The following is a 72,089-nucleotide window of genomic DNA, read 5'->3' as shown; positions in this document are numbered from 1 at the left end:
CTAGGTGTACTCTTCAATACTTACTATATTCACATTTTATTATCTTACAGTATTTAATTTAGACTGGCAATGCACAAAAAATACTTTGAAAAATAGAGATGCTGATACCATTTTTTCCTTCCCGATACCAATTCCGATACTTGAACTTGCGCACCAGCGATATCGAGTACCGATCCGATGCCTGTGGGTTAAAAAAAAAAAAAATCACGCTTTTCAAAATTTATTTTGGGCCATCTTAATCGTTAAATGCCAACATTGTAAGTCAGATAATAGCTGAATTGCCAAATTAAAGACTTACATTTTCGTTGAATTGTGCACTGTAACCTCACTTGATTGGCATTGGCTACTATAGCATTCAATTCCCTGCAGTATTTGCATTCTTAGCACTGAAATGGCCGCAGATTGCTTGATAGTAGGCAACTACTGTAGCTTCTCGATTGCTAGTTCAGAATGGAAGGGTATTACTTGCGTGCAGCATTTGTCAAATAATCTATTGCTTTGTTTATTTTCATGTAGATACAACATAGTGGAAAGGTGCGTTTGCCGGTAGTTTGAATTTGTGTGTCAACAAAGAAACAGAGATCTTCTGTGAACTTTAAGAAACAACACGTTACAATAAACCAACAGCTACATAAAGTACAGTGCATCCGGAAAGTATTCACAGCGCTTCACTTTTCCCACATTTTTTTATGTTACGGCCTTATTCCAAAATGGAATAAATTCATTTTTTTCCTAAAAATTCACACAACCCCCCCTAATGACAACAGTTTTTTTTGACATTTTTGCAAATTAATTAAAAATTAAAAACTAAGAAATCACATGTACATAAGTATTCACAGCCTTTGCTCAATACTTTCTTGATGCACCTTTGGCAGCAATTACGGCCTCAAGTGTTTTTGAATATGATGCCACAAGCTTGGTACACCTATCTTTGGGCAGTTTCGCCCATTCCTCTTTGCATTCCTCTCAAGCTCCATCAGGTTGGATGGGGAGCGTTGGTACACAGCCATTTTCAGATCTCTCCAGAGATGTTCAATCGGATTCAAGTCTGGGCTCTGGCTGGGCCACTCAAGGACATTCACAGAGTTGTCCTGAAGCCACTCCTTTGATATCTTGGCTGTGTGCTTAGGGTCGTTGTCCTGCTGAAAGATGAACCGTCGCCTCCGTCTGAGGTCAAGAGCGCTCTGGAGCAGGTTTTCATCCAGGATGTCTCTGTACATTGCTGCATTCATCTTTCCCTCAATCCTGACTAGTCTCCCAGTTCCTGCCGCTGAAAAACATCCCCACAGCATGATGCTGCCACCACCATGCTTCACTGTAGGGATGGTATTGGCCAGGTGATGAGCGGTGCCTGGTTTCCTCCAAACATGACGCCTGGCATTCACGCCAAAGAGTTCAATCTTTGTCTCCTTCAGGTGCCTTTTGGCAAACTCCAGGCGGGCTGCCGTGTGCCTTTTACTAAGGAGTGGCTTCCGTCTGGCCACTCTACCATACAGGCCTGATTGGTGGATTGCTGCAGAGATGGTTGTCCTTCTGGAAGGTTCTCCTCTCTCCACAGAGGAACGCTGGAGCTCTGACAGAGTGACCATCGGGTTCTTGCTCACGTCTCTGACTAAGGCCCTTCTCCCCCGATTGCTCAGTTTAGATGGGCGGCCAGCTCTAGGAAGAGTCCTGGTGGTTCCAAACTTCTTCCATTTACAGATGATGGAGGCCACTGTGCTCATTCGGACCTTCAAAGCAGCAGAAATTTTTCTGTACCCTTCCCCAGATTTGTGCCTCAAGACAATCCTGTCTCGGAGGTCTACAGACAATTCATTTGACTTCATGCTTGGTTTGTGCTCCGACATGCACTGTCAACTGTGGGACCTTATATAGACAGGTGTGTGCCTTTCCAAATCATGTCCAATCAACTGAATTTACCACAGGTGGACTCCAATTAAGCTGTAGAAACATCTCAAGGTTGATCAGTGGAAACAGGATGCACCTGAACTCAATTTTGAGCTTCATGGCAAAGGCTGTGAATACTTATGTACATGTGATTTCTTAGCTTTTTATTTTTAATAAATTTGCAAAAATCTCAAAAAAACTTTTTTCACATTGTCATTATGGGGTATTGTGTGTGGAATTTGGAGGAAAAAATGAATTTAATCTGGTCTGTTAATTTCCCCCTCATGGAAATTTTCTGTTCTCCCCCTCTCTGACCTGTCCATATCCACTTTTGAATTCCATTCTGTTGCAGTATCCTACCCTACTAACCTTTTTATTGCAGTTATCTATCGTCCTCCAGGGCCCCTTGATGAGCTAGACACCCTTCTCAGCTCCTTCCCTGAGGATGGCACCCCACTGATTCTCCTCGGAGACTTCAACATCCACCTTGAAGCCTCCCAGGCTGCTGCCTTCCTACCACAACTCCACTCCTTCAACCTCTCCCTGCAACACTCTCCTCCAACCCACAAGGCAGGCAATGTCCTTGACCTTGTCTTCGTCTTCGTGAGGAACTGCTCATGCTCCGATTTCACGGTTACCCCTCTGCATACATCTGATCACCACTTCATCTCATTCTCCCTCCCTCTTCCTCCCCATCCTCCTCCCCCTCCTCCCACCCACACTTCCTCAGCCCGCCGAAACCTCCACTCCCTCTCACCCTCTTCCTTTGCCACCACTGTCACCACCTCACTCCCCCCTCTCGAATCCTTCTCCAAACTCCCCACTGACTGCATCTGCCACCCTCCTTTCATCTCTCTCCTCCGCCTTTGACTCTCTCTGTCCCCTTGTCTCAAAGCCACCTCGCACATCCCCTCCCAGTCCTTGGATATCTGACACCCTCCTTACCTCCAGGGCCAGCCTCTGCGCAGTGGAGAGGAAGTGGGGAAAATCCAGAGATCCATCAGGCCTCACAACCTACCAGTCTCTCCTGGTGGCATTCTCTTCCGCTGTCACTGCCGCCAAGGTAAAATACTATCAAACATAAATTCAGAACTCCACTTCTAACCCCCAGAAACTGTTGGTTTCTCTATTTTCTCTATTTTCTCTTCTCTCCTCAGCACACCGCCTCCTCCACCTCAGTCCCCCTTCGCTGCTGAAGACTTTGATGATTTTTTTGATGAGAAGGTCACAGACATCCGCCGATCCTTTACAACCACCGCCCCCCTCTCTGTGCCCTTCCCCCCCTCTAGGCCCATCCCTTCCCACTTTCTCTCCCCTCTGATGTTTCTCAACTCCTCCTCTCCCACCACCGTCACCTCCCTTGTCAACTCCTCCATGTCTTCTGGCTGTTTCCCAGCATCCTCCAAGAGGGCCCACATCACCCCGCTGCTAAAAAAGCCTCTATCATCCAGAACTACCACCCGGTATCTCTCCTTCCTTAACTATCTAAAACCATAGAACGAGCCGCTTCCAGTCAACTTTCTTCTTTCTTTTCTAACAACAACCTGCTAGAACCCCCATCAGTCTGGCTTCAAATCTGGCCACTCGACAGAAACCACGCTCCTCTCCGTCAGTGAATCACTCCATGTCGCACGAGCAGCCTCCCTCTCCTCTGTCCTCATTCTTCTAGATCTCTCTGCTGCCTTCGACACTGTGGATCACTCAATCCTCCTGTCCTCCCTGTCAGCAACAGGGATCTGTGGCACAGCCCTGGACTGGATTGAGTCCTACCTCTCTGGTCGCTCCTTCCAGGTTGCCTGGGCTGGTACGGTATCGACACCTCGGCCCCTTGCCACAGGAGTTCCCCAGGTCTCAGTCCTAGGCCCGCTTCTTTTTTCTCTTTACACTCGTTCCCTTGGCCCTGTTATCACTGCTCATGGTCTATCCTATCACTGCTATGCGGACCATACCCAGCTGTTTATCTCATTCCCACCATCTGATACACAGGTTTCAGCCCGTATCTCTGCTTGCCTGAGTGACATCCAGAGCTGGATGGACAACCACCATCTAAAACTGAAATGATATTCATCCCTGCTATTACCTCTCCCCATCTGGATCTCTCCATTTCCCGAGGAGATACCACACTTACGCCATCACCCTGTGCAAGGAACCCCGGCGTGGTGATGGACAGCAGACTATCCCTCTCCGAGAACATTGCCGCGGTGACCCGGTCATGCAGGTTCTTCCTATACAACATACGGAGAATCCGCCCCTGTCTCACCCCCTACTCGACCCAGCTCCTGGTCCAAGCGATGGTTTTGTCCCGCCTGGACTACTGCAATTCCCTCTTGGCTGGCCTCCCAGCATCCGCCATCAGGCCCCCTTACTTCCCTCCACTGGCTGCCTGACATGGCTCGTATCAAATTCAAAACATTGGAGCTAGCCTTCCAAGCAGTTAAGGGGTCTTCCCAAAAAATCATCAGACCCTACACCGCAGCCTCCACAGGTCGCTTGGCACCTCCCCCGCTCTGAACTTCCACCTCACGCTCACGACTACTGTCTTTTCTGGCTCCATGGTGGTGGAAGAAACTCCCTGTTGAGGTCGGAATGGTAGAATCTCTTCCCATCTTCAAGCTCAAACTGAAGACGCACCTCTTCAAGCAGCACCTCTCCCTGTCCCTCCCTACCTCTCTGTAAACCTTAATTGTTGTCTTTCTGTGATTTACTTTCTGTGTATCAGGATGTTTTTGTTTGGCTAGTTCTGGATAAGAGCGTCTGCCAAATGCCATTAATGTAAAAATGTAAAATTCTTTGATAACGATAATACTGTAGCATTCAATTCCCTGTGGTGCATTTTAAACCCCCTGAATTGGCCAGATTGCTTGCAAGAACTATCGTAGCTTGTCGATTGTTTAGGATGTAAACCGCAATAATACACTTGGTGGTGAACGCGCATTTATTTTAAACTGAGCTTACCATTTCAGCTTCAGAAAAAAAAGTTATAGGTTAGCTATTTTTTGTAAACGTGTACGACTCAGTTTCCCTTTGCCTTGGTGAACTCGTCGTGCCATTTCACCTGATGCGCCTTCAAATGCTTTATAAGGTTGCTGGTGTTGAAATTGCCAATACTGTGCCACCTCAAAACTAAAGTCTTGTATACTGTGCACATCACCATTTTACTGGTGGGATTTTCCAGTGTAAATGAATGCCAACTTGCTGAAATTTTGCTGGCTCTGACAAACATTACTATCTCCGCTCCGCACGTGCTGTTGTTTGCCTAAGTAGCGTAAATGAGCTATCATCACATGATACATTACGTGGTATCGGATTGGTGCATAGACACACGTACCATTTTGGGCTGCATCGGAGCCATTTCCGATACTGGTATTGGTAGCGGAATAACTCTATTGAAAAAATAAACAATAAAATTATTGAGAAACTCAAAAATGTCATAACGTGAAAGATACTGAACTTTATTAATGTTTAAAACCAAGCAAAATCAAACATTAATTTAATAAAGAATTGATTTCATCAAAATTAAGGATATTGGCACCCCTGATTTAGTACTTGGTGCATCCACTGATTGCAAGGATAACAGCATGGAGTCTTTTCATGCTTGACAAGGTTACGGACCTTTGGACCATTCCTCTTTACCGATCCTTGCATCATCCTTCACATTCCTTGCACTTATCAACTCCCCTCTTCAGTTCAGCTCAGGTCCAGCGCTTGATATTGCCATGGCAGAAAATAGAAATGGTTCTGTGACAACACAACCTGTGTGGATTTTGAGTATGATTTTGGGTCATTGTCTTGCTGGAAAGTCCACATACAGCCTGATCTTTGGAGGAATCCATTGTACCATTGATCTTAACCATTGCCCCTTGATCTCTGGCATTAAAACAGCCTCAAAACATCACTGACCCACCACCATATTTCACTGCAGGTATGGGCCATGTCTCATTTTACGCATCTCTGTTTCTACACCAAACATACCGATGCTGTATCAGCCCAAAATGTTCATTTTTGTCACATCTGACCACTACACCTTTATTCAATTATACTTTAAATGACTAAATGAGACCACATAAGATCCAAATGTAAACTTTTGATCTGGTAATTTTTGTGCATTGCCAGTAGGGGGTCCCAATAATTTTGGAGTCCACTCTATATACCAGTGCAGGCAAATGGACAGTGACAATATTAGATTGTAAATATTGCTTCATTGGCTAGCTACAGTGCTGTGAAAGTATTTGCCCCTTCCTGATTCCCTCTATTACTGATTATTTGTTGCACTGAATGGTTTCAGACCTTTTGATAAAATGTATTATTAGACAGCGGTAACCTGAGTAAACACAATTCTTTGTCAAATTATTATTTTCGTCTGAAACTTAAAAACTGATTTCACCACCTTTAGCAACAAACACTTCCGATTTCATATCAGCCTTTCACATGACTGTTGAGGAGTTTTAACCCACTCTAATGCTTTTCAATTCATGGTTCCTTCAATAATTGAAGTTGTCCAGATACCAAGGCATCAACGCATCCCCCCACCATCACACTACCCCCACCATGTTTGAATTATGGTATGATGTGAAATGCTATACATTTCCAGACTGATATATTTAAAAAAAACGTCTGTAATTTCTTTTGATCATGTGAATATGTCTGAATGAAAGTAAGGTGAGCTAATTCCTCCATGATTGCATTTATTTCTGCTAAAGGTGATGCAACCAGCTGTTAAGATTAATGGGGCAATTACTTTTTCACAGAGGCGATATGGGTGTTTGATTACTTAATAAATAAATTAATAAATTACTCATTTAAAAATGTGTTTTGTGTTTAAACAGGTTCCCCTTGTCTGACATGACATTTTGTATAATAATTCAGGTATAACCATTCAGGTTGTAAAAAATTTTTTAGGGCGCAAATTAGTTCCATGTTGTAGCCAAGCTCACCAAATACAACAAACACTAGTGCCTCATAAACACAGGTTCAACCTGACATGAGGTATATGTGTACCAGCAGCAGGGAAATTGACTGAATGCTTTACAATAAATTGTTCTTTTACATAGGACTTTTACATGACATTTAATTGTAAAAACAAAAATCTAATTATACTGTTGATTGAGGAGATTTGGAGATTTTATTTACGTTTCTTGTGTGTAATTGAACCAGCTCAACTTGGCCTCGTTTTGTGTGGTCATCTGGAGCCTGCTGCCTACTCTAGCCAACATGAAGAGTGACGTTTCCCAGTCAAGAGACACCAGGTGGGTGTGTACCTGCCTCTGCATGAGTGAACCTTCATGCTAGTGTAGGTTTTTGTACAAATGTAAGTTATGAGTTTCTGGTTGATTCATGTTTGGGTTTTGTTTCAGGCAGATATATACTTAGCTTCTGAATATGTGACTCAACACAGAGAAGGATGTATCATCACGCAGTTCTCAACTTTAAAGAATGCTGAAAAAACTCACTTTCTTTTTGGACATAAATGAGATAAGCACAGAATCTTGAAATACTCGTCTGTCATTCAGCTATGAATTCATTATGCATCACAATGTGCAAATATGAAAAAGATTTATAAATATAAAGTCTAGTCAATTTTCCTGTCGGTCAAACAGCCGTAGTCTAGGCAAATTAATGCAAATTGTCACATTTGGTTTCCCCAGTGCAAGTGTTTTCTGTTTTCCTGTTGTGTCTTTCTTGCCGTATGTTCCAGTTCGCTTTCCGTAATATGTTCATTGATTCATTCATTTCACCTGCGTCTCGTTACCTGTTTTCCTGCACTCACATCTCTTCATAATTTCTGTAATTTGTCTGTGTATTTGCCATTGTTCACTGCCGGATTGTAATGTATGTATACAATTCACTTCAGTAATTTCCTGCCTGTCTGCTTCGTGTCCTGACCTGTTTCTTGCACCCCAACCTCCATTTTTTGGATTACCCTTCTGTAATTTGCTTGATTATGTGTTACCGGACGCTGATTTAACATTTGATTTCTGATTCTCGGATTATCTTTTCTACCTTCACCTGTTTGGATTTCCTAACTGTGCTTGGACTTTTGCTTGTGGCGATTATCCCTGCTGTTCCTCTCTGCCAACATTCGACCACTGCCTTTATTACGCTCACAGCCAAAAACCCAAACACAGACCACAGTATTCCAAAAACATTCCAAAACTTTATTCAGTCCAAGGGTCAAAGCGAGAGAATTCAATAGACACAGCGCCAAATCGAGGAGCAAAAGGGAAGTCACAAAAACAGTCCACAGGTCAAAAGCTCCGGATCAGTGAGTAGACAATTGCACAGACTTAAGGAATGAAGTGATAGTAGAGAACAGGTGTGAACACTGCAGAATTAAGGCGATTGAACAGGGAGGTAGAGCAACAGAGCAGTGCAGAAATATGGAGAATGTTAATATGTTAGTTATGTGATGAAACTATGAATACCGAAAACTAGTGAAACGGGCAGGGAACATAAGGGCAGCACTCAGGAACAGAGATAGACGAACTATGAAACTGAAAAGGACAGGTATAAATACACAGGGGAATGAGACTACCTAGGCTGGGCATGGGAGTGAGGGCAGTCTAACAAATAGACATCAGGTGAAATACATTGAAGGGGAATAATACAATAATAAGGGGGATGCATGAAGACGCGGACTGGATTCACATAGACGCACATGTAATACAAACGGCTCCGGATTTGGGAGTAGACAATTGCACGGAGTCCAGGACCCTAGTGATAATGGAGAGCAGGTGCGAACACTCCGCTGAATAAAGGCAATTTAGAAATAGAACAGGGACCTACAGAGCAATGTAGAATATAGAGGTAAAGTTAATCCGTTAGTATACATGATTAAACTGTAATTACCCAAAACTAGTGACTGTTAGTTAGTTAGACAGAGAAATTAGTGTTAATATAATTAGTACTGTACAAAAACTATGTTAGTTGGTATTAGTAGATTAATGCTATCTACAAACGGAGAGAAAGCAGGAAGTAAGAAAAGCGAGACTAAGAAGGAATCGTGGGAAACACCCGAATAGTGATTCACACAGGGAAGTGACTCGGGCTCAGAACTACATAAAGACACAGGGCCTGTAGTGGTTAAGGTACATGACTGACCCGCAAGGTCAGTGGTTTGATCCCCGGTGTAGCCACAGTAAGATCCGCACAGCCATTAGGCCCTTGAAAAAGGCCCTTAATCCTGCATTTCTCCAGGGGAGGATTGTCTCCTGCTTAATCTAATCAACTGTACGTCGCTCTGGATAAGAGCGTCTGCCAAATGCCATTAATGCAATGTAATGTAATAGACAGAATCCAGGATCATATCACTTAGTCTTATTGCCCTACCTACTACTACTCAGACCTCTTCACAGCAGTGGCCACTGGCCAAGTTTTTACACCTAGGTCACTTCTCGGTGAGAATCTGTGACACTCATAAAACATTGAAGACTTGAATGTCTCACTTCTGTCAGACACACATACTTTAACAAGCCAAGTATGTCAATACCTTGTTTTGTAGCTCTGATTTTGAAGTAATACATTTTTTTTGTCTGTGCATTGATACCCCCTTTACCGCATTGTGTCACATATGGAGGTTCAGAGCTTGTCATTGTTTATCTTTCAGGCTGATTATCTTCAAAATTGTTGCCCAGTTTCTCATTTTGGGGTGCACCTGGATCCTGGGATTTTTCCAGAGAACCTCTGTGTTAAAATACCTCTTCGTCATTCTCAACTCACAGCAGGGCACCTTCATCTTCATCGTTCACTGTCTGCTCAACAAAGAGGTGATCAGACCCTCGCCTGCATTGAGACTTAATGTCATGTTTGGTGAAGGGCTTGTTACATAGAGTAAGTGTTATCATATTGACTGATGCTGGACAGTACTGATTGGTCCCTGTGTTGTGCAGGTGCGGGAGGAGTACAGGAGGTGGCTCTCTTGTCTGTGTAGAACCGAAGGGCCTTCAGGAGGCAGACACAAAGAAAATGATATGTGAAACACTCTGGGGTAAGAATGTCAGCAGAACAAAATTTCTGTCATTTTATAAAATGTTTGGGGTTTGGGCAAGGTTTGACTATTCACCAGCCAAACCAGCTGCTTCACATGTTCCCTTCACGGACAAACCTTTGTCAGGTCTGTCCTGACTAAACAATGTAGTAATTGACATGTAGTATAAATGTAATACTTTTGGGCATTTACCAGACATTTCTATCTAGTGTGAATTGTTCAGAATATATTTTAATATACAGCTCAATAGGTAGGAAAGTACAGGTTTGTACCTTTATTTTTCGTTAATAAAGTTGTTTTCTTCTTATGTTTTCAAGAATACCGCATCCCAACCCACGGAAGACCTGAACAAGGCAGATCACAGATGAGAAACTGAACAATTACAATTTTGTTTGGTGAAGGGGTTGGTACACAGAAATAGAGTAAAGAAGGTCTCCATTTTGTTATTCAGTAGTACAGGCTGAATTACAGATATAGTTGCATATGCTTGAATTGGTAGTTAGTCTCATGTAAATACAGTATATATTGCTTTACATGGTTAATAATGCGGTTGAAGTATGTGGCAAGCAGTGCACAGGAGGCCAATTATTGTCAGAGAAAACAAGACGTATGTATTAAATAAATGCTTAATTGCTCTGTGGAGGCATGGGTAGCTAAAACACCTTGTTGTGTTTGTTGTGTGGTTCATTTTCTACTTATGTGTCTCGTGTTGTGCGAGTTTCATACTGTACATTAGACATGCTGGGAAATTTTGTGTCACCCTGGATGACGTGTGGGTTTTCTCGATGGCTTGGTTGAGGATTGTGTCTTCATGGGTTAAGTATCATAGATGTTAGTTAAGAGCTCATTCTTTAATGTATACCATCTACATTTATCCCCCATTGTATGTCTAAATTCATCTTGTCTCATTATGTTGTATTACAATAAACAATGAATGAGAATTATATGAAATATTTAAAGGTGATTTGTGCATCACTACTTTTTTTAGTAAAGCTAAACTTGGTGTCTTGTTAGTCTACTCTGTTTAATAGCATTTAAACAGAATCACTACCCTTTATTAATGGCATGTTGCTGTTGAGTTTATTTGGATTAAATTCTTAAATTATGTGTGTTGGCATTTTTAAAATCACCGTCAGTGTAGCAGTTTCCTAAATATGGGGCCAGCTTGTAAGGGCAATTGCGTCCAATGACATCACTGGACGTTTGACTTGAACCAGCAGGTAACGGGCGCTCAAAATCCACCGTTGAATGCTGAGACTGGTTTATGGGTGGCCACCCATCCAGGCGATCACATGACACTCCAACGAAAATACTTTAACATTAGCCTACAGATATCATGCAACCTACCTTGGCTAGCCTGAGCGATATGACGGACAGCTCTGACTTCGCTGAGTTACAGGGTGAGCTTTTAGATTTTGACGAAGAAATACAACCTTACAGTTGCTATGTACTGCAGGATGTAGCAAGGGTTCGATCAAAGTTATTATTGGCACTTTATTCGGTATTTATTGGACTTATTTGCTAGGCTATGGCAGCAGAAAACCAATAAGTCTATCCACTTAAGAGGTTTGACACGTTGTGTGTTCAGAGATGCTCTTCTACATACCGCTGTTGTAATGTGTAGTTATTTGCTTTATTGTCACCTGTCAGCTTTGAGCAGTCTGGCTCTTCTCCACTGACCTCTCTCATTTGAGATTTATTTCACCAGGAATAGACTACCCCATTCTCTTTTGCAAGAGGACTTGAAAACATTTTATTTATTTCAAACTTCAAGCACTTGTGTCGAGGACCCGGCCCTAGGCCCGCCTGATAAGAGATTGACAGAAGATGGGTTAGGCAGGAATGCATTGTTAACCCCTCGCACACGCCATTGAGGTGGTAGTAAGAACGCCCGTAAGAGGAAAAATATGTGGTTCAGAGCTAATGTGCAGCCCTACTTGTCAGCAGAGGAGTCTGAAGTCAGATGACTTAGATTTAGGGTACTAAGGAGCAAGGCTAAAGGTCTGACTGAGGCCATGCGTAACGATTGGGAAATAAAAGAGTATGAAGAGATGGAAAAATGTAGGAAAAATAACGAAGAAGGGAGGGATGTTAATATCGAAAGAAGATTAAGAGGCTTTAAGGGCCTCCCTGATTATAGCACTGACAATTTGTCGGATCGATTCAAAGGACTGACTGTAGAGGAGTTGGGGGATGAATTACACTCGGCTATTAGTTGGATGTCCTTTATAGATCCCTTAAGGCGTCACAAGAAAGAGCACCTTAAGAATGTATTGAGCTGGTGGAAGGCACTTACTGCTGCCTTGTATGAAGTCAAAGTGTGGAGAGAGTCTAAGAGAGACTATGACAGTGAGGCAGATAACAGTGATGAATAGGCTCATTAAATAAGTTGCATAAGAGCTAGTGTTTTCCCACTCGGTATAATGGGGATATTTCTGGATGAATGTCTTACCAAAATAAGTACACTTCTATACAAGTTTCAGGATATATAAGGAGTGAGCTTTTAGACGTTAAAAAAGGCTCTTTGGATTTTGCTTAACAAGATATCTACGGGCTGTTGAGGAGAGAGCAACGCAGGACAACTATAATCAAGCTGGAGTGGCGCGCTCCCTCTGCCTAGTGATGTGTATCTGCAATTCTCCAACGACTTCTGTGTGAACTTGACCTGGAGCCCACCGGAGAAATTGAACAGCAGTACATGTGGCGTTCAATACCACAGTACAGTAACAGCTGGGCAGGCTGGCGACCCGGAGTCCTGTACGGAGGAATCTACGCATTACCAGGAATGTCTGGATATGGAGAATGGAGTGACGTAGGCGGAAGAGTTGTGGCAACAGGACTGATAGCGAAGAGGTGTTCATGCGCATCCCTCATCGTACAGAAAAGCTGGTGAAAGAGTTTAAGTGCTTTTACGACATGCTTGGAGCCATGAACTGCACCTGGCGGCCTACAGACGGGACGTGGGGTCCCTCCACGCTACAGAACACCTTTCTGCTGGACCCACGCAAGAACCTGAAGCCTCCCCCCCCTAACCTCAGTGTCAGTGAGGAGAGGCACATGCTGCGGCTGCACTGCCCCCCCCCGACGTGTTCGAAGACTGCTGGAAGTACTCGTACCGCTACAGAAGCAGCGGGTCCTCTGACTGGCAGGAGAAGTATAGTTTACCGGACACACCAGTGCACATCCCATACAACAGGCACTCGCGGTACGAAGTGCAGGTGAAGGCTGTCTCCAAGGACATCTGCGGCATTGGAGCCAGTGACTGGAGCAAAGTCACGTCTTTCGAAAGTCCGGGTCCTGATCCTGCCCCAGATTCCCAAACCAATGCAGCTGTTCAAAGAGCTCATCAACAGCAAGGAGGAGGGGAGGGATCAAATCCCGCGGAAAACGAGATAAGTCGAGACGACTATATTTGGGGCATGGGTGGTAATTATATTTTGTGTTACTTATAAGGTAGAAGGTAGCATTGTTAGGTGATTTAAAGTTATAAGTTTCCTTTCATTTTTATGTCTTTTTTTTTTTCAGTAAGATACTATAGGTGGAATAAAGTAGAAAAGTTTAGGGGTGTTCATGCCCACAATATTCTAGGAGTAGCTTTTATCTCCCTGAAGGGGGAGTTATAGGATAAGGTAAAGGCCAAAGAGGATGGATATTTGAAGGGTGTATCTTGACATTAACATCTGGTGGAAAGGTGAATTAGAAAAACAAAGGGGTTATATGAACCTTATGTGAATCACGTAAAGGCACCGGTATACGGTTGAAAGAATATAAAGCAATGTATGTGATTAGCAAACTGAAAGATGATATTTAACCTGTGAGCTGTATAACTCTATTCTTTTGATTATAATAAATTATATCTGACTATAATCATACCTGAGAGAGGGCGAATTAATAAGGAAAGGGTCTTTTAGAGGAATACAGTGAATACAGGAGATCATATAACAGCGTTGCGTCACCCCACTTCACTTCGAGACTGGGCTGGAAGTTCAGTAGAACTTACCAGTTCTCCAGGACGTTCGAAAGTACTTAAAGGAAAAGAGAGTTTGTCTCCGAGACACCTCCTCGTGGGGTACTGCTTGTGGGAACGTGAGGTCTGAGCTCGGCACGGGGTCCTGGGCTCCCGACACTTGTTGGCCTACTGTTGCTACAGTTGTGCATGTTGTTTGAATTATTCCCACTGCTGCACACTAGACAATAAATGTACCAATAATAAACCTCAATAAGCTATGGTTCAAAAGCAGAGCCCGGCTCTGCAGAGCCCGGCCACGGATCCATAAGCTGAGCATCCTGATTATATTGGCTTTTCTCGTTATGTTAAGTGGGATCCTAAGGGCCCTGGATAGCTGGGGGGTTTTTTACGTAGACTGCAGTTGTCTTCTCTTTTTCTCTCATTCAAGGTTTTTAACAAAAAGGTTCAATTCACAATTCCTGCTAATTGTAAGCAAGTGGGAGCGGGTGGAAAGAAATAAGAAATAGCAAGATGCTAGTGTGCCGTTTGTTGTGTGTGTTTCGTGTTAGCAACTTGACAAATAGTTACTTTTTTATTATGTTCTGTTTTCACTTATGGGGTTTTATGTTTTTGATTCCTACGTCTTGTTTTGTCAGATTTACCACACTTAACTTGGTCAGATACCACATGGTCCATTTTTTTGGATGGCATATGGAGGATGCTGGTCATGGGGGCCTTGAGGTACACAAGTTGGAATGTTAATGGGTTAAAGTCACCTGTGAAACGCAATCAGATTCTGCAACATCTGAATAGCCTAAACACCAAGATTGCCTTTTTACAAGAAACCCGCCTTAAGTCATCAGACCACCTTAAACATTGCAGGGGTGGGTAGGCCAGATTCACCACTCTTCATTCTCAAGTACTGCCAGAGGGGTTGCAATCCATGTCCATAAATCAGTACCACTCTCCGTGACTGATGTAATTTCAGACCCAAATGGGTGCTTTTGTTATTGTTCCAGGGAACATATGTGGCAGCAACCTAACTTTGGCAAATGTGTACGGTCCAAACTATGATAACGAGAATTTTTAAAAGAATTTCCTTTTCTCCCTCCCCAACCTAAACTCCTTCCAGTTGGTTCTGGGGGGTGATTTTAACTGCTGGACCCCCTACTCAACCACTCATCAAATAGATCCTCCCCCCTTTCTAAATCATCTAAAGTCATCAGATCGTTTAGGGAGCAATATGCAATCTCTGACGTCTGGCGTTTTTTTAACCCAAGCTCCAAACTGTTTTTTTTTTTTTTTCTCATGTCCATAGAACCTTCTCCCGAATAGACCTGTTCCTTGTTGATAATAAACTGCTGTCCTCTGTCAGTTCATGTTCGTATAGCCTCATAGTAATCTCTGACCACGCAACGGTTATGGTCGATATTTCCCTTCCCGGTAGGTCACTGTCACGAACCTCCTGGCGCTTTAATCTGACACTACTAACCAACCCTGATTTTATTAAAACAATTGGGAATTGCATTGACTGTGTCCGCAGCAATAACCTGGGAGGCATGCAAAGCCTACCTACGTGGAGAAATTATATATTTTTCAGCCTACCAGAGAAAGGTTGCCAATGAGGGGTGTATCCGTCTCTCCAGGGAACTGTCGGAGCTACAGTTGCGGTGTGCAGACTCACCTGATGTAGACCTCTCTAAAGAACTACGAATAAAAAATGCTGAATTAGACATACTGACTGCTAATGAGGCTACAGAGGCACTGTTAAGAACGCGTCATAATTATTATGAATTTCGAGACAAGCCAAGCAAATTACTCGCCCATCAAATTTGACAAGCCTCCTCATCAAGACACATAACTCAAATAAACACCGGCGATGGCCGAGGGAGGTTTTTTGGACCCTCAAACCATTAATAAACAGTTCAAGGACTTGTATGCCTTGTTATACCCTTCTGAATGTTCACCAGATGAAACGCACCTTGACAACTTCTTTGGGTCCCTGAATATTCCCTCTATTGACTCTGAAATTGCATCTAGGTTAGGTTGCCCTTTTACAGTGGGAGAGGTGAAAAGTTTTGACATTACATTACATTACATTACATTATTGGCATTTGGCAGACGCTCTTATCCAGAGCAACATACAGTTGATTAGACTAAGCAGGAGACAATCCTCCCCTGGAGCAATGCAGGGTTAAGGGCCTTGCTCAAGGGCCCAACGGCAGATTATGCCCTCTGATACTAAGCATGTTCAATTAATCTCTACAGTCTGGTATACTCCCTCTTACACTACGCTAGGCGATCATTTCACTTATTCTGAAAAAGTATAAAGATCCTCTCTCCTGTAGCAGTTTTCGCCCTATCTCGTTACTTTGTGCGGATGTTAAGCTTCTGGCCAAGATGCTGGCGAAACGTCTATCCTGCCAAATATTATCTCCACAGACCAAACCGTTTTCGTTAAGGATAGGCACTTTTTCCACAACATTAGGCGGCTACTCAATATACTATACTCCACCTGTCCTCCGTCACCCCGGAACTGGTTATCTCAATGGATGCCGAGAAGGCATTTGACTGGGTGGAATGGCTCTATTTGCTTTATCTGTTAAAAAGATTTGGGTTTGGCAATAATATTATTTCATGGATCCAACTTTTATATACATCCCCACTCGCTTGCGTCCTGTGGTGGCCCGATCTGGGATCGAGACACCACTGGAGTGGAACGGCCAGTGCGCCAGCGCCAGGAGCTTGGGAAAGTGATCAAGGGTGAGTATTTCCCTATGCCAGATATAAATAAAGCCGCACCTTGGAGAGAGCCGCGGAGAAAGTCAGCACCAAGGCCAGCACCACCGGGGCGAGACGCGTGCGGACTGGCAAAAACTAATAATCTCATTAAACAGGCACAGCTGAACCGAGTGAGAGGGAGGGAGCTGCCCCCTTCAAAGAGCGGGGCTGCGGATCAGAGCGGGGCTGTCGACGGAGGCAGAAAGACGCAACACCAGTGTGGGCTTAAGCCGTTTCAGCCTAAAGACGAACAAACTCCCACAGAGAGAAACGTGGAGGAATTCCTGGAGGAAACCCCGCGAAACTGAAGTCCGGGACACGTGAGCATATCTCTCCTGCTGTGAGCCAGCTAACATTGTCCCGCTCTACCCCGTAGAACTGAAGCACCTACGGAAGACGGCTAGGCTGGGAAAGCGGACGGTCAAGACCGGGGAGACGGAGACGGAGCCCCCGGTTAAAAGAACCCGTTTTTTTGTTCTGGACAGTTGAACTCTGCCTTAAAGGAATACATTTATTTGTATTCACCCATTCTGTTCTCTCTCTCTCTCTCTCAACCAGTGGGGCACCACAGTCCGCACAAACAATAATTACTCCGATTACTTCCCCCTTGAACGGGGGACTCGGCAGGGCTGTCCCCTCTCACCGTTGCTGTTCGCCATTGCTATTGAGCCTCTAGCGATCGCCCTTTGGGCTAGCCAGATGATGGGCATCTCAAGGGGAAGTCTCGAGAACAAGCTGTCCCTGTACGCTGACGACCTCCTGCTGTATATATCCAACCCAGACAGATCTATTCCTCCAGTGTTGGCCTTGTTGGAATTTGGTCGGATTTCAGGCTATAAGTTGAACACTAACAAAAGTGAACTCATGCCCACTACCCCCTTTCGAAATTGCCCTTTAAGACATCCCAGGAACACTATTACCTCGGTCGACATTCGCCCTTCACCTCTGATTGGCTTATTTGGTGTCTTGCCCACGGGCCACTCTCTCTTCCCACTTTGTTGGTTTTGTGGCCTTCCTTACACTGCTAGCTAGGCGAGCCATCCTGATGCGTTGGAAGGGCCCCTATCCCCCATCCCATTCACAATGGGTCAAAGATATTCTTCCGATTTCTTTTTTTATATCGTTTATTTATTTCCTATTGATTGATGTGGGCTTGGGAGGGGAGGGAGGGATTTGGGTGGGTTTAGGGATTTCCTGTTGTATTATTTTGAATGTGTTCAAGAAAAAAAGATTTTTTTTATAGTTAGTTTCCTGATACAATTCATTGACTAAATATACTGTGTCTGTATTGTTAATGTAGTACCTGTGAACATTAAATGGAACACTTTTTATAAAAAAACAGTTACACTAAAAAATAAAAATACACCACTTTCTCTGACCTGATCGGCCCCAAATGCTTCTTCTACAGAAATATTTAATTGTTGACTCTAGTGCTTGAAAGTGATGCATGTATATTTCCCCCTATAGAGATTAGTGCAGTGGCCATTGGACCAGAGGGGAATATGACTGAGATGCCTGCGATAGTTGCCATGGGAAACATGATGGCAGTCAATCTTGCAGCTGTTGCTTAAAACAACAATGGGAAGAGCTGAAGGCCAGTAAGGATTATATGCCAGGATCCGCTTCTGCAATGGGATGGAGAAGCTCCTGAGTCCCAGTTTCTTTGAGAGTGAAAATGTCACAGAGATATATTCTGACATCATCACTGCCACACTGCCTAAGACAAAACACAAGGAGCTCCCTGAGCCTGTCAACTTCACTGTGTTCCACAAGAAGGTACAGAACTCGGCCTGTCACTATATAGGAGCTTTTGATCCTTTAATGCATTTCATGATATGACTCAAACTTTTATGCTGTATTACACACTCCTCTACGCTGTTTTGCTCTGTCCCTCTCTTGTCTTGATCAGTAGAAGTTCCAGGCTGGCTTGGTTACCTGTGTGTAACGGTCTCGCTTTTTTCGAGTAGTTCTTCCATAGCTTTGAAGTAACTTTCATTTGTTACATTTTTTTCAAAATCCCCCAAAAACATTTTTTTCCCAGGATTACATGGACCCCACTGTACATTATGTGTGTTATGTGCTGAGATTGTCCATTGTCCTTGTGTGTAATTTTAACAGCTCAACTGCATCTCATTTTGTGTGATCCTCTGGAGCCTGCAGCCTACTCTAGTCAACATGAAGAGTGACATCTCCCAGTCTAAAGACACCAGGTGAGTGTACCTGTTTCTGCTTGTAGGTACATCTGCATGTCGGTGTGAGTGCACAGGGCCTGAAACTTTTTGTTGAACCATCCACTGTGTCTGCTGGATGAAAATTGGACATTGTACCAGACACTTTTTTTATTGTATTTTTTCTTAATCGCAGACACATATGAGACAGCTTTTAAAAACTTTTTTTAAAGTGTTTAAGACAAAGTATCACAATGCGATTGTAAGCCCCGTGCTAACCCAACAACGGAATTTAGCGAGAGCAAAGGCATCTACCTGTTTGTGCTTCTGGTGTTGCTGACCGTTATGTGGAGAGATTAGATCTGCCAATACATAAACCAAGTTATAAAGACAATAGTACCACTCTGCCTTCCGCTTTTTACTGGTCCAGGCCGACCAAGAATCTCCACAAGAGTGCCAATAAATCAATCTTCATTTTAATAATATAATGTAATTTATATCTAAAATCTGAGTATTCGTGATAATTTAGACTTGATCGCTAAAGGAATCCTGTACTGTAACAGACTCCCAGAACAGTCCCACCGCATGTCACAACGCACGTTATGTGCATGTCTCACATGCTCAGAGACCCAAGAAGACCAACATTAGCTATCCCCGTTCTCAACATGAATGATAAGGTAAGGTGGAGGAGTTTGATTTACTGTCAGAGGTCTATGGGTGCAATACACTGTGATACAGTAAGTGTAAATGTGCATCCTCCATAGAACAACTCGAGGGGGGCATCCAAGCATTCCCTGTGTAACAGCGCAATAACTCCACGTCTTTTGGGCCGCACTGTCTGCAGGTATTTGCTCCAACCGGGTGCTACACCACTTGATTTCACTAATTACCTTATTATCTGAACCAAGCAGGTAAACTAATCAGTGAAATCAGATGGTGTAGCGCACGGCAGAAGCAAATACCTGCAGGCACTGTAGGTCCGCAGGATGTGGAGTTGAGAAGCATTGCTCTAGGGCAGGGGTGTCAAACTGAATCCCCGGGGGCCGCAGTGTCTGTGGGTTTTTGTTGTTTCCTTTCAATCAGCCGCCAATTAAGGCCAATTAAGGCCTTGAGAACAAGGTGTGTGGATACTTTGCCCAAAAAAGGGAACAGCCTAAATTACATTCCGAAAATGACATAAATTGCATTTAGAGATTCCAACATTGCATTATGATTATAAAAAATTGGAAATCAAGAATTCAGGTAACAATTTCCACACAGAAATGACATGGAACTAAAACACTAATCGCTAAAACACATTTTACATTACACAACCAGAAATCAGACAATTTGGGGGGTTGTGAGTGAACGACTATTATGCTTTATCCTCTCTTGTCTGTCTGTGCCTCAAAGTTTTTTCATGGCTCTTTTGTCTCCCCATGATCTTATTACTGTTATGGGTGGCTGTTAATTAAAGGAAAAACAAACTTTTTAGTTGAGGCTGCTGGGTGGAGCCACCAGCTCCTGTGGGCTTTTCACTGGTCTGTTTCATTTGGGCCACCTGTGGCAAATCAGCCGAAGGGAAGTCTTTTCTCAGTGGGGAACTGAGAGTGGTAAAGGTGGTAATATTTAAACTGTTAATCCCCAAAGAACAAAGAACAAAAGCCTTTGTGTTTGTGTTTGTGTTTGTGTTTGATTGAGGAGTCGGAAGATTAGATTCCCCAAAGTGGGAGATTTGTAGTTTCTTTCAGGAAATACCCCAATAAGTGGGAGTTTGGAGTTCAACCCTGTGAAAAAAGAGAAAAAAAAAGAAGCTCAATTTCTGTTTCCCCCTCTTTTTATTTTTTTTGAGAGCTGCTTTTCTCCTCCCAAGTCTCCATTGTTTATGATTTAAAATATGAAGTTAAGCTCTTGCTTTGATTCTCTTTCCTATGACTGAGGCCAAGCCTGACCCTGAGTGAGCCTAGTGTGGCTAGTATGGGGAGATTGCTGCTGTGGGTGGGCATGGGACTGCTTCCTCCAACTCTAGAGTGGATGGGTTATTTTGTTTGGGTGGGGTGTATTTCCCAGTAGGGCAGTGGAGTGGGAAAGTAACACTGCTGTCTCTTCTGGCCCCACAGTGTTGGAAGGTCTCCTGTGGATATTGTATTGTTGTACTCGGGGTATTCTAGCTGCTAACCGTGGAATGCCAGTTTAAGTTGATGTATTCTTCAAGGGTTCAATTGTATCTGTATGGTCACGTGAGGGCTCAGAACCGAACTGTCCTCTAGGGTCCTCTTCACACTTGTTCCTGTGTTCGATCTGCACTTTGTTGTATGTCGCTCTGGATAAGAGCGTCTGCTAAATACTTTGTAATGTAATGTCAGAACAAACCTTTCCCTGCCTGCCTCACTACCATGATTAGCCTAGTGTATGCAATAGATTATAATGGCACTTGTATTGTTATTGTACTCAGTGTATTCTAGCTGCCAACTGTGGTATGCTAGTTGGTAAGTTGATGTACTCTTCAAGGGTTCAAGCTGTGGTCACGCTAGGACTCGGAACTGTACTTTCCTCTTGGGTCCTCATCCCACTTGTCCCTGGGTTTGATTTGCCCTTCGTTGTACATCGCTCTGAGCGTCTGCTAAATGTCTGTAATGTAATGTAACACTACTCACTAATGTCAGTCTCTCCCGCTTAATGTGTCTAATGTTATTTAGGGAGCCAAACCAAGCTGTTGGGCGGAAGGTCAGTGAAAATTTCCCAAGAATTTCGAACACTCCCCAGTGTCCCACAGCAGGAGGATTTGGTATTGTTCTTTGGATACCAAAATTATTTTGTGGAATTATGGAAATTTTTCCAATCAGCCTCTCATCAGTCCTCAAATGCCTTTGTGTTGAAATAACATACTAGCAAATGGAAATTTGTACATTTGTTTTTCTCTCCAGACCTCTCAGCTAAACCTTTGCCTGTAGCCCTTTGCATGCGTTTGCCCACATTTGCAAACAACATTAACAATCATGGCAGCGTGAATGTTAGAATTCTCATTTATATTATTTAGAAATAATATACACTCAGTGAACACTTTAGGTATTTATTCAATGTATTTAGATTTGTACTGCTGTAGCCTATCCACTCAGTTATGATGTGCTATGATGTGATCAGAGATGCTCTTCTGCATACCACTGTTGTAATGTGTGGTTATTTGTGTGACTGTCACCTTCCTGTCAGCTTTGACCAGTCTGGACATTCTCCTCTCCCATTAACAAGGCATTTCTGTCTGCAGTACTGCTGCTCACAGGATTTTCTTGTTTTTTTGCACCATTCTTTGTAGAGACTAGAGACAAGTGTGCGTGAAAACCGCAGGAGATCAGCAGCTTCTGAGATACTCAAACCACCCTGTCTGCCACTAACAATCATTCCACAGTCAAAGTCACTTGGATCACATTTTTTCCCATTCTGATGGTTGATGTGGACATTAACTGAAGTGCCTGATCTGTATCTACATGATTATATGCGTTGCACTGCTGCCACAAGTGAAGTGCTCGGTGAGTGTATATATGCTAGTTAATCAATTAGGCACATACTGCATGGTGGTTTCATATTTATTATGACTCCAAAAATTACTGAACAACAATGTTTATCATTGTTTGACCCATTTTTTCAACAAATTTGCTGTGGCACAATGTTGCGATCATTTCATTATTGAATATATTAATTTGACACAATTCCTGGTTTGACTCCCATCTCTATGAAATCATAAAATCAATATTTTATCATTAAAACCGGTTTAATGGAATGCCCATAACAATGCAGGTGTGGTTTATGAGAGGTTTATTGCTATACTGTATATTGAACATTTTGTTATGAATCCACACATTATTTTACACTGACTGACACAATCAGACTTAAGTTTTGCACATGATGAGTGTATGAAGCTTGTTTTGTGAGGTGTTCAGTTTTAGAGAGTGATGAGGGTAGTGCACATTTAGAGGCTCTCTGCCAGGCCCGTTCTCAAAGCTTCCTGTCCCCATATTTGCATACGATGTTTGGTTTTCAAAATGAGCTTTTCCAAGCATGTTCCATCACAATTGAGCCTGCACATTGTCGATCAGTTTACCTGTCCCAGCAAGGAACACGCAAAGATGAACCATGGCCATTTTCTAATGTTACTGGGTGAGTTGGTCATGCTTCTTAACCAGGTTAGATGTCTTACCTATATTAAAATAATTTAGGTCACTTTTTTATCTTTGGGTAATTGCTTTCCTCTTCATGCTGTTGTGTATGGATTTATATATGTATAGGATAGTATTAATTATCCAGGAATGTAAACTGTGTAAGAGCCTCTGCTATATTCCTAAAATGTACTGTAAACATTTTTCTTACCATGTCGCATTTCTTTTTTTTCAGGCTTTTTTCTTTCCTTAACAGCCTGTTACATTTGTATTCAAGCCGGTAAGTAATTCCATGTTAAATCTGTGTGAAACTGATGTAAACCTCTCTGATTCTACTGAAATTGGCAATCAAGCAACTTCCTGAATAAGATTTCTTAAATGTGCTGAATTATGTTTGTTTTATCCTGAATAAGCACATTCTGTTTTTCTGTTGTCCATATGCACAGGTACCATGAAATGTATTTTCTATTCCAAACACAAGAGTATTGTGCTTATAGATGTATATTCATTCATGTACTCGTACTGTATGATACACTATGTTATTTCCAAAACCTTTTTTATTTGCCATATTTTTACATGCACTCTTTTATAGATTATATATTATGAACACAATTGGATATGTCTCTATTTCCACAAACCTTGAATAAAACCTGATGTATTTTGAATGGTATTCTGCTGCAGAATCTTGTACTCCATCTGGTTTTGTTTGATCCTCAGGGGGATTTCTCAGTGTAAGAACAACATTCCTGTGCAAATGCGTCTTCGGATGTGCAGCTGCAATTATCGGTTTAGAGTTATGTTAGGATTTGAGTTAGACACTGAATCAATGGTGGGGAACAATGGGGGCTCATTCATCAGTATTTTCGTAAATCCATGTGTCATTAGAACTGAACTTAGAAATTCGCCCGGATTGGTCAAGCATGCTTTTATTTATTTTATTTCTTTTGGTATCAATGTGTGTATGTTGAGGAATAACAAACAATCGTAGACAAAAAGCACGTTCATAAAACTTGTGATTAGCAAAAAATGACACCCCTAAAGGAGTCAACTGCATACTTTATAAGGAGCTTAGCATTCCATTTCAGGCAAGGAGCCAATAGTTTGCACCCTGCTTAGGGTATAATTACTGGCACACCTGAACTCACTTCAGTGTGCATTAGTGTTCTGCAGTGGGTTGGTAGCATTTTCTGTATTCAACGTCAGTGTTATTTCAGCAGTTGTGTTGCGCACCAGTGGCAGCTGGGTGCGGCAGCCTCGGCATACGAAGTCGCAGGCGTACAAAGTCAAGGGTGTCTCTCTACGGGTGTCCATCCAGGCTGTCTGAGAGCCTGATGAGTGTTTTTGTTTTCGCTGCCTGCCCTCATTTCACTACGTAGTATTCCTCTTGTCCTTCCTAGTTCCCTCCATGTGTTTCCTTCCCATCCCTGTCCTCTCTCCTCTCCCCAGGTCCCAGTCAGGTAGGAGGTTCGCTTCCCGCCAACATGGGCACAATATCTCAAACCTCATCTTCCCTCCCAGATCCGCTGGTATTGATCTCTGTGTGGCTGGTGGCCACTGGAACTGCCAGTCCGCCGTCCAGAAAGCAGACTTCATATCAGCCTATGCCTCCCACCTCAACCTTGACTTTCTTGCTTTAACCGAAACTTGGCTCTCACCAGAGAACACAGCCACCCCGGCTGCCCTTTCCTCCGCCTTCTCTTTTTCCCACACACCCAGAACCTCTGGCAGAGGAGGTGGCACAGGTCTCCTAATCTCATCCTCATGGAGATCTAGTGTCTTCTCCTCATCCTTCGCCTTCTCCTCTTTTGAATTTCATGCGGTTTCTGTTACTTTGCCGTGCAAACTGTTTATTATTGTTGTTTATCGCCCCCCGGGTCCTCTGGGGAGCTTCTTGGATGAGATGGACATCCTCCTTAGCTCCTCACCAGTCAATGACACCCCCCCTGATCCTCCTGGGTGACTTTAACCTCAACTCAGAGTCCACCCAGTCTACCTTTCTCTCCCTCCTTTCTTCCTTTGACCTTACCCTCACTCTTTCCCCTCCCACCCACAAAGCAGGCAACCTTCTTGACCTCATTTTCACAAGGAGCTGCACAACAACCAACCTCTCTGTAACACCACTCCATATATCTGACCACTCCATCTCTTTTTCTCTTCCACTCCCCTCTAACACCCATCCATCTCTCCCACCATCCACTGTCACCTGTCGGTGGAACCTACGCCACCTGTCTTCCTCCACCCTCTCATCTACAATCCTCTCCTCCCTACCATCCGCGGAGTCTTTCTCTCGACTGTCTCCCGATGATGCTGCTGCAACTCTCATGTCCTCCCTCTCATCTTCCTTTGACTCTCTGTGTCCCCTCACCACCAAATTAGCTTGGGCCTCCCCCCCCCCCCCCCCCATCATCTTTCCATTCCTCTGTCTCTCTAGCTAAATCTTCCTTCTTTCACTCAAATTAACCCGGCCGCCTCTAATCCCCGCAAACTGTTTTCAACCTTCTCCTCTCTTCTGCCCCCCCCTCCCTCCCCACCCCCCTCATCACTCACACCTGATGACTTTGTCTCCTTCTTTGAAAAGAAGGTCGACGCCATTCGCAATTCCATCTCCCAATCCTCTCCCCCCGCTGACCCTCCTACCTTCCCCAACTCCGTCGCCTCCTTTTCTCCCCTCTCTGACTCCGACACATTGAAACTCCTTCCATCCCACCGCCCGACCACCTGTCCTCTTGACCCCATCCCCTCCCCCCTCCTACAATCTATATCCAATGACATTCTCCCTTTTCTCTCCTCTCTAATCAACACCTCCCTCTCTTCCGGCACCATGCCCTCTTCCCTGAAGAGGGCCAGAGTCACTCCCCTGCTCAAAAAACCTACTCTTGACCACTCTGCCCTGAACAACTACTGGCCTGTCTCTCTTCTTCCCTTTCTCGCTAAAACTCTGGAACGGGCGGTCTGCTCCCAACTGTCCACTTATCTTCTCCAGAACAATCTCCATGACCCCAACCAGTCTGGCTTCAAGAGTGGCCACTCCATTGAGACCGGCCTGCTCGCGGTCACTGAGGCACTCCACTCTGCTAAAGCCAAATCCCTCTGTCCTCATCTTCCTCGACCTGTCGGCCGCCTTCAATACAGTCAACCATGAGATTCTGCTCTCATCGCTGTCTGGGATGGGTGTCACAGGGTCTGCACTCGTTTGGTTTTCCTCCTACCTCTCTGGTCACTCCTACCAGGTGACTTGGAGGGGCTCAGTCTCTGACCCTCACCCCCTACAAACTGGAGTCCCGCAGGGCTCAGTTCTTGGGCCTCTCCTCTTCTCGCTATACACCATGTCTCTTGGTTCTGTTATCTCTTCCCATGGCTTTTCTTATCATTCTTATGCTGATGACACCCAACTCTTTATTTCCTTCCCCCCCGACACCCAAGTCACCACACAGATCTCTGCCTGCTTGGCTGATATCTCTGCGTGGATGACTTCCCACCACCTGAAGCTCAACCTTGCCAAAACTGAGCTTCTCTACATCCCTGCTAAGTCCTCTCCGTCAATCGACCTCTCACTGACTCTGTTGAGGACTTTGTGGTTTCCTCCTCCCATACGGCAAAGAATCTTGGGGTGACTCTTTAACTGCCTCACCCTGGCTCCACAAGTATCCTCCACTGCCAGAACCTGCAGGTTCTTTCTGTGTAATATACGCCGTATCCGTCATCAAGCTCTACCTTAGTCCTCCCTCCTGATTTTCCTCGCCCCCCCTTTCTGATATCCCTATCCTCCTTGTCTAACCCAAAATTTTTTTTTTTTTTAATTGCACTTATGATGACGACTATATGTTTAGAACAGCATTCCATGTGTATTTTCCTAGTTATGGATGTGATGCTTTGACTTGTGGTAGAACCTATGCACTTGTAAGTCGCTTTGGATTAAAAGCGTCTGCCAAATGACAAAAATGTAAAAATGAAAATTTGAAGAAATGGCTGAGAAATTGATCTGAAGCAAAGATTGAAGTGCTGTTCATTGAAGTACAAGCCAAAAAAACATTTTCAGTAGTGAAAGCATAGGAACGTCAGGGCTGGGGATGACTACACAGTAAAAAAAAAAAAAAATCTATTTCAGTTTTTAAAAGTTAGCATCTTGCTGCAGTAGGATTCCAGGTTAAGACAAGTTTAAGAAGACATTATTTACACATTTGTGTAGGCCGAAACATGTCTCTGCACAAGCTTTTCACACCTGATCTGGGTAGTTTATCCCATTTTTGTCCTGGCAGATCCTCTCAAGCTTTCAAAAACCACACCAAGCATTAAGTGTGAACTTAATGTAGTGTACAGGGGTGGCCTGTAGTGTAGTGGTTAAGGGAAATGACTGGGACACGCAAAGTCGGTGGTTCTAATCCCGGTGTAGCCACAATAAGATCCGCACAGCCGAGCAATGCAGGGTTAAGGGCCCTTGAGCAAGGCCCTTAACTCTGCATTGCTCCAGGGGAGGATTGTCTCCTGCTTAGTCTAATCAAATGTACATCGCTCTGGATAAGAGCGTCTGCAATCCTGAATTCCAGGCACTACTTGGAAACAGAGCCAAATTCTTTAGTCAGACGAACTAATATTTCCATGGTGCTAGACCTAGCCACCTTCTGGCTCTGTGGAAATAAATGCTTCACCAGTGTCACTTCAATTAGATCGAAGGACGACCTACAAATGGATCCTCAACGAATTACTGAAGAAGTAGGGCCCTCCTTTGCAGCCTGAATCTTCCTGTGGATGAAAAAGAACAAGGCACCTGAATGGGATGGCATACCTCCTGAGCTTGTAAAAAGTTGATCCCAAAAAGAATATCATGCACATTTGCAAGGAATTTGCCCAACACTGCCTATTGTGAAAACCCAGTCATTAGGTTTTCTCTCCCCCTTCCTTTGCAGAGGAAAATGTGGCCCTCAATAAACCCTCCATTCAGTCATCCACGTACCTTGATTTTGTTGCGTCCAGAGGGAATGACGGGAATCGCGATCCAGACAATACGCATGGCTCCTGCTTCCACACGGAAAAGTCGGAAATGAAGCCCTGGTGGAGGGTAGACCTGTATGCTCCTCACTATATCTCCTCTGTGGCTGTGACCAACAGACAACCACCCTCTTGGGGAAGAATCCATGGTGGGGAGATTCGCATTGGAAACTCCTTAGAAAACCATGGCAACAGTAATCCATTGTAAGGCACTCTCTTGTTCAGCACACACCCACAAATACATACAGTTGTATGAAAAAGTTTGGACACCCCTGATAATTTCCATCATAATGGAAATTCCAAATAATGGAAATAGTCATGGGTGCCCAAACTTTTTCATACGACTGTATACATACATGCAGGCAAGCGCACACACACACACTCAATCGTGTGTGCACAACCACACACACACACGCACACATACACACACACCCACTGGTATGCACGCACTCATGCACATCCACACAAACGCAGGCCACACAAATGTAGTTGTGAGAGAAAATGTAACACTTTCCTGCAATGGATTCCTACATTTAATTGCTCCTACATTATGATCTGATATTCATCCAAGTAACAATAATAGATGAGCACAATCCGATTAAACAATGGACATATTGTGGAAGAGAAGTTGAAATGTTGTTCATTTCCGAATCCAGCCGTTTTAACAACTACACCCTTGTTTAACATTCTGCATTCTGAATACCCAACATAAGTGCCTCAACTGTTAAAACCCCTCAGTAAAGCAACATGTAATCTAATTATTCAACTAAATTATCACCAAAATGTATAGTTAAGTCACAACAAAATATTCTACGACTTTGTCTAAAGACTACCTGAAACAAAGAATGCTACAGACATGGTACAGACATTTTGCTGCCAGTGATCCAGGGGCACTATTTAAGATCAATGGCACAAAGAATTCAACAAAGTACCAGTGGGACAATGACTGCAAACATACAGTTCAAAAAAGATCCATACAGAAATGGTAAAGTGAAAACTATATCCATGTTCTGCAATGGCCATTCCAGTCTTCAGACTTAAATCCCATCTAAAACCTGAGGTCTGAACTGAAGAGTGGGGTCCATAAGGCCAAAACCAAGAATATCAACAATTTTGTTTGGCATAGAGGAATGTTCAAAGATCCCTCCAAATGTGTTCTCTAACTTTATCACAAAACAAGGAAAAGACCGATGGTTGTCATCTTTGCCAGGGTTGTTTGTACCAGGGGTGCCAATAATGTGAAAGGTGAAACCTGTTTGATAGGGAAATAATTTGTAAGACTTTGGTTGATTCCAGTAAATCTATGCTACTGGAAAATAAAACTCATATCAATAACTTTTTTTTTTACAGTACTTTTTGCTCATATTTGAATTTTCAATAATTCTGACTGTAAATATAGGGAAGGGCTCCTCAAACCTATACCTGATTGTCACCTCATTGATTCGAAGATTGATTAGACACCAACTACAGTAGCCACCTTCAAAGAATCCATTATCCAACAGGTTTACATACTTTTTCCAACCTTGCCTGCGATTGTTTTAACCATGTGTTCATGAAAAAAGACATGCAAAAGTAAAATTGTTTGTGTGTTGTTCATCCAATCAGATTGTGTTTATCTATTATTATGATCAGAAGCAATTAATACAGGAATCCAGTACATTCCAAAATGGTTCACAAACGTATCTATGAACCCGCATACGTAAGTACATAATACTGTGCACCAACAAAAACACATGACCATGAAGCACAATCTTCCTCTTGATATATACAATACATCAATACTCATCTATACTCTATATAGTTATTATAATTATTATATCTTTCATTTTCCAGGTGTGCTCAGATTTCCAGCATCCCCGAAGGCAAAACTGTAACCTATCAATGCCATGGGATGGAAGGAAGATATGTGACCATTTCAATGAATAAAACAGAAATGATCAATCTGTGTGAAGTAGAGGTATATGCCCCTGTTCAGGAAGGTACTGACTCCTACAAAAACCCAAAAAGAACAACCAAAAATTGTTGGCTTTATTATAGCTTGGTGTTGGTGGTCTCATAGATTCCATAATTTAGCTATTTTCTGCCAGATTCTTGATTCTTGACTTGGTTAGCAGATTTGAATGGTAACTGTCAACCTCCACATGGCCGACAATGTAATGTGTATATGCCTATGCCTAAGCATTTAATCATACTGCCAAATGCTTGGGGAAACAATGGGTTAGGTTTTGGGTTAGACACTAAATCTTTAGTGGGGAACAAATTGTTTACCATTCGCTTGTGTTTCATGTGTTTCTGTCCTTATATCACTGTCTGGATACAAGTTACAAAATTAACAGGTTGAACAACAAAAAAAGTTTGCCCAGACAGAAATGTCCATGTTTCACTTTCTCCACACACCTTATCGCACTGATGAGCACCTCATAATTAGTCCTCAATTATATAATGGGAATAATTCTGGGTCAGATGGCCGAAGGTTGCTAAATTTGTACTGGCAACAGTGACACCTGGTGGTTAACTGCAGAAATGTAGGTTGGCTGTACAGATGGGCACTTATTACTGTTCTTCTTATTACATTACACTAATGGCATTTGGTAGATGCTCTTATCCAGAGCAACATACAGTTTATTAGACTAAGCAGGAGATAATCCTTGCTCAAGGGCCTTGCTCAAGGGCCCAACGGCTGTGCGGATCTTATTGTGGCTACACCGGGGATGGAACTGCCAACCTTGCAGGTCCCAGTCATGTACCTTAACCACTACGCATTATTATTATAATAATATACATTATTATTTTTATTATCATTATTATTATTATTATTATTATTATTACAGTTATTACGCTTTTATCCAAAGTGACCTCCACTTGCTTGACAATTTTTCCAGGTATACTTGTGTCCTATCATCGGTGTTGGGATGTAGCCGATTTATGTGCAATCTCTATTACACACTACAGAAATTAAGTAACTGTAATCCAGGATACTTTTTCATATATTCTAAATGTGATTAAAGTTACTTTTCTAAGGATTAAATTATTACATATTGGATTACAAGTAATCGGCCCAACACTGACTGTCTTAAACTCAGTGATTTGTTTTTCGCCCCTTTCCTTTGCAGAAGAAAATGTGGCCCTTGGTAAACGCTCCACTCAGTCTTCCACGGACCATGGTGGTGTTTCGTCCAGAGGGAATGACGGGAATCCCGATCCGGTCTATGGGCATGGCTCCTGCTTCCACACAGCGTGGGAAATGAAGCCCTGGTGGAGGGTAGACCTGTATGCTCGTCACAATATCTCCTCTGTGGTTGTGACTAACAGACAAGCTGATTGGCAAAACATCAATGGCGCTGAGATTCGCATTGGAAACTCCTTGGAAGACAGTGGCAACAGTAATCCATTGTGAGGCACTCTCAGCATTGTTTAGCATACACCCAGGCACATGTAGTTGCAGGCAAAAACACATACACTCACAAACCTTGAAACACGCACTGGTACTCATGCACACTCAATCAATCGCACACACACACACACAAGCACACACACGCATGCACGCACGCACGCATGTACACACACAGCTGCACATCAACACATACACAGGCACGTACACCTGCACACAGGTGCTCAAAGGTACACTCACGGCCACACATGTACAAAGCACGATCATTCAGCAGACAGTTATATCTAGAGGGACCTACACACAAATGTAGTTGTGAGAATTTTGTAACACTATGGAATTACAAGAATTCCTGCATTAACCCTTTCCATTTTGCCTTCCCAGAGGGAAATGTCCACCTATTTTGTATTAGTCCTATAAGTGTCAATATCTCAAAAACTTAGAAGTTGGTAGAAGGCTTAAATTTAAGAAGAGGCTTTTACCATTCAGAAATTTGAGATGGAACAAATTTGTCAGAGCATGCGCATACAGCGTTCACAAAAGATACATTAAAATACATTTTAAAAATCTTATGTTTTTATAGTTTAGCACTGAATATCAAAAATTTCTAAGTCAAGGATGAACCCAGAATTCTCTGCAGGCATTCAAATTCCAGAGGAGTTTTCCGTGAATTTCATAACATTTTGAACACACACATACATAAATCCGTAATACTGTGTACAAAAAAAACCCGCATTCACATGAAGCATAATCTTCCTCTTGATAGGTGCAATAAATCAATACTCATCTTATTTCTCTACTCGTAACTATTATATCTTTCATTTTGCAGGTGCACTCAGATTCCCGGTATCCCTGCAGGGAAAACTGAAACCTATCACTGCCACGGGATGGAAGGACGATACGTGACCATTTCAATCAACAAAAATATAAGTATCCATCTGTGTGAAGTAGAGGTCTACGCTCATGAAGGTACTGACTCTTACAAAAACATTTAAATGAGATATTTTCTGCCTCATTATAGCTTGATATAAGTTGCAGGTATCATGGATACCGCCATTTTTTGGAAATTCCTTGACTTTCCTTGTTTTGTTTTTTATTTGCTTGTTCTGTAATTTCCCCCATTCTTTGTGTTTTTTTGTGCGGTTGTTTGGCAGTTTTGAATGGTAACTGTCAACCTAAACATGGGCTACAATGTAATATGTACATGACTAAGCATTAACTGCTGGGTGAAACAATGTATGGGTGCTGTAGTGTGCATGCTGTTTTGCGTTCCTACCAATTACATTAATTTTAGCTTTCTGACAATGGGGTGCCAAATGCAACATAAACAATTTTTTTAGATACGACCAAGCAGCTAGTATAGGCCACTCTTGGTCAGTCGGTCCGATCAAAAAACTTTCAAGCACTGCCTATGTGCCTATAGCCACAATACAAAACCATTCACTGATAACCCTGCTGATTGGCTGAGAGGGCATGCAAACATAAACCTCTTAACATGGATAAAAATATATTGAAAGAGAATAACATGGCAGACATAATCTACCGATACATTGTATAAAACATGTTTCTCTGGAAACATGTTTGCTGGAACTATTTAGGTAGGCAAGTTAGATACCCTGCTGGGATGGGGGAAAAACAAATATTTTTAAAGTATATTATTAGATGGCGGTGGGTAGCACTGCCGCCTCACAGCAAGGAGGACCTTGGTTAGAATCCCCATCGCCCGGGGCCTCTCTGTGTGGAGTTTGCATGTTCTCCCTGTGGCTGCATGGGTTTCCTCCGGGTACTTGTCCGTAGGTATGAGTGTGTGAGTGAATGGTATGTGTGCCCTGCGATGGACTGGCGACCTGTCCAGGGTGTATTCCTGCCTTTCGCCCAATGTATGCTGGGATAGGCTCCAGCCCCCCTGCGACCCTGTTCAGGATAAACGGGTTAGGATAATGAATGAATGAATTATTAGATGGCACCATGCATGACAGTTTTCATCAGATTCCATTTATATTATGCATTCAACCAGCTACCAGCTATTTAATTACTGAACTAGCTTGAGCTGATTTATTTCAGCAGGGTTTACAGTCCTGTGAACTACTAAATATAATGAAATATAAAATGCATTTCAAAAATTGCTGATTAATAAAACATCTCAACTGATTTCATAAAGATTTCTTTCCAGTGTGCTTGAAGTCTGACTGACCAAAGCTGCATTTATCCAATGTTTTGACGTAAAAACTTTTTTTTTCAAGTGCGAGGTTGATGTTGAGTTTGTTGAGCATAAGCTTGGTCCACGTAGGGATTAATGACATAGGTAAGGGCAGGTTTGAGGCTCTGCAGGACAGATTTGTGGAATTAGCAGAAAAGATTAGGAGCAGTGCCTGGTTGCAGAAAACACCTTAAGTGTTTCCCTTAATTCTGACACTTAAGGGTTGATTTCCCCTTACCAAAGGGAATTACGTGAGGGTGTTGCATATACAGTAAACCCTTAGACATTTTTCTTTGGTAAGTGAACCAGTTAAATGCTTTGCTGCAATGATTGATGCTTCACTGTAGCAAAATTCAGCCAAAACCATGGATGTGCAATCTCATCAGTTATGATCATTTACTGTAGGCTATACAATAAGATTAGGTTTTAACCACTAACGTATGGTAGCCTAGTTGTAATTTATTTTGTGAAAACAAAAAAGGAAACCAAATTCGACTGATGAGGGGAGGTGTATACTGTTGGAGGAATACGTTAAAATAATGGCGGTGTATCCCCAAGATAACACTAATTGGATTAGATAGGATACAATTGGCTACCAAATTGGGAGAAAAAGGGAAAAATCTGAAATAAAATATATTTTTTAAAGCGAACACACGACTGTGACAGCGACCAAAAACAGAAGATGTGGGAAGAAATAACAGATTATATTAACGCTACAAAATATAGCTGTGAAGACAATTCAGGAGGTTGTTAAAAAATATGACAATATGCATATCTGCGAAAAAAGAATTGAGCAATTAGCTATAAGAGGGAATCCAGCAAAACCAGTGAGAACTCAAGTAATAGCTAGCTAGTTAGCTAGCCATAGATAACTATAGCAAGCCATATTCGATCAAGTAACGTTAAAATAATTATGTATTCACGTTTGAAGCCCAAATAATCAGCTACAATTCTACGGCGCTGTTGAAGCCGAACTAATGCAAGGTACATTGTTTAATAGGATGTCGACCGCCCCCAGCCAATTTATCAGAGTCCACGAAAATGGTGAAGTACATTCTTGGGAAGGACTCATCGGTTCTGGCTGGTATCCCAGGTAGTTTAGAGAGTGGAGTCGTGGACCACCTGAGCCGATGTAGCAGAGTGGGAGTCATTTAAGAAGTAACTATGAAATATGAAATAAATTAGTATGCCTAGTGGCTTACACAGGTTGTTTGCGATCTCATAAATAGATTTACGTGCAAATCTATATTCAAGAATGAACTTTTTGTCTGTCATGTAGTCTAGAGCAATTAGTGGAGGGACATTTTCTTCCTCCAATGGCTAAAAAAACTCAGCTATTCCTTCATTTACCGAGACTTAAGTTAATCTGTAGCGAACCTTAAATTTTACTGAGGGAAAATTGTCCTGTCCCACGTGCAAGCAGAGGGAAGCAGAACTTTATCTGGAGGTTTAACAGTTACCTGTTGTGTTGAGGTTTATGGGAGCTGAAGGACAGTCTGTCACACATTCACCTGCACCTTTTATTTTGTACTCAAGTGTTAGACACCACATCTGGGGTGGGCAATGGACCAGTTATAGACCACAGCAGCCCGGTGGAAACTAACGTTGTCCCAGATGATAACATTCATGGGCTGCTCTGGCCCATCCATCTGTGCAGGTGGAATCATGATGTTGTGGAGGGTGTCCAAAAGGTGATCTGATGGGCATAATTGTAGGGTCCAAGGTGGGCATGGTGTTTCTACTACTTCTCATCCTCCTCCTCCACCTCTTATTCTTACTCTTACTCTACCTCTTCCTCTCATCATTCCTCTCACTGACATCTATATTTCACCAATACAGGAGAGCAAATCTGTGGCCCTTTTATTCATGTGTAAGTTGTGATTGCTAATTGAAATGGTTTGTAACTAGTACTTAAAATAGTGAGTGAAGTAATGTGGCCAATTGGTAATTTGTGTGTTCGAATAATAGTGCTTTCCATGTGAATGCAAGAAATTTCATTTCTGAGAATTGTGCCAAAAGCAGAGAATTGTGTGTAAAAACTGTGATTTAGCATTGTAATCTGTGAAATGGTATAGGGGTTTGATACATGAGTGCAAGGTTTTGGTTATTGTGTTTCAAGTCACGTTGTGAGTGTGTAAACATTTTAAAAAATGTACTTTATGTGTAAGTGAGGAAAATATGCCGATACGATGAATCTATAAAATAATTTTTGGAGGTTGAAAAAAAAAAAAAAAAAATATATATATATATATATATATATATATATATATCAATATCAATTCTTCCCAATTCTTTCCTCAACAATTAACACTGTACTGTTTACTTGGTTTTGGGTATCCATGGCTACAGGTGCACAAATTTCATATTACATTACATTACAAGGCATTTAGCAGACGCTCTTATCCAGAGCGACATACAACGAAGTGCAGATCAAACACAAGTACAAGTGCGAAGAGGACCTGAGAGGACAGTACAGTTCCGAGTCCTAGTGTAACCATACAGATACAATCGGAACCCTTGAAGAATACATCAACTTACAAACTAGCATACCACAGTTGGCAGCTAGAATACCCCGAGTACAATAATACAAGAGCTAATACAAAAAACAACAATATCTATACAACTATATCAGTGGAATTACAGTCTATGGCATATATAAGGCAAATAATGGTGTTGGGTTAGGGAGGGAAAGGTGTAGCCTGAAGAGATGAGTCTTCAGTCTGTGTTTGAAAGAGGTCAGAGACTCTGCCGTTCTGACATCCACCGGGAGGTCATTCCACCACTGTGGGACCAGGACAGACAGCAGTCGTGAGCGAGAAGTGCAGGTGTGGCGAGGGGGAGGAGCCAGACGGCACGAAGTGGCAGAACGGAGGGGTCTTGCTGATGTATAGGTCTTGATAAGTGATTGAATATATACAGGAGCTGATCCCTTAACTGCCTGGTACGCAAGCACCAAAGTGGAGCCAGTGGAGGTTGCTGAGCAGGGGCGTGACCTGAATGTCTGGGAACATTGAGTACCAGACAGTCTGCAGCATTCTGGATCAGTTGTAGGGGTCTGATGGTAGATGCTGGAAGGCCAGCCAGCAGAGAATTGCAATATTCCAGGTGGGACAGGACCATTGCTTGGACAAGAGTGGGTCATATATACTTTATTTATTTAATTAATATTTAAGCCCATTTGCATGTACAGAATATCACAATGATGCATGCGACCATGACAGTTTTTGGAAATAATAATCAAAACATTTTACATTTTTTACAATACAATTTATTTCTGTGCATATCCTTAATTTAAATATGTAAACCAAAAATAATTTATTTTTGAACATAATTATTTTCATATTTATGTGTCTGTACATTGTAGTAGGGCAATGGGTATTGGTGAGTCAAGATGGACCTGGCAAATGGGACCTTAAATTACTGTACCAATGTAATTTTTATTCCTACAAAATGCCCCCTTCCTATGTAACAAAATACGTTGTAATAAAAACCTTGGAAAAACAGAGTTTAACAAAACGCCTCATCTAATGAAGCTACAATGACAAAGAATACAGCTGGCATGACACCTGGATGTTAAAAAACAACACCTGTCACCCATCTTTCACTTCAATTAATGAGTGTACAGATGACCCCAACCTCTGTGGTCCCAACACTGTTTGTACCAATACTCCTGGGAGTCACACCTGTACCTGTCACCATGGGTATTGTGTAACCATCTCAGGCTCCGTGCCCAGCACCTGAAACCCCTGTGAAGGTCAGAACATCGCAAACACAATCAGGATTGATAACAGAAGTGTGTTAGCTGACAGTGTGTGATATTGAGAAGATGTGCTGTGTCTTTCAGATGTGGATGATTGTGCCGGAAATGCATGTGGTGCCAACTCTGAGTGCTACAACACTCCAGGAAGTTATTACTGTATCTGCCTGGATGGGTACATCGCCTCTTCAGGACTTACTTGGGAGAATGGAGTTACTGTGTGCACGAGTAAGTGGTGGATGGAATGATTTTTGAACTGAGTTCATAAGCCTTCTGTGGTGGCAAGAATCAATGATCTCTCTCTTCAGGTTCCGAGGAATTTCTTGCCTCTCTAAACCCTCCAGAGGTAAGTTGATAACTGAAGAAAACCTGACTGTGGGAAGGACAGCAAAGGATAGTGCCAGATACAGAATGCCACTATTTTGCCTTTTTTCTTCACAGGGCCAGTCACGTGAAATGTTCTTCCTCCGTGAACTCAACAAGGATTTGGTGAACAACCCCGATATTGTACTGCCTGAGAAGGTTTGTACATGGGCTGCTTGAGCAAGATATTTACAGTGAATGTCCATCTGTATAAGTGCCAAAGTGTGCTGGGAGTAGACTGCAGGTGATGATTTCCATACTACTGCTCACCCCCTTAGGCGGTGACTAATGCCCTGAGCATGATCATGCCCATCACAGAAAACATATCTCCTGACAAGGCAAAGGAAGACCAAGTCAAGACTGCCAACATGGTCCTGAGAATCTCAGAAGGGCTGGTGTCTGCCCTGGTTGAGCCCAAGTCTCAGGAAAATAATACAGAGTCTCGGAAAACTGTGAAGACACCAACCATGGGTAGGATACAGTGGGTGGCTACATTGCATGTTTAGTCATCTAATTCCTGGTTTGGTGAGCTCCTTGGTCATTGTGTTGAAGAAGCTTTACTTGCAGACATACCACCGGTGTCCATTTCATGAGACAGACATTCTTACCACCAGAAATTGTCTTTCATGAGCAATGCTATGGCCCACTGCTTTCTGCCAACAACAGTTAACACTGCACGGCAGGAGGAATCACTCAGTAAAGTACAGAGCCAGATGCCCAACCAGTGGCACAGCACAAAATTGGTTAAAGTTTAAAAATGTAATTTCTCTTGTGCTTCATGATGATATTTTTATTGTCCTCTCATAGAAATTAATGTAGTGAGCCTTAAAGGGAATATGACTGGGCTGCCTGTACTAGATGCCAAGGGAAACATGATGGAAATCAATCTTGCAGCTGTTGCTAAAAACAACAATGGTAAGAGCTGAAGGCCAGTAAGGATGATGTAAAGTGCTGATGATGTCAAATTTATTTTTCTGGTGATACTGATGATGATTAAATTACCTGTGATGATGATGATGGAGCATAACCAGTGTCTCTCTGGCCCAGGATCTGCTTTTGCAGCTCTGATGTCAGTCAATGGGATGGAGAAGCTCCTGAGTCCCAGTTTCTTTGAGAGTGAAAATGTCACAGAGATATATTCTGACATCATCACTGCCACACTGCCTAAGACGAAACACAGGGAGCTCCCTGAGCCTGTTAACTTCACTGTGTTCCACAAGAAGGTACGGAACTGGGCAGTTCACAGTGGGAGAGAACTAACCTCAAGCCTTTCATGGTATTATGATCAGTAGCGTCCAAGCCACCTTTGAGAAAATGAGAAATATCCTTGTGTTCCTTTCGTGAATCACTAAAGTACAAATGCAAATCAACTCTGCAAAGCAAGAACCACAATACCCCTGAATATGTGTATGTGTTACATTACGAAAACACTAATGCTAATTAGCTACACATATATATATATATATATAGTTGTGCTCTGTCGCTCTCTTGTACTGGTCAGTAGAAGTTCCAGGCTGGCCTGGTTACCTGTGTGTACTGGAAGGAACAGGGGGAGGAGACTCACTGGTCAGTGAATGGGTGCACAGCCTCCTTCTCCAATGAGAGCCTGACAGTATGCAGCTGTACTCACCTCTCCACCTTCGCCCTCCTCCTGCAGACGGAGGAACAGGTAGGGTGTCCCTCAGTGCTGCTGAGAAGGATATGAGGACAGGACTAGATACTTGGACAGAGATGAGCTCTGTGTATCTCTACAGGAAGAGGACAGTTCTCTGCTGGAGGTGGTGAACCTGTTCTGTATGAGTGTGGGTCTGGCCTTCCTCGCCCTTGCCATCCTCACATTCCTGCTGTGCACATGGAACCCTAAAATCAACAACACCGCCCGCCTCCACCTCAGTATCTGCCTCTTCTTGGGTCACCTGCTCTTCCTTGTGGGCGTGTCTCGCACTGAGAATGCGGTAAGGGTCTAATGTTTTTTACCTCAACTTTTTTAAAAATAATATCTGCTCACAAATATTCGGATTCTGAAGCAAGGGCGGAGCTAGCCCTTCATACATTTGGGTATGAGGCAGGATGAGTGCCCCCTTCCGCTAAGGTTATTCCTCCACAGTGATGTGAAAGATTGGTATCAAATTATAGGAAAGGATAATTGGTTGCAGTTATTGCTGCTAAACGTGGTGGAACCTTTTCATTTGGGTGTTTGATAACTTTTTTCATTATGTAAATAAAATAATCAATTGTCTAAAGATTTCAAACCATTTAGTGTGACAAATATGGAGGAAATGAGGAAGTGGGGCAAATATATTGGCACTGTATGTGTCCATATATTATATTACATATAACCACGATTTCAGAGCAGTTTTCCCAACACTGGACATAGTGTAGGGACCTACTGATGTATGTTAAAGGTACAATAGGTAATTTTGGACTCCTAACGGTCAAGCGAGGAATTACATTACATTAATGGCATTTGGCATACGCTCTTATCCAGAGTGACGTACAACAAAGTGCATATCCATAACCAAGGAATTGCAACAACATACAACCTCAAACCACAACACTGCTTATGCTTCCCACAGTATATAAATTTAACGCATAATGGAAATCATTATTATACAGTTCAGTGTTCTCGTGCACTGTTTTGGAAAGCTGACAGTGACAAACGCAACAGAGCCTGCTGTCATTTTGTAGCATTCTAGTAAAAAACTGTTCGCCGAGCAGGTGACTTTGAGATCTTGACTTTGGTGTGCACTATTTCTAGTTTTCACTTTAGCTAACCAACTATATTGTGAGCAAGCAAGTTATTTGGCTGCTTAACTAGCTGGCTATACTAAGATATGATAGTCTACCACAAACGATGCAACTGCAACTTATAGTTTGAGAGAAATAAAGGTATACGGATGATTGAACACGTAAAGAGATCAAAGGAACGTGAAGCTGCCCAAATTGCACTCCAGACAAGCGATCACTGAAACTCTGTATACTATTGCTTATCTTGTTAGAAAACATTTCCAGTTTGCTATAACAAGCAAATTAGCGATTACGTGTTAGCTTACCAAATTCACAAATATCCACCTGAAGCACAACGCTTGTGCAATCGCGACTGTGTTCGTATTGCCTGTATTATATGGTAAATGGATATTGGTCAATTTCTCAAGCTAACTATAGCTAATTTGCTTGTTGCTGCCGATAACAAATTGGTATTGTTTTATAACTAGATATGTAGTCTTCGCTTGGATAGTAAGCAATAGTTCAGAGTTTCAATGATTTCTTGTCTGGAGTGCAATTTGGGCAGCGAGATGAACAATCAGAATAAGCCCCCAGAATGCCACTGGCTGTGGCAGTTGGAACCATTTTTCAACCAATGAGCTAATTTAATTGCTGTACAGCTGTACAATGTTTTGATGCATTTGACAGCCCTACATATGTACACTTTCACACCTGAATTTAAGGACTATAAACACAGGCAGAGGGTGAGTCAACATGTCAGTGAGCCTATTGCAATGATAGGAAGGGATTTACAATAGTCTTGTAACAATGTTTTAACACAAAAATCTCACCTATTGTACCTCTTAACATATGACATCTGATTAGTCTCCTCTGGCTCCCCCAGGTGGCGTGTGCAGTCATTGCAGGCATGCTGCACTTCCTCTTCCTGTCCAGCTTTGTGTGGATGCTGCTGGAGACTCTGCAGCTCTTCATGCTGGTCAGGAGCCTGTCCAAAGTGCAGGTAATCCAGAAGGAGGGGCTGAGGGCACTGTACCTCCTGCTGGTTGGCTACGGAGCTCCCCTGGTGGTGGTGGGAGTGTCTGCAGCGGTGTATTCAGACGGCTATGGCAGCAAAGGCGCGTGAGTTTTTATTTTCTGATTGTGCAGAAAAACAACTTTTGGTCCAGGTCCTTTTTTTGTGAAGAGCATATCTAGTGGCTTATGCAAGTGATACCTGCAAATTGGCTTTAGAGCTATCCATGGGAAATGTTGTGGGGAAACTGTCAGCAGGATCTGTATTTTGTCCTTTGCTTCCAGTTGCTGGTTACAAAATGAAAAAAACTTCAGTTGGAGTTTTATTGGTCCAGTGGCTGCTATTCTCGCCGTAAGTTCTTAATGTGCTAGGTGTACTCTTCAATACTTACTATATTCACATTTTATTATCTTACAGTATTTAATTTAGACTGGCAATGCACAAAAAATACTGAGAAAAAGAGATGCTCCGATACCATTTTTTCCTTTCCGATACCAATTCCGATACTTGAACTTGCGTACCAGCGATACCGAGTACCGATCCGATGCCTGTGCGTTAAAAAATAAAAAAATCACACTTTTCAAACTTTATTTTGGGCCATCTTAATAGATAAATTCCAGCATTGTAAGTCAGATAATAGCCTAATTGCCAAATTAAAGACTTACATTTATGTTGAATTGTGCAGTGTAACCTCACTTGATTGGCATTGGCTACTATAGCATTCAATTCCCTGTGGTATTTCCATTCTTGGAAATGGCCGCAGATTGCTTGGTAGTAGGCAACTACTGTAGCTTCTCGATTGCTAGTTCAGAATGGAAGGGTATTACTTGCGTGCAGCATTTGTCAAATTATCTATTGCTTTGTTTATTTTCATGTAGATACAGCCTAGTGGAAAGCTGCGTTCAGTTTGCCAGTAGTTTGAATTTGTGTCAACAAATAAACAGGGATCTACTGTGAACCTTAAGAAACAACACGTTACAATAAACCATAAGTCAACAGCTACATAAATTCTTTGATAACGATAATACTGTAGCATTCAATTCCCTGTGGTGCATTTTAAACCCCCTGAATTGGCCAGATTGCTTGCAAGAACTATTGTAGCTTGTCGATTGTTTAGGATGTAAACCGCAATAATACACATGGTGGTGGATGCGCACTTATTTTAAACTGAGCTTACCATTTCAGCTTCAGAAAAAAATATTATAGGTTAGCAATTTTTTGTAAACGTTCACGACTCAGTTTCCCTTTGCCTTGGTGAACTCGTCATGCTATTTCACCTGATGCGCCTTCAAATGCTTTATAAGATTGCTGGTGTTGAAATTGCCAATACTGTGCCACCTCAAAACTAGTCTTATATACTGTGCACATCACCATTTTACTGGTGGGATTTTCCAGTGTAAATTAATGCCAACTTGCTGAAATTTTGCTGGCTCTGACAAACATTACTATCTCCGCTCCGCACGTGCTGTTGTTTGCCTGAGTAGCGTAAATGAGCTATCATCACATGATACATTAGGTGGTATCGGATTGATGCATAGACACGTGTACTCGCCGATCCCCAATCCACCATTTTGGGCTGCATCGGAGCCATTTCCGATACTGGTATTGGTAGCGGAATAACTCTATTGAAAAAATAGACAATAAAATTATTGAGAAACTCAAAAATGTCATTACGTGAAAGATACTGAACTTTATTAATGTTTAAAACCAAGCAAAATCAAACATTAATTTAATAAAGAATTGATTTCACCAAAATTAAGGATATTGGCACCCCTGATTTAGTACTTGGTGCATCCACTGATGGCAAGGATAACAGCATGGAGTCTTTTCATGCTTGACAAGGTTACGACACGCATTTCCAGAGATTTTGGACCATTCCTCTTTGCCGATCCTTGCATCATCCTTCACATTCCTTGCACTTATCAACTCCCCTCTTCAGTTCAGCTCAGGTCCAGCGCTTGATATTGCCAAGGCAGAAAACAGAAATGGTTCTGTGACAACACAACCTGTGTGGATTTTGAGGTATGATTTTGGGTCATTGTCTCGCTGGAAAGTCCACATACAGCCAAGTCTCAGCCTTCTGGGAGAGGTAAGCAGATTTGCCTGATCTTTGGTGGAATCCATTGTAACATTGATCTTAACCATTGTCCCTTGATCTCTGGCATTAAAACAGCCTCAAAACATCACTGAACCACCACCATATTTCACTGCAGGTATGAGCCATGTCTCATTTTACGCATCTCTGTTTCTACACCAAACATACCGATGCTGTATCAGCCCAAAATGTTCATTTTTGTCACATCTGACCACTATTCCTTTATTCGATGATACTTTAAATGACTAAATGAGACCACATAAGACCCAAATGTAAACTTTTGATCTGGTAATTTTTGTGCATTGCCAGTTGGGGGTCCCAATAATTTTGGAGCCTACTCCACATACCAGTGCAGGCAAATGGACAGTGACAATATTAGATTGCAAATATTGCTTCATTGGCTAGCTACAGTGCTGTGAAAGTATTTGCCCCTTCCTGGTTTCCTTTATTAATGCTTATTTGTTGCACTGAATGGTTTCAGACCTTTTGATAAAATGTATTATTAGACAGCGGTAACCTGAGTAAACACAATTCTTTGTCAAATTATTATTTTCGTCTGAAACTTAAAAACTGATTTCACCACCTTTAGCAACAAACACTTCCGATTTCATATCAGCCTTTCACATCACTGTTGAGGAGTTTTAACCCACTCTTCTGATTTTCAATTCATGGTTCCTTCAATAATGGAAATTGTCCAGATACCAAGGCAGCAAAGCATCCCCCCACCATCACACTACCCCCACCATGTTTGAATTATGGTATGATGTGAAATGCTATACATATATTTCCAGACTGATATATTTAAAAAACTTTTGATCATGTGAATATGTCTGAATGAAAGTAAAGTGAGCTAATTCCTCCACAATTGCATTTATTTCTGCTAAAGGTGATGCAACCAGCTGTTAAGATTAATGGGGCAATGACTTTTTGACAGAGGCGATATGGGTGTTTGATTACTTTTTTCATTAAATAAATTACTCATTTAAAAATGTGTTTTTTGTTTAAACAGGTTCCCCTTGTCTGACATGACATTTTGTATAATAATTTTAAAACCATTCAGGTTGTAAAAAAAATTTTAGGCCGCAAATTAGTTCCATGTTGAAGCCAAGCTCACCAAATACAACAAACACTAGTGCCTCATAAACACAGGTTCAACCTGACAAGCCTGGAAATTAATCATGAGGTATATGTGTCCCAGCAGCATGAAAATTGACTGAATGCTTTACTTTAGATCAATAAATTGTTCTTTTACATAGGACTTTTACCTGACATTTAATTGTAAAAACAAAAATCTAATTATACTGTTGATTGAGGAGCCACTGTCTGGAGATTTTATTTACATTTCTTGTGTGTAATTGAACCAGCTCAACTTGGTCTCGTTTTGTGTGGTCATCTGGAGCCTGCTGCCTACTCTAGCCAACATGAAGAGTGACATTTCCCAGTCAAGAGACACCAGGTGGGTGTGTACCTGCCTCGGCATGAGTGAACCTTCATGCTAGTGTAGGTTTTTGTACAAATGTAAGTTATGAGTTTCTGGTTGATTCGTGTTTGGGTTTTGTTTCAGGCAGATATATACTTAGCTTCTGAATATGTGACTCAACACAGAAACGGATGTATCATTGCGCAGTTCTCAACTTTAAAGAATGCTGAAAAAACTCACTTTCTTTTTGGTCATAAATGAGATAAGCATATAATCTTGAAATACTTGTCTGTCATTCAGCTATAAATCCATTATGCGTCACAATGTGGAAATATGAAAAAGATTTATGAATTTAAAGTCTTGTCGAGTTCAGTCACTGTTCCTGTCGGTCAAACAGCCTTAGTCTCTGCAAATTAATGCAAATTGTCACATTCAGTTTCCCCAGTGCTTGTGTTCTCTGTTTTCCTGTCGTGTCTTTCTTGCCATATGTTCCAGGTCGCTTTCCGTAGTATGTTAATTCATTCATTCCTTTCACTCGCGTCTCATTACCTGTTTTCCTGCACTCACACCTGTTCGTAAATTGTAATGTGTGTATACAATTCATGTCAGTGATTTCCTGCCTGTGTGCTTCGTGCCCTGATCCGTTTCTTGCACCCTGACTATCTTTTGGATTACCCTTATTTGTTACCGGACGCTGATTGAAAATTTGATTTACGATTCTCGGATTATCTTTTCTACCTTCACCTGTTCGGATTGCCTAACTGTGCTTGGACTTTTGCTTGTGCCCCCAACCACGATTGTGATTATCCCTGCTGTTCCTGTTTGCCAACATTTGACCACTGCCTGTATTACGCTCACAGCCAAAAACCCAAACGCAGACCACAGTATTCCAAAAACATTCCAAAACTTTATTCAGTCCAAGGGTCAAAGCGAAATAATTCAATAGACATCGTGCCAAATCGAGGAGCAAAAGGGAAGTCACAAAAACAGTCCACAGGTCAAAAGCTCTAGATCAGGGAGTAAGACAATTGCACAGACTTAAGGAATGCAGTGATAGTAGAGAACAGGTGTGAACACTGCAGAATTAAGGCAATTGAACAGGGAGGTAGAGCAACAGAGCAGTGCAAGTGTAGCATGGTTAGCTCAGCTACTTCGCTAGTAAGCACGGATGGTGCAGTGAAAGCGAAGGCTGGTAGCAGGTTATCGCGACAACACTCCCCGATGACGTAACCCTCAAATTCAAAAGAAGGTTGTTGCCCTTGGCTAGGGGCGAGTTTGTCTTTAGCTGACTGGTAACGCGTTCGTTCAACAAATATTTGGACAAGTGAGAGGCCGGGGTTCAAATCCCACCTCGGACTCAGGCAATTTCTCACCTGTTACACAGGAATAGGGAGAATGTTAATATGTTAATCAAGTGATTAAACGAATACCGAAAACTAGTGAAACGGGTAGGGAAAGCAAGGGCAGCACTCAGGAAAAGAGAGAGACGAACTAGCAAAGAGAAACTGAAAAGGACAGGTATAAATACACAGGGGAATGAGACAACCTAGGCTGAGCATGGGAGTGAGGGCAGTCTAACAAATAGACATTAGGTGAAATACATTGAAGGGTAATAATACAATAATAAGGGATGCATGAAGACACGGACTGGATTCACATAGGCGCACATGTAATACAAACGGCTCCGGATTTGGGAGTAGACAATTACACAGAGTCCAAGACCATAGTGATAATGGAGAGCAGGTGCAAACACTCCACTGAATAAAGGCAATTTAGAAATAGAACAGTGAGCAGACCTACAGAGCAATGTAGAATATAGAGGTAAAGTTAATCTGTTAGTATACATGATTAAACTGTAATTACCCAATACTAGTGACTGTTAGTTAGTTAGACAAATTAATGTGTTACTATAATTAGTACTGTACAAAAACTATGTTAGTTGGTAATAGTAGATTAGTGCTATCTACAAACGGAGAGAAAGCAGGAAGTAAGAAAAGCGAGACTAAAAAGGAATCATGGGAAACACCCGAATAGTGATTCACACAGGGAAGTGATTCGGCCTCAGAACTACATAAAGACACAGGGCCTGTAGTGGTTAAGGTACATGACGGACCTGCAAGGTCAGTGGTTTGATCCCCGGTGTAGCCACAGTAAGGTCCGCACAGCCATTGGGCCCTTGAGCAAGGCCCTTAACCCTGCATTGGTCCAGGGGAGGATTGTCTCCTGTTTAATCTAATCAACTGTACGTCACTCTGGATAAGAGCGTCTGCCAAGTGCCATTAATGCAATGTAATGTAATAGACAGAATCCAGGATCATATCACTTAGACTTATTGCCATACCTACTACTACTCAGACCTCTTCACAGCAGTGGCCACTGGCCAAGTTCTTATACCTAGATCACTTCTAAGTATGGGGGGCGACATGGCTCAGGCAGTAAGAGCAGTCGTCTGGCAGTCGGAGGGTTGCCGGTTCGATCCCCCGCCCGGGCTGCGTCGAAGTGTCCCTGATCAAGACACCGAACCCCCCAATGCTCCTGACGAGCTGGTTGGTGACTTGCATGGCTGCCAATCGCCGTCGGTGTGTGAGTGTGTGTATGAATGGGTGAATGAGAAGCATCAATTGTACAGCGCTTTGAATAAAGGCGCTATATAAATGCCTACCATTTGGGTGAGAATCTGTGACACTCATACAACATTGAAGACAAATGTCTCACTTCTGTCAGACACACATGCTTTAACAAGCCAAGTGTGTCAATACCTTGTTTTGTAGCTCTGATTTTGAGGTTCAGAGCTCGTCATTGTTTATCTTTCAGGTTGATTATCTTCAAAATTGTTGCCCAGTTTCTCATTTTGGGGTGCACCTGGATCCTGGGATTTTTCCAGAGAACCTCTGTGTTAAAATACCTCTTCGTCATTCTCAACTCACAGCAGGGCACCTTCATCTTCATCGTTCACTGTCTGCTCAACAAAGAGGTGATCAGACCCTCGCCTGCATTGAGACTTAATGTCATGTTTGGTGAAGGGCTTGTTACATAGAGTAAGTGTTATCATATTGACTGATGCTGGACAGTACTGATTGGTCCCTGTGTTGTGCAGGTGCGGGAGGAGTACAGGAGGTGGCTCTCTTGTCTGTGTAGAACCGAAGGGCCTTCAGGAGGCAGACACAAAGAAAATGACATGAAACACTCTGGGGTAAGAATGTCAGCAGAACAAAATTTCTGTCATTTTATAAAATGTTTGGGGTTTGGGCAAGGTTTGACTATTCACCAGCCAAACCAGCTGCTTCACATGTTCCCTTCACGGACAAACCTTTGTCATGTCTGTCCTGACTAAACAATGTAGTAATTGACATGTACTATAAATGTAATACTTTTGGGCATTTACCAGACATTTCTATCTAGTGTGAATTGTTCAGAATATATTTTAATATACAGCTCAATACGTAGGAAAGAGATGCAGGTCAAGTACCTTTATTTTTCGTTAATAAAGTTGTTTTCTTATGTTTTCAAGAATACCGCATCCCAACCCACGGAAGACCTGAACAAGGCAGATCACAGATGAGAAACTGAACAATTACAATTTTGTTTGGTGAAGGGCTTGGTACACAGAAATAGAGTAAAGAAGGTCTCCATTTAGTTATTCAGTAGTACAGGCTGAATTACACATATAGTTGCATATGCTTGAATTGGTAGTTACTCTCATGTAAATACAGTATATATTGCTTTACATGGTTAATAATGCGGTTGAAGTATGTGGCAAGCAGTGCACAGGAGGCCAATTATTGTCAGAGAAAACAAGACGTATGTATGAAATAAATGCTTAATTGCTCTGTGGAGGCATGGGTAGCTAAAACACCTTGTTGTGCTTGTTGTGTGTTTCATTTTCTACTTATGTGTCTCGTGTTGTGCGAGTTTCATACTGTATATTAGACATCCTGGGAAATTTTGTGTCACCCTGGATGACGTGTGGGTTTTCTCGATGGCTTGGTTGAGGATTGTGTCTTCATGGGTTAAGTATCGTAGATGTTAGTTAAAAGCTCATTCTTTAATGTATACCATCTTCATTTATCCCCCATAGGATGTCTAAATTCATCTTGTCCCATTTTGTTGTATTACAATAAACAATGAATGAGAATTATATGAAATATTTAAAGGTGATTTGTGCATAACTACTTTTTTTTAGTAAAGCTAAACTTGGTGTCTTGTTAGTCTACTCTGTTTAATAGCATTTAAACAGAATCACTACCCTTTATTAATGGCGTGTTGCTGTTGCCTCTTGAGTGTGAAAACAGGGTCTTACTCCTTTCTCAAAGGAGCACTGTCCCGTTTTTGTCAGTTGAGCTTATTTGGATTAAATTCTTAAATTATGTGTGTCGGCATTTTTAAAATCACCGTCAGTGTAGCAGTTTCCTAAATATGGGGCCAACTTTTAAGGGCAATTGCGTCCAATGACATCACTGGACGTGTTTGGCTTGAACCAGCAGGTAACGGGCGCTCAAAATCAACCCTTGAGGCGACCACATGACACTCCCACGAAAATACTTTAACATTAGCATACAGATATCACGCAACCTACCTTGGCTAGCCTGAGCGATATGATGGACAGCTCTGACTTCGCCGAGTTACAGGGTGAGCTTTTTGATTTTGACGAAGAAATACAACCTTACAGTTGGTACGTACTGCAGGATGTAGCAAGGGTTCGATCAAAGTTATTATTGGCACTTTATTAGTAAAATGTAAAACATTTCTGATAAAAAAAATGTTTTACAGTGGGGCATGCCCCCTGACCCACCTCAATAAGCTATGGTTCAAAACAAGACAGACGGGCAAAGCAAGAGGCTGAAGTCTAAGACAAAACACTAAGTTGTAACCTAAATCAATGAGGAAATAACACTGGAGAGTATGGTTGGGACACATAAAAATCTGGCAAAATCTGTGGCCCCAATGCTAACTGCATTGACACTTTTGACCAGGGGTACAGTGCAGTCATCTCAGGCTGCATGGCCAGTGCTTGGGACGCCTGTCAAAGTCAGAGCATCTACAAGACTGTCAGGTTTGAGAACTGACGTGGGCTGGAGGATAGTGTGTGATAAGTTGTGTAAGGCACTCTGGATAAGAGCATTTACTAAATGGAATGAATTTGCATTACATTAACAGCTGACACAAGCACAGGGTGTTAAATGACAATTATGTTGAATTGATCTGCTTTTTTACTGAATATAGTAGTATAGTGGGGATGGTTTGTAACCAGAAATGTTTAAAATATTGACCAATGATTTGGAAAATAGTCATCTCATATCACATGAAAAGCATCATAACCCTGTCATCCTTCTTCCACAGATATTGATGTGTGTGTGGATGACCCCAACATCTGTGGTCCCTGTGATGTATGTAGTTCCAAAAGCTATGTGTTATGACTGTCCTAGGTGGCAGTAGTGATACGATGCTCACGTTCACACTTTCACACTTGAGATTGTGAGAAAAAAGCAAGCAAGTGATCCATGTGGTTGCTACTTGATTGTGGTTGCTGCATAACAAGTATCTATGTTTCTCTATTTTAGCGTTAAAGTACAGTAAATAGTAGTGAAGCTACTTAGCTGATGTGGCAGTCTCAATGCTGAGTGCACCAACACTCCTGGGAGTCGCACCTGTATTACATTATTGGCATTTGGCAGACGCTCTTATCCAGAGCGACGTACAACAAAGTGCATATCCATAACCAAGGATAAGTTCGCTGAAAGACCCTAGAGGGAAGTACAATTTGAACTGCTACCTGTACAACAAAGATAAGGACGAGGGCCAATTTTTTTTTAAACAAGAAACAAACAAACAGAGCAAAGTGACCAAAGTTCACTATCAAAACACTGCTTACCTAGCCAACTAAAAAATACCGATACACAAAGCAAGTCACAGAGACAACAATTAAGGTTCACAGGGAGGTAGGGAGGGATGGGGAGAGGTGCTGCTTGAAGAGGTGTGTCTTCAGCTTGCGTTTGAAGGTGGGGAGAGATTCTACAGTTCTGACCTCAACGGGGAGTTCGTTCCACCACCGTGGAGCCAGAACAGACAGCAGTCGTGAGCGTGAGGTGGAGGTTCGGAGAGGGGGAGGTGCCAAGCGGCCTGTGGAGGCTGAACAAAGAGGTCTGGCAGGGGTGTAGGGTCTGATGATTTTTTGTAGATAAGCTGGGGAAGACCCCTTAACTGCTTGGAAGGCTAGCACCAATGTTTTGAATTTGATGCGAGCCATGACAGGCAGCCAGTGGAGGGAAGTAAGCAGGGGGGTGATGTGCGAGTATTTGGGAAGGTTGAAGACCAGAGGAGCTGCTGCATTCTGGATAAGTTGGAGGGGTCTGATGGCGGATGCTGGGAGGCCAGGCAAGAGGGAATTGCAGTAGTCCAGGCGGGACAGAACCATCGCTTGGACCAGGAGCTGGGTCGAGTAGGGGGTGAGAAAGGGGCAGATTCTCCGTATGTTGTATAGGAAGAACCTGCAAGACCGGGTCACCGCTGCAATGTTCTCGGAAAGGGACAGCCTGCTGTCCATCACCACGCCGAGGTTCCTTGCACTGGGTGACGGCGTGAGTGTGGTATCCCCGAGGGAAATGGAGAGATCCAGATGGGGAGAGGTATTAGCAGGGATGAATATCATTTCAGTCTTGCCTGGGTTGAGCTTTAGATGGTGGTTGTCCATCCAGCTCTGGATGTCCCTCAGGCAAGCAGAGATACGGGCTGAAACCTGTGTATCAGACGGCGGGAACGAGACGAAGAGTTGGGTATCGTCCGCGTAGCAGTGATAGGATAGCCCATGGGCAGTGATCACAGGGCCAAGGGAGCGAGTGTAAAGAGAAAAAAGAAGCGGGCCTAGGACTGAACCCTGGGGAACTCCCGTGGCGAGGGGCCGAGGTGTCGATACCGAACCAGCCCAGGCAACCTGGAAGGAGCGACCAGAGAGGTAGGACTCAATCCAGTCCAGGGCTGTGCCACAGATGCCCGTTGCTGACAGGGCAGACAGGAGGATGGAGTGATCCACAGTGTCGAAGGCAGCAGAGAGATCTAGAAGAATGAGGACAGAGGAGAGGGAGGCTGCTCGTGCGGCATGGAGTGACTCACTGACGGATAGGAGCGCAGTCTCTGTCGAGTGGCCCGATCTGAAGCCAGACTGATGGGGGTCTAGCAGGTTGTTGTTAGAAAAGAAAGAAGAAAGTTGAGTAGAAGCGGCTCGTTCTATAGTTTTAGAAAGGAAAGGAAGAAGAGATACCGGGCGATAGTTCTGGATGATGGATCCAGAGTAGGCTTTTTTAGCAGCGGAGTGATGTGGGCCCTCTTGGAGGATGCCGGAAAACAGCCGGAAGACAGGGAGGAGTTGACAAAGCATCGAGTGTATGTATGCCCAAGCATACAGTGTGTGTATGTATGACCAAGCATACAGTGTAAACTCAGGCTCCATGCCCAATAAAATCTCTGGCTCCATGCCCAGCACCTCAAACCCCTGTGAAGGTCAGACCATCCCAAATACATTGGCTAACCCACATCAGGATTGAGAATGGACGGGATGAGTGATGTCTTGTGTATTGCAGATTTGGATGAGTGTGGTGCCAACTCTTGCCTCTCTGAACCCTCCAGAGGTAAGTTGGTAACTGAAGAAAAACTGACTGTGGGAAGGGCAATACATGATAGATACAGATACAGAAGGTCATTATTTCCTCCTTCTCAGGGCCAATCACTTGAGATGTTCTTGCTCAGCAACACCAACAAGGATTTGGAGGACAACCCTGATATTGTTCTACCTGAAAAGGTTTGTCCTGGAAGCTAAGATCCTGACTTGAGTACTGTGTATTCGCATTTGAGTGAATGGACATGGTTAGGTTGGGCATGTGGTTTTGCATGACTAATCTGTTCATTTAGCGACAAAGATTGGAAGCAAAACATCTAAAGGCCCATGACTAGTCAGAGTACAATGATGGACTTCAGGGGATGTGACATTTTAAGCTCTTGGCAGTACCTGCTAGGAATAAAATAACCAGGTATGGTTCTACTTGTATTGCTCCAAGTGTGTGCAGGCAGGTGTTCTAGTGTAGCTTCATAAACCAAGGCTGGGGATTCCAAATGGTTTTGGGAGAAATTATGGAGTAAAATCAGTACAAAAAGATTTCTACATTTTGACATGCATAGTTTTTCAGCTGTGTGCATTATGAATGTTTAGATTCTTTATGGATCTAGGCACATACTGTATACTGCAGTAAGTGCTGGGACAAAAGTTGAATGACACAGACTGTTTTACTCTAACTTACTCTGCCTTTTCTTTGACTCCCACAGACAGTGACTAGTTTCCTGAGCATTGCCATGTCTGTTGTACACATGCCCCCTGCGGAGGGAAAGAATGCAGATGTAAGCAGCATCCTCCTGAAAATCACAGAGGGGCTGGTGGAGCCCACTAAGACCCAGACTAACAAATCTATGAAGACACCAACCATGGGTAACACAATGGACAGGAGTCAGTGGCTAGTTACAGCGGCCTGTAGCATCGTGGTTAAGACGCATGACTGGAACCCGCAAGGTCGGTGGTTCGATCCCCGGTGTAGCCCCAGTACACAGCCATTGGGCCCTTGAGCAAGGCCCTGCATTGCTCCAGGGGAGGATTGTCTCCTGCTTAGACAGTACATCGCTCTGGATAAGAGTGTCTGCCAAATGCCATTAATGCAATATAATGTAATGTAATGTAGTGAAATGATTTTTTTTAAAAAAGATCAAAAGCTCCTCCTAATTTATGGATGTTCCATAGAAATTTAGAGACACAAACCTGAAGGTTATGGTCAGCAAAACGAGATATAACCCTGGGAGTTGCAAGATTAATTATACAGCAGTACTACACTGGCTGAAATTCATGTGATGATCACAACTCAAGCAGCTGAGACCAGTGCTAAGCTTGAGGCTCTTGCTTTAAAGCTAGCATACTATTGTCTATCGCAGACCATGAAGAGCGAGCCGATTCGCTCCTGCAGCAGCTCGAGTCACTTAGAGAGGGGACGAAGTTCAGGGACGAAGTCGACGCCAAAACATCCGCATTGTTGGTCTACCTGAATCATCCGAGGGCCCCCGACCGACCAAATTCTTCCCCCGTTTCCTGGTGGCCGTCTTGGGGTCTGAGGTATTCCTGTCTCCCCCCGAATTAGACCGTGCACACCGGAGCCTAGCTCCTAAGCGCGCCCAGTGGAGCCGGCCGAGACCCGTCATTCTCTGTTTTCACCGTTTCCAAGCAAAGGAACTGGTAATACGTGAAGCTTGCAAACACAGGGGAGTTTACAACGGTCATAAGATCCGTTTTTACGAAGATTACAGTCCTGCGGTACAGAAGCTGCGCTCAGAGTTTCATGGAGCTATGGCAGTTTTGTATCGGCTAGGCTACGTGTCCCTCTGCCTGATGAGCTAAGAAGTGGCTCCCGACTGCGACAGCGGTTGAGGAGTTTGTCCGGGGTTTGCAGAGCCCGGCCGCAGATCCATAAGCTGAGCATCCTGATTATATTGACTTTTCTCGTTATGTTAGGTGGGATCCTAAGGGCCCTGGATAGCTGGGGTTTTTTTTACGTAGACTGCAGTTGTCTTCTCTTTTTCTCTCATTCGAGGTTTTTAACAAAAAGGTTCAATTTACAATTCCTGCTAATTGTAAGCAAGTAGGAGCGGGTGGAAAGAAATAAGAAATAGCAAGATGCTAGTGTGCCGTTTGTTGTGTGTGTTTCATGTTAGCAACAACTTGACAAATAGTTACTTTTTTATTATGTTCTGTTTTCACTTATGGGGTTTTATGTTTTTGATTACTATGTCTTGTTTTGTCAGATTTACCACACTTAGCTTGGTCAGATACCACACGGTCCATTTTTTTGGATGGCATATGGAGGATGCTGGTCATGGGGGCCTTGAGGTTCACAAGTTGGAATGTTAATGGGTTGAAGTCACCTGTGAAACGCAATCAGATTCTGCAACATCTGAATAGCTTAAACACCAAGATTGCCTTTTTACAAGAAACCCGCCTTAAGTCATCAGACCACCTCAAACATTGCAGGGGGTGGGTAGGCCAGATTCACCACTCTTCATTCTCAAGTAATGCCAGAGGGGTTGCAATCCATGTCCATAAATCAGTACCACTCTCCGTGACTGATATCATTTCAGACCCAAATGGGTGCTTTTGTTATTGTTACAGGGAACATATGTGGCAGCAACCTAACTTTGGCGAATGTGTACGGTCCAAACTATGATAACGAGAATTTTTTAAAGAATTTCCTTTTCTCCCTCCCCAACCTAAACTCCTTCCAGTTGGTTCTGGGGGGTGATTTTAACTGCTGGACCCCCTACTCGACCGCTCATCAAATAGACCCTCCCCCCTTTCTAAATCATCGAAAGTCATCAGATCGTTTATGGAGCGATAGGCAATCTCTAACGTCTGGCGTTTTTTTAACCCAAGCTCCAAACAGTTTTTGTTTTTTTTCTCATGTCCATAGAACCTTCTCCCGAATAGACCTATTCCTTGTTGATAATAAACTGCTGTCCTCTGTCAGTTCAGGTTCGTATGGCCTCATAGTAATCTCTGACCACGCAACGGTTATAGTCGATATTTCCCTTCCCGGTAGGTCACTGTCACAAACCTCCTGGCGCTTTAATCCGACACTACTAACCAACCCTGATTTATTAAAACAACTGGGAATTGCATTGACTGTGTCTGCGGCAATAACCTGGGAGGCATGCAAAGCCTACCTACTTGGAGAAATTATATCTTTTTCAGCCTACAGAGAAAGGTTGCCAATGAGGGGCATATCCGTCTCTCCAGGGAACTGTCGGAGCTACAGTTGCGGTGTGCAGACTCACCTGATGTAGACCTCTCTAAAGAACTTGTCACATTTCAGGTCTGTCTTGCCATGTTTTATGTTTATTCATTTTGTCTTAGTCACGTATTGTCTTATCATGTATTATGTTAGTCTAGGTTCGTCATGTTGTTTAGTTTGTTTCTTGTTCTTGTTCTTGTTGTTGGGTTTTGGGTTCTTGTTGTTGATTTATTTTCTTGTCATGTCTAGTTATGTTTAGTTACGATTATTTTACCTTGTTATGTTGAGTGGTTATCGTCTTAGTTCGTTTAGTGTTATGTTTTGATTTATGTTTATTGTTACGCAGATTGGTCATTGTTTAAACATACACTTTTACATGTCTTTCCGCAAACCATGCGTTCCGGCTTTCTCTCTCTCTCTTTCTGTCATTCACACCCTAATTGTTTCTATTTGTCTATTTACTAAAACTACTAACCCTAGATCAGGATTGGGTAAAACTAACAAACTACACATGATTAGGTTTATTACTAACGATTACTAATTACCTTGTTAAACTTGTCATCCATCACACCTGTTTTCCATTCCCTTGCTGCTCTCTAACTAATTGTCTACACCGGTCTACACCTGCATTTATAGCCCAGTCGCACTTCTGTTCTTCGCGAAATTGTCTGCCTCTTGTACGTCAAATCAACTCTTGAGCATTACTGTCATTGATTACATGTTAAGATCCAAGCCTGTTTACCGACCATTGATTATTGATTTCTGTTTCGTTGACCATCATTTGTTTTTGACCACGTCCTCGCCTACCGTTTTTGTACCTTTGCCTCGCTGATTGTTTTATGGTTCCGACTTCTGCATCGCCCTCGACTACGACCCTGCCTGCCGTCCACCTGTACTTCTACCCCGCTGACAGCTCTCCTACTACCGGACCTCCCTGCACGTCTACCGACTACGAGTTCGCCTCTTCCCTTGGCACCGTGCTTTTTGTTTGTTTATTGTTAGTTTGGCTGGATCTACGTGTATGGACTTTGCTTGTTTTGACTACGCCCCTGGGATTTGTCCCGAATAAAGCCCTGACGGGATTTTATCTAACTATTGTTTCTGAGTCGTGCATTTTGGGTCCAACCCCCACGCACCCGTCTCAGAACTACTAATAAAAAATGTTGAATTAGACATACTGACTGCTAATGAGGCTACAGAGGCACTGTTAAGAATGCGTCATAATTATTATGAATTTCGAGACAAGCCAAGCAAATTACTCGCCCATCGAATTTGACAAGCCTCCTCATCAAGACACATAACTCAAATAAACACCGGCGACAGCCGAGGGATGTTTTTTGGACCCTCAAACCATTAATAAACAGTTCCAGGACTTTTATGCCTTGTTATACACTTCTGAATGTTCACCAGATGAAACGCACCTTGACAACTTCTTTGGGTCCCTGAATAGTCCCTGAAATTTTAATCTTGGTTAGGTTGCCCTTTTACAGTAGGAGAGGTGAAAAGTGCTTTAATGTCCATGCAGAAAGGGAAGAGCCCAGGCCCAGACGGCTTTCCCTCCCAATTTCTAAAAACTTTTGCTGACATTACATTACATTATTGGCATTTGGCAGATGCTCTTATCCAGAGCAACATACAGTTGATTAGACTAAGCAGGAGACAATCCTCCCCTGGAGCAATGCAGGGTTAAGGGCCTTGCTCAAGGGCCCAATGGCAGATTATGCCCTTTGATACTAAGCATGTTCAATTAATCTCTACAGTCTGGTATACTCCCTCTTACACTACGCCAGGCTGATCCAGTGTTTCTCTTATTCTGAAAAAGGATAAAGATCCCCTCTCCTGTAGCAGTTTTCGCGTTACTTTGTGCGGATGTTAAGCTTCTGGCCAAGATGCTGGCGAAACAGTTTGAGTCTATCCTGCCAAATATTATCTCCACAGACCAAACCATTTTCGTTAAGGATAGGCACTTTTTCCACAACATTAGGCGGCTACTCAATATACTATACTCCGCCCGTCCTCCGTCACCTCCGTGCACTGGTTATCTCAATGGATGCCGAGAAGGCATTTGACCGGGTGGAATGGCTCTATTTGCTTTATCCGCGAAAAAGATTTGGGTTTGGCAATAATATTATTTAATGGATCCAACTTTTATATACATCCCCACTCGCACAGTCCGCACAAACAATAATTACTCCGATTACTTCCCCCTTGAACGGAGGACTCGGCAGGGCTGTCCCCTATCGCCGTTGCTGTTTGCCATTGCTATTGAGCCTCTAGCGATCGCCCTTTGGGCTAGCCAGATGATGGGCATCTCGGCAGGCGTGGTGATGGACAGCAGACTGTCCCTCTCCGATAACATTGCGGCGGTGACCCGGTCTTGCAGGTTCTTCCTATACAACATACGGAGAATCCGCCCCTTTCTCACCCCCTACTCGACCCAGCTCCTGGTCCAAGCGATGGTTCTATCCCGCCTGGACTACTGCAATTCCCTCTTGGCTGGCCCAGCGTCCACCATCAGACCCCTCCAACTTATCCAGAATGCAGCAGCTCGTCTGGTCTTCAACCTTCCCAAATACTCACACGTCACCCCCCTGCTTACTTCCCTCCACTGGCTGCCTGTCATGGCTCGCATCAAATTCAAAAAATTGGTGCCAGCCTTCCAAGCAGTTAAGGGGTCTTCCCCAGCTTATCTACAAAAAATCATCAGACCCTACACCCCTGCCAGACCTCTTCGTTCAGCCTCCACAGGCCGCTTGGCACCTCCCCCTCTCCGAACCTCCACGCTCACGACTACTGTCTGTTCTGGCTCTACGGTGGTGGAACGAACTCCCCGTTGAGGTCAGAACTGTAGAATCTTTCCCCACCTTCAAACGCAAGCTGAAGACACACCTCTTCAAGCAGCACCTCTCCCCATCCCTCCCTACCTCCCTGTGAACCTTAATTGTTGTCTCTGTGACTTGCTTTGTGTATCGGTATTTTTAGTTGGCTAGGTAAGCAGTGTTTGGATAGTTAACTTTGGTCACTTTTGCTCTGTTTGTTTCTTTGTTGAAAAAAATAAATAAAAAATTAGCCCTCGTCCTTAACTTTGTTGTACAGGGAGCAGTTGAAATTGTACTTCCCTCTAGGGTCTTTCAGCGAACTTATCCCTGGTTATGGGTATGCACTTTGTTGTATGTCGCTCTGGATAAGAGCGTCTGCCAAATGCCAATAATGTAATGTAATGTAATGTAATGCATCTCAAGGGGAAGTCTCGAGAACAAGCTGTCCCTGTACGCTGACGACCTCCTGCTGTATATATCCAACCCAGACAGATCTATTCCTCCAGTGTTGGCCTTGTTAGGGGAATTTGGTCAGATTTCAGGCTATAAGTTGAACTCTAACAAAAGTGAACTCATGCCCATTAATGCTACAGCTGTAGCCTACCCCCTTTCGAAATTGCCCTTTAAGACATCCCAGGAACATTATTACCTCGGTTGACATTCGCCCTTCACCTCTGATTGGCTTATTTGGTGTCTTCCCACTTCCCACTTTGTTGGTTTTGTGGCCTTCCTTACACTGCTAGCTAGGCGAGCCATCCTGATGCGTTTGAAGGGCCCCTATCCGCCATCCCATTCACTTCTTATTTTTTTTTTATATTGTTTATTTATTTCCTATTGATTGATGTGGGCTTGGGAGGGGAGGGAGGGATTTGGGTGGGGTGAGGGATTTCCTGTTGTATTGTTTTGAATGTGTTCAAGAAAATGTAATAAATAAATAAAAAGATTTTTCTTTATAGTTAGTTTCCTGATACAATTCATTGACTAAATATGTTGTTACTGTATCTGTATTGTTAATGTAGTACCTGTGAACATTAAATGGAACACTTTTTATAAAGAAAACAGTTACACTAAAAAATAAAAATACACCACTTTCTCTGACCTAATCAGCCCCAAATGCTTCTTCTACAGAAATATCTAATTGACTCTAGTGCTTGAAAGCGATGCATGTATATTTCCCCCTATAGAGATTAGTGCAGTGGCCATTGGACCAGAGGGGAATATGACTGAGATGCCTGCGATAGTTGCCATGGGAAACATGATGGCAGTCAATCTTGCAGCTGTTGCTAAAAACAACAATGGTAAGAGCTGAAGGCCAGTAAGGATTATATGCCAGGATCTGCTTCTGCAATGGGATAGAGAAGCTCCTGAGTCCCAGTTTCTTCGAGAGTGAAAATGTCACGATATATTCTGACATCATCACCGCCACACTGCCTAAGATGAAACACAAGGAGCTTCACTGTGTTTCACAAGAAGGTATGGAACTGGGCCTGTCACTATATAGGAGCTTTTGATCTTTTAAAGCATTTAATGATATGACTCAAACTTTTATGCTGTTTTACACACTCCTCTGACATGCTGTTTTGCTCTGTCCCTCTCTTGTCTTGATCAGTAGGCTGGCCTGGTTACCTGTGTGTTCTGGCAGGAACAGGGGGAGGAGACTCGCTGGTCAGTGGATGGGTGCACAGCCGCCTTCCCCAATGAGAAACACACAGTATGCAACTGTACCCACCTCTCCACCTTTGCCCTGCTTCTGCAGACAGAGGAACATGTAGGGTGTACCTCTGTACCATCTGTCCATTAACACTATTCTCTCAAACCTCCTAAATCCAACATTTTTCTAGCATGTCAGCCCGCAGTCAACCAATCATGTTACTAACTAGAACAGGCAAAGTCTCTTAACCCTCTGAGTGCATATCACATCAAGCTATGTGCGATAGGACGTGATGAAGTCTTTCAAGAGTGTTGGACGGAGCCGGTCACGGACAGGCCAACACTCAGGGATGGGAAACTGGACTTCTGGCATTCCTGGAAGAGAACAAGCTGGCGGGGTGACGGCTGCATCCATCTGTTGCCATTCCAGCCTGATAGGAGGTGCTGGAATACCGGCCTCAAAGTCTCTCCTCAATCTACGGTTGGGCCGTGCTGTTTGGTCGCCTGCAGGGGGCTTAACCAAAAGCAAGTAATCTTGTAATGGCGATGTGGCCTGTGGGTCCTCACTCAGAGACCAGAATGGGCTCTGTGTGCCTTTTCCTACTGCTCCTTCATTTTCTGCTGTTGTCTCCTAACTGCTGCCCCAGCGTTCACCTCCCTGGGTGACAGCTGTGCTGGCCGCAATCTGCCCAGGGGAATCTGTCCCGGCCCACCATCAGTGACGCTGGAGATACCCCAGTGGTGGAGTGTGGCATTGCCCTGTAGTGCAACAAGAACAGGGTTTGCAGCAACGCAGACTGGATAGTACAACCTTTAAGATCTGGTTGAAACGTTCCACGCCACCAATGGCCTGTGGATGGTAGAATGCTGTCTTGATGTGCCCGACCTCACAGGTCTCCAAGAAAGGGACTCAACTCCATGGGGGTGAACTGTGGCCCATTGTCAGTTGTGATGGCTTTGAGGAGCCCCCCAATGACTGAAAATCTTTTTGGGGAAGTCTCTACAAGCTTTGCACACCTTGTAGAGTTATCCTCTCTGACAGATCCTCTCTGTCAGATTGGATGGGAAGTGTCTGTGAACTTCAGGTCTCTCCACAGATGTTCTATGGCAGTGGTTCGGCCATAAAGGCCTGATTGAGTGCTGCTGAGATGCTCGTCCTTCCGGCAGGTTTTGCCATCTCTGCAGAGGACCTCTGTACCATCTGTCCATTAACACTATTCTCTCAAACCTCCTAAATCCAACATTTTTCTAGCATGTCAGCCCGCAGTCAACCAATCATGTTACTAACTAGAACAGGCAAAGTCTCTTAACCCTCTGAGTGCATATCACATCAAGCTATGTGCGATAGGACGTGATGAAGTCTTTCAAGAGTGTTGGACGGAGCCGGTCACGGACAGGCCAACACTCAGGGATGGGAAACTGGACTTCTGGCATTCCTGGAAGAGAACAAGCTAGCGGGGTGACGGCTGCATCCATCTGTTGCCATTCCAGCCTGATAGGAGGTGCTGGAATACCGGCCTCAAAGTCTCTCCTCAATCTACGGTTGGGCCGTGCTGTTTGGTCGCCTGCAGGGGGCTTAACCAAAAGCAAGTAATCTTGTAATGGCGATGTGGCCTGTGGGTCCTCACTCAGAGACCAGAATGGGCTCTGTGTGCCTTTTCCTACTGCTCCTTCATTTTCTGCTGTTGTCTCCTAACTGCTGCCCCAGCGTTCACCTCCCTGGGTGACAGCTGTGCTGGCCGCAATCTGCCCAGGGGAATCTGTCCCGGCCCACCATCAGTGACGCTGGAGATACCCCAGTGGTGGAGTGTGGCATTGCCCTGTAGTGCAACAAGAACAGGGTTTGCAGCAACGCAGACTGGATAGTACAACCTTTAAGATCTGGTTGAAACGTTCCACGCCACCAATGGCCTGTGGATGGTAGAATGCTGTCTTGATGTGCCCGACCTCACAGGTCTCCAAGAAAGGGACTCAACTCCATGGGGGTGAACTGTGGCCCATTGTCAGTTGTGATGGCTTTGAGGAGCCCCCCAATGACTGAAAATCTTTTTGGGGAAGTCTCTACAAGCTTTGCACACCTTGTAGAGTTATCCTCTCTGACAGATCCTCTCTGTCAGATTGGATGGGAAGTGTCTGTGAACTTCAGGTCTCTCCACAGATGTTCTATGGCAGTGGTTCGGCCATAAAGGCCTGATTGAGTGCTGCTGAGATGCTCGTCCTTCCGGCAGGTTTTGCCATCTCTGCAGAGGACCTCTGAAGCTCTACAGTGACTGTGGGGTTCTTGGTCACCTCCGTGACCAAGGCCCTTCTTGCCCGGTTACTAAGTTTGGCCGCACGGCCAACTCTAGGAAGAGTCCCTGTGGTTCTAATCTTCTTCCATTTGACAATTATTGAGGCCACTGTGCTCATGGAAACACTCAAAGCTTTAGAAATGGTTTTATATCCTTGCCCTGATCTATGCCTTGCCACAATTTTATCATAGAGAGGTTTACAGAGAGTTCCTTGGTCTTCGTGGCTTGGTTTTTGTAAAGCAAACAGGACTACAATTTGTGCCACAGCAAAAGGTCTGAATACTTATGTAAATGAGAGATTTCAGGTTTTGATCTTTAATAAATTAGCAAAGATTTATTGGTAAAAATGGCAATCAATTTAATCTACAATACAATAAAGTGTGCAAAAAAGTGAAGGGGTCTGAATACTTTCTGTAGCCACTGTATGGCACTGTATGGTAGCGTGCTGATCTGCTATCTGTTGTGAACATATGGCTCCCCCAGGTGGCGTGTGCAGTCATCCTGTCTTCCTGTCCAGCTTTGTGTGGATGCTGCTGGAAACTCTGCAGCTCTTCCTGCTGGTCAGGAGCCTGTCCAAAGTGCAGGCCATCCAGAAGGAGGGGCTGAGGGCACTGTACCTCCTGCTGATTGGCTACGGAGCTCCCCTGGTGGTGGTGGGAGTGTCTGCAGCAGTGTATTCAGAGGGCTATGGCAGCAAAGACATGTGAGTTTCTTTCACTTGTATTTTCTCTCTGCACAACACCATGGATCTTCATGAATAAAATTAAAATGGAGTGAGAATGCACGAGAAATTTTCCATTTCAGGTGCTGGTTGAGCAAAGATGGATGGATGGAGTGGAGTTTCATTGGTCCAGTGTGTACTATTCTCACAGTAGGTCATCTTATGCACTGAAAAATATGCTTTGTCTTGAGTTTACATGAACATACAGTGGGGTCCAGTGGTCTGACACTACTTGTGAAAATATTTCTATTTTGCATTATTTTCTAATTTAATACAAACTTTTAAATTACTAATTATATTATCAGCGTAATAATTTGAGTGAAAAGTGGAATCTTTGAAAAAATAAAATTCATTTCAGAATTTCTTAATATTTGGTATGTCCACCTTTTGCTTTAATGGCAATGTGCACTCAACATGGACTCCACAAATGTGTACAAAACCTGATGATTCATGTTATCCCAGCATTATTTGACAATGTTCTAAAGAGCATCTTGTGATGTTACTGAATGCTTGGCTTTTGTCAGTCTTCAAGTGCCCCCATAAATTTTCAATGGGGTTGTCAGGTGATTGTGGATTGTCCAGCACTCCTTGCTCTTCTTTGGACTTCGAGTAGTTCTTCCACAGCTTTGAAGTAACTTTCATTTGTTTAAATTTTTTCAAAATCCAAAAAAGAAATTTTTTTTCCAGGATGACATGGACCCCACTGTACATGTTATGTGCTGAGAATTGTCCATTGTCCTTGTGTGTAATTTTAACAGCTCAACTGCATCTCGTTTTGTGTGATCCTCTGGAGCCTGCGGCCTACTCTAGTCAACATTTAAGAGTGACATCTCCCAGTCTAAAGACGCCAGGTGAGTGTACCTGTTTCTGCTTGTAGGTACATCTGCATGTCGGTGTGAGTGCACAGGGCCTTAAACTTTTTGTTGAACCAGCCACTGTGTCTGCTGGATGAAAATTGGGCATTGTACCAGACACTTTTTTTATTGTATTTTTTCTTAATCGCAGACACATATGAGACAGCTTTTAAAAACGTTTTTTTAAAGTGTTTAAGACAAAGTATCACAATGCGATTGTAAGCCCCGTGCTAACCCAACAACGGAATTTAGCGAGGGCAAAGGCACCTACCTGCTTGTGCTTCTGGTGTTGCTGAATGAAAGTTTGTAGGTTTAAATTTTACTGACCATTATGTGGAGAGATTAGATCTACCAATACGTAAACCAAGTTACAAAGACAATAGTACCACTCTGCCTTCCGCTTTTTACTGGTCCAGGCCGACCAAGAATCTCTACAACAGTGCCAATAAATCAATCTTTGTATGATCTGACTCCATTTTAATAATATAATGTAATTTATATCTAAAATTTGAGTATTAATAATTGATCATTTAGACTTGATCGCTAAAGGAATCCTATACCGTAACAGACTCCCAGAACAGTCCTCTGCTAGTCCCACCGCATGTCACATCGCGCGTTATGTGCATGTCTCACAAGCTGGCTAGATGTCTACGGTCATTTACGGTCAGTAGCGTAAGATGCTACTTTTGGGTGTGTCCGAATGACGGCTCAGGGACCCAAGAAGACCAACATTAGCTATCCCCGTTCTCAACATGAATGATAAGGTAAGGCGGAGGAGTTTGATTTACTGTCAGAGGTCTATGGGTGCAATACACTGTGATACAGTAAGTGTAAATGTGCATCCTCCATAGAACAACTCGAGGGGGGCATCCAAGCATTTCCTGTGTAACAGCGCAATAACTCCACGTCTTTTGGGCCGCACTGTCTGCAGGTATTTGCTCCAACCGGGTGCTACACCACTTGATTTCACTAATTACCTTATTATCTGAACCAAGCAGGTAAACTAATCAGTGAAATCAGATGGTGTAGCGCACGGCAGAAGCAAATACCTGCAGGCACTGTAGGTCCACAGGACGTGGAGTTGAGTAGCGTTGCTCTAGGGCAGGGGTGTCAAACTGAATCCCCGGGGGCCGCAGTGTCTGTGGGTTTTTGTTGTTTCCCTTCAATCAGCCGCCAATTAAGGCCTTGAGAACAAGGCGTGTGGATACTTTACCCAATCAATGAATTGAATGAACCCAGAACACCCCAAAAACCAGCAGACACTACAGCCCTCCAGACTGGAGTTTGACACCTGTGCTCTAGGGTCTTTCAGTGCACTTGTCCCTGGTTATGGGTATGCACTTTGCACTTTGTTGTATGTCGCTCATAAGAGAGTCTGCCAAATGCCAATTAATGTAATGTAAATGTATGGGTTTCCCAGTGGTTTGATGGTTGTGTCTGCAAGGGTCAAGGGTTGTAGATGTTAGTTAAAAGCAAATTATTTCATACATATCATCTTAATTTATCCCACAGTGAATAAATTTATCTTGCCCCAATATTTTGTATTACAATAAACAATGAATGAGAATTGTATGAAACATTTAAAGGTGATCTGTACAGAACTACTTTTTCAGTAAAGCTAAACTTGCTGTCTTGTTCATCTACTCTTGTTTATCAGCATAAACAGAATCTGCCGGTGTGTCAGGTTGGTGTGTCACTACCCTTTGTTAGTAATGGCGTGTTGCAGTTGCCTCATTAATTAATGGAATGGAATATAATTGTTTGGAACAAGCAAAACCTGACATTTTAAGCAATTTAGAAATCCCACATGGTTGTTTTTGGTTCGAAAAATGAGAAAAAGGGAACAGCCTAAATGACATTCCGAAAATGACATAAATTGCATTTAGAGATTCCAACATTGCATTATGATTATAAAAAATTGGAAATCAAGAATTCAGGTAAGAATTTCCACACAGAAATGACATGGAACTAAAACACTAATCGCTAAAACACATTTTACATTACACAACCAGAAATCAGAGAATTTGGGGGGTTGTGAGGGAACAACTATTATGCTTGACTGTCTGTGCCTCAAAGTTTTTTCATGGCTCTTTTGTCTCCCCATGATCTTATTACTGTTATGGGTGGCTATTAATTAAAGGAAAAGCAAACTTTTTAGTTGAGGCTGCTGGGTGGAGCCACCAGCTCCTGTGGGCTGAGCCCTTTTCACTGGTCTGTTTCATTTGGGCCACCTGTGGCAAATCAGCCGAAGGGTACAAAAGGCTGCCTTTTCTCAGTGGGGAACTGAGAGTGGTCAAGGTGGTAATATGGTCATTTTTAAACTGTTAATCACCAAAGAACCCTTTGGCAAAAGCCTTTGTGTTTGTGCTTGATTGAGTCGGAAGATTGGATACCCCAAAGTGGGAGATTTGTAGTTTCTTTAAGGAAATACCCCAATAAGTGGGAGTTTGGAGTTCAACCCTGTGAATAAAAAAAAAAAGAAGCTCAATTTCACTTTTCCCCCCTCTTTTCATTTTTTTTGAGAGCTGCTTTTTCTCCTCCCAAGTCTCCATTGTTTATTTTTTTAAATATGAAGTTAAGCTCTTGCTTTGATTCTCTTTCCTATGACTGAGGCCAAGCCTGACCCTGAGTGAGCCTAGTGTGGCTGACGGTGAGTATGGGGAGATTGCTGCTGTGGCTAGGCATGAGACTGCTTCCTCCAACTCTAGAGTGGATGGGTTATTTTGTTTGGGTGGGGTGTATTTCCCTGTAGGGCAGTGGAGTGGGAAAGTAACACTGCTGTCCCCTCTGGCCCCACAGTGGTGGAATGACCTTCCTGTGGATATTGATTGTTGTACTCTGATGTATTCTTCAACATAGCTGCCAACTCTCACGCTTTCGGCGTGAGACACACGCATTTGCCTGTTTCCACACGCACATGCAAATGTGTGTTTCACGCCGAAAGCAGACTGCTGACCCATTTTTTCAACAAATTTGCTGAGGCACCATGTTGCAATCATTTTATGATTGAATATATTCATTCATGACACAATTCCTTGTTTGACTCCCATCTCTATGAAATCATAAAATCAATATTTTATCATTAAAACTGGTTTAATGGAAAAAAAGGTACACAAGTAGTGGTTACTGTGGTGTTTGAAGCTAAATTGCTCATAACAATGCAGGTGTGCTTTACTCAAGGTTTATTGCTATACTGTGTATTGAACATTTTGTTATGAATCCACACATTATTTTACACTGACACAATCAGACTTAAGTTTTGCACATGATGAGTGTATGAAGCTTGTTTTGTGAGGTGTTCAGTTTTCGAGAGTGATGAGGGTAGTGCCCATTTAGAGGCTCTCTGCCAGGCCTGTTCTCAAAGCTTCCTGTCCCCATATTTGCATACGACGTTTGGTTTTTTAAATCTGCCTTTTAAAGCATGTTCCATCAGAATTCAGCCTGCACATTGTTGATCGGTTTACCTGTCCCAGCAAGGAACACGCAAAGATGAACCTTGGCCATTTGCTAATGTTACTGGGTGAGTTGGTCATGCTTCTTAACCAGGTTAGATGTCTTACCTATATTAAAATAATTTAGTTAACTTTTTTATAATTCAGGCTAACATAATTTTTTTATTAGCCTTTATTTTCTGGTCTTAACTTAAAGATTAAAGATCCAAATCTTACATTCAATGTAAACTGTGTCTAAAATGTACTGTAACCATTTTTCTTACCATGTCACATTTCTTTGTTTCCAGGCTTTTTGCTTTCCTTAACAGCCTGTTACATTTGTATTCAAGCCGGTAAGTAATTCCTTGTTAATTATGTGTGAAACTGATGCAAACCTCTCTGATTCTATTGGCAATCAAGCTTCCTGAATAAGATTTTTTTAAATGTTGTGCAGAATTATGTTTGTTTTATCCCGAATAAGCACATTCTGTTTTTCTGTCGTCCATAAGCACAGGTACCATGAAACATATTTTGTATCCCAAACACAAGAGTATTGTGCTTATGGATGTGTATTTCTTAATATACTCATACTGTATGTATACGATATGTTATTTCCAAAACCTTTTTTATTTGCCATATTTTTAGAAGCACTCTTTTTGTAGATTATATATTATGGACACAATTGGATACGTCTCCATTTCCACAAACCTTGAATGAAACCTTATGTATTTTGAATGGTATTCTGCTGCAGAATCTTGTACTCCATCTGGTTTTGTTTGATCCTCAGGGGGATTTCTCCGTGTAAGAACAATATTCCTGTGCAAATGCGTCTTCAGATGTGCAGCTGCAATTATCGGTTTAGAGTTATGTTAGGATTTGAGTTAGACACTGAATCAATGGTGGGGAACAATGGGGCTCATTCATCAGTATTTTCATAAATCCATGTGTCATTAGAACTGAACTAACAAATTCCCCCGGATTGATCAAACATGCATAGAGTATCCATGTGTGCACTTATCCCTGTTTATGGGTATGCACTTTGTTGTACGTCGCTCTGGATAAGAGCGTCTGCCAAATGCCTGTAATGTAATGTAGACAAAGCACATTCATCGAACTTGTGATTAGCAAAAAATTACACCCCTAAAGGAGTCAATTGCATACCTTATAAGGAGCTTAGCATTCAATTTCAGGCAATTTGAAGAAATGGCTGAGAAAAAATGATCTGAAGCCAAGATTAAAGTGCTGTTAATTGAAGTGCAAGCCAAAAAAACATTTTAAGTCGTGAAAGCATGGGACGTCAGGGCTGGGGACGACTACACAGTAAAAAAAAATCTATTTCAGTTTTAAAAAGTGAGTATCTTGCTGCATTAGGATTTCAGGTTAAGACAAGTTTAAGAAGACAAATTATTTACACATTTGTGTAGGCCTAAAAATTGTGTAGATCCTCTCAAGCTCCGTCAGATTGAATGGGAAGGGTCTATGAACTGCCATCTTCAGGTCTCTCCACAGATATTTTCATGGGGTTAAGTCTAAGCTTTGGCTGGGCCACTCAAGGACAGTCAGAGACCACTCCAGCATTTCCTTGGCTGTATGCTTCGGGTCGGTGTCTGGTTGAAAGGTGGACTGTCACCCCAGTCTGAGGTCACATGCACTCTGGAACAGGTTTTCTTCAAGCACTCTGTATTTGGCTGCATTCATCCTTTTCTCAATTCTGACCAGTCTCTTTGTCCTTGCCGCTGAGAAGCATCCCCTTAGCATGATGCTGCCACCACCATGCTTCACTGTAGGGATGGTATGAGCCAGGTGATAATTAGTGCCTGGTGTTTGCCAGATATAGTGCTTAGAATTCTTCTCAAAGAGTCAATTTGTTCTAATCAGATGAGAATATTTTTCGTCCATGTTTTCAAACTCCAAGTGGGCTATCCTATGCCTTTTAATTGAGTGGCTTCCATCAAGCTATTCTACCATAAAGGCCTGATTAGTGGAGTGCTACTGAGTTGGTCCTCCTTCCAGAAGGTTCTCCAATCTCTGCGGAGGACTTCCAAAGCTTTGTTGGAATGACCATTGGGTTCTTGGTCACCCCCCTGACCAAGGCCATTCTTGCCTGGTTATTCAGTTTGGCCAACTCTACGAAGAGTCCTGGTGGTTTCAAACTTCTTCCACTTCAAAGTTATTGAGGACACTGTGCTCCTGGGAACACTTATCCCTATACCTTTGCCCTGATCTATGTCTTGCCACAATTTCATTGTGGAGGTCTACAGAGAGTTCCTTGGACATTGTCCTGACATGCAGTGTGAATTGTGGGACCTTATATACACAGGTGTGTGCCTTTTGAAACTTTGTCCAACTTCAGCCTGCACTTTTATTTAAAGTGACTTTTTCCAGGTCCTACTTATAAGGTATACTTGTATCCTATCTTCAATGATGGGTTGTAACAAGTTAAAGAGGCAAAACCATGACATAAAACCACTCAAACAAAATCAGCTTGAGGCTAAAATTCCAGAGCTAGAGGATAGGAACAGGTGATCAGGTGATGCAAGTTTCACTCTAAGCTACGTGAGAGTGGATCCGATCCGGTTGGCTTTTCTGACTGATGCCCTCAAAAAATGGTTTCCCTCTCTTGCCCACCATATCTACAGCGGCTGATCCAAAACTGCAAAAAACAGTAATTTCAAACTGATTATCTATTATTCAAACTAAATAATTATACTTGCGTACATTGTAAGTGGAATCAAAGTCGGGACAATGCATGACCCTACCCAAGTCAACAAACCCTTACTAGAGGAAAGTAAAAGTTTATTGAATGCAGCACTGGACCAGTGGGAAGATCACAGGGGGAAAAAACAAGCTTGTAGTACAGCAAGCTTCAACACACTGGTCGTATGACCTGGCTTAACATGTTGACATGATTGCATCACGCAATTTCTGCAGATCTGTAAGCTGCACATTAATGCAGTGAATCTCTCATTCTTCCACATCCTGACAGTCTTCTATTGGATTCAGATCCAGTGGGAAGGGCACTGAAGAACATTAAACTCTGTCATGTTCATGAAACCAGTTTGTGATTACTTTTGCTTTGTGATGTAGTGCATTATCATGCTGGACTCTACAGACTGACGTGTGTGAAAATCCCAGGAGATCAGCTGTTACAGAAATACTCAAACCAGCCTGTCTGGCACCAACAGCCATGCCAAAACCATGTCAAAATCACTGACATTTTTTCCCAATTCTGATGGTTCATGTGAACATTAGCCCCAGTCCTGCATCTGCATCATTTCATGCACTGCACTGTTGCCACACGATTGGCTGATGAGATAATCGCATGAAAATGTAGGTGTTCAGGTGTTCCTAATAAAGTGCTAAGTGAGTGTATGTTTCATTAATCCACATTATGGAGCAACTCTGTTTAGAGTTTGCTTTGGTCGTCGCATCAAGCCGTCTGCCCCCAGGTAGTGGTTGAGGGCAAGAAACCACACCGAGCATTAAGTGTCGACTGAATTCCAGGCACTACTTAGAAACAGAGCCAAATTTTTTGTCAGACGAACTAATATCTCCATGGTGCGAGACCTAGCCACCTTCTGGCTCTGTGGAAATGAATGCTTCACCAGTGTCACTTCGATTAGATCACAGGATGACCTACAAATGGATCCTCTACGGATTACTGAAGAAGTAGGGCCCTCCTTTGCAGGGGATGAAAAAGAACAAGTCCCCTGAATGGGATGGCATAACTCCTGAGCTTGTAAAAAGTTGATCTCAAAAGAAATATCATGCACAGACATTTGCATGGAATTTGCCCAACACTGCCTATTGTGAAAACCCAGTCATTAGGTTTTCTCTCCCCCTTCCTTTGCAGAGGAAAATGTGGCCCTCAATAAACCCTCCATTCAGTCATCCACGTTCAAGGATTTAATTGCGTCCAGAGGGAATGACGGGAATCGCGATCCAAAATTGGGGAAGGGCTCCTGCTTCCACACAAATTTGGATATGAAGCCCTGGTGGAGGGTAGACCTGTATGCACCTCACTATATCTCCTCTGTGGCTGTGACCAACAGACTAACCTCTTGGGAAAGAATCAGTGGCGGGGAGATTCGCATTGGAAACTCCTTAGAAAACAATGGCAACAGTAATCCATTGTAAGGCACTCTCTTGTTCAGCACACACCCACAAATACATATACATAAATGCAGGCAACCACACACACACATACACACACACCCACTGGTATGCACGCACTCATGCACATCCACACAAACGCAGGCCACACAAATGTAGTTGTGAGAGAAAATGTAACATTTTCCTGCAATGGATTCCTTCATTTAATTGCTCCTACATTATGATCTGATATTCATCCAAGTAACAATAATAGATGAGCACAATCCGATTAAACAATGAACATATTGTGGAAGAGAAGTTTAAGTTGAAATGCGGTTAATTTCCGAATCCAACTACACCCTCATAACATTAACATTCAGCATTCTGAAGACCCAACATAAGTGCCTCAACTGTTAAAACCCCTCAGTAAAGCAACATGTAATCTAACTATTCAATTAAATTATCAGCAAAATTTCTAGTTAAGTCACAACAAAATATTCAACGACTTTGTCTAAAGACTAATGCTACAGACGTGGTACAGACATTTTGCTGCCAGTGGTC

General features: G+C 42.9%; 1 protein-coding gene across 1 annotated transcript; it reads left to right on the top strand.

The window, feature by feature from the left end:
• The first annotated feature begins 18,236 nt into the window (after positions 1–18,236).
• Positions 18,237–63,137, top strand: LOC133114061 (adhesion G protein-coupled receptor E3-like). The gene is made up of 15 exons (XM_061223257.1): positions 18,237–18,377; positions 18,720–18,811; positions 19,395–19,446; positions 37,678–37,758; positions 37,878–38,070; positions 38,662–38,822; positions 39,104–39,268; positions 39,354–39,554; positions 41,210–41,445; positions 41,623–41,689; positions 44,798–44,889; positions 47,668–47,827; positions 47,951–48,046; positions 53,170–53,410; positions 62,914–63,137. Exons 1-15 carry the CDS (start codon positions 18,237–18,239, stop codon positions 63,135–63,137), a joined length of 2,202 nt encoding a protein of 733 aa, XP_061079241.1.
• The last annotated feature ends 8,952 nt before the right edge of the window (positions 63,138–72,089 follow it).

Source organism: Conger conger, chromosome 16 (genome assembly GCF_963514075.1).
Source record: "Conger conger chromosome 16, fConCon1.1, whole genome shotgun sequence".
NCBI lineage: Eukaryota > Metazoa > Chordata > Actinopteri > Anguilliformes > Congridae > Conger > Conger conger.
Note: the sequence above shows the minus strand (reverse complement) of the source record. Positions and strands in the feature narration are given on the sequence as shown.

Excerpts from the sequence above, each read along its gene's own strand:
- LOC133114061 (XM_061223257.1), top strand. The coding sequence starts at position 18,237 with ATGGAGAAGCTCCTGAGTCCCAGTTTCTTTGAGAGTGAAAATGTCACA. Across the intron at positions 18,812-19,394 it reads TCCCAGTCTAAAGACACCAG|AGACCCAAGAAGACCAACAT; the intron begins GTGAGTGTACCT and ends TCACATGCTCAG. Across the intron at positions 39,555-41,209 it reads TGTCTCGCACTGAGAATGCG|GTGGCGTGTGCAGTCATTGC; the intron begins GTAAGGGTCTAA and ends TGGCTCCCCCAG.